Source organism: Schistocerca cancellata, chromosome 8 (genome assembly GCF_023864275.1).
Source record: "Schistocerca cancellata isolate TAMUIC-IGC-003103 chromosome 8, iqSchCanc2.1, whole genome shotgun sequence".
NCBI classification, from domain to species: domain Eukaryota; kingdom Metazoa; phylum Arthropoda; class Insecta; order Orthoptera; family Acrididae; genus Schistocerca; species Schistocerca cancellata.
The window spans coordinates 240020274-240081221 of record NC_064633.1 but is presented as its reverse complement, the minus strand read 5'-3'; the positions used below and the strand labels follow the sequence as shown (position 1 = coordinate 240081221).

At 40.4% G+C, this 60948-nt stretch overlaps 1 protein-coding gene across 1 annotated transcript; it reads right to left on the bottom strand.

Annotated features, from left to right (window-relative positions):
* Nucleotides 1-2463: 2463 nt before the first annotated feature.
* On the bottom strand, nucleotides 2464-39022 carry LOC126094865 (myrosinase 1-like). The gene is made up of 11 exons (XM_049909497.1): nucleotides 38880-39022; nucleotides 38535-38665; nucleotides 35074-35208; nucleotides 27153-27275; nucleotides 26888-27068; nucleotides 21392-21486; nucleotides 21081-21228; nucleotides 17704-17819; nucleotides 7790-7924; nucleotides 7594-7700; nucleotides 2464-2746 (listed from the first exon to the last, which is right to left on the bottom strand). Exons 1-11 carry the CDS (start codon nucleotides 39013-39015, stop codon nucleotides 2620-2622), a joined length of 1434 nt encoding a protein of 477 aa, XP_049765454.1. The 5' UTR covers nucleotides 39016-39022; the 3' UTR covers nucleotides 2464-2619.
* Between the last annotated feature and the right edge of the window lie 21926 nt (nucleotides 39023-60948).

The window sequence follows — 60948 nt, the reverse complement described above, 5'->3', positions numbered from 1 at the left end:
ACGAAATGTCAACTTCAGCAACTGTTGTTGTAAATATAATGAAATATTCGAATTGTTTATCGTTGTCATTGCTCTTGTTTCTATCAACGCCGCTAATACTATTGCGTGTTACTCGCCGACTAATTTCAACTATGCTCCATAGCCTCATGCTGCGCTCACCATTGGATACCTCCACTCCCGCCCCCTGTCGTCATTGGCAGCGAGTAGTTGTTGCATGGTAGACAATATGTGGGGAGTCGAATGCCATAAATATCATTGTCCTTTTGTGACCTCGCACTCAAGTGGTTTCTTGTGAGCTGTTGCGCATCCGGATACCATCTTCGATATGGGTGCAAATATTTTTTCATTATTTGTTGTTCTATTTTCTCGACATCATTGACGTTGGAGGTTACTGATGACCACTTCTTTGGGTAGTAGAGTACCCCTGTAAGGACGACTGCGCAATAGCGACAGAGTTTGGTTTTGATAGACAGCGATTTCTTGTTGCACATATTTCAGGTAATTTAGTAGATTTAACGCAGTTTTGTTAGCTACTCTTTCGTTGTTAGTGTTTCAAGTAAGTTCACCCACGTAGTTCAAACGTTTACCTTGTGTGCTATCGCCAAACATGGTGGCAATTGATGCTGTGTTGTGAATTTTTGTAAGGGATTTAAATTTTGGTCTTGATGGTGGTCTTATGCAGATTCTCGGCCACGAGGTTGGCTTCGTCTACACCTACATCTACACCTTCATCTACGTGATTAATCTGCTATTCACAATAAAGTGCGTGGCAGTGAGCTCAATGAACCACCTTCAAGCAGTCTTCCGTTCCACTGTCGAACGGCGCGCGGGAGAAACGAGCCCTGATTTCTCTATTGTATCGAAATGATCATTTCTCCCTAGGTAGGTTGGTGCCAACAGAATGTTTTCACAACCGGAGGAGAAAACTGGTGATTGAAATTTCACGAGAAGATCCCGTCGCAACGAAACACGCCTTTGTTTTAAAGATTGCCACTCCAATTCACGTATCATGTCTGTGGCACTGTCTCCCCTATCTCGCGATAGTACAAAACGAGGCGCCCTTCATTGAACTTTTGTGATGTCATCCGTCAGTCCCACCTGATGCGGATCCCACACCCCACAGCAATATTCCAGACGAGAGTGATGTAAGCAATCTCTTTAGTAGATCTGTTGCACCTTCTAAGTGTTCTGCCAATGATTTGCAGTCTTTGGTTTGATCTACGCACAATATTATCTATGCAATCGTTCCAATTTAGGTTAACTGTAATTGTAATTCCTAAGTATTTAGTTGAATTTATAGTCTTAAGATTTGTGTGACTTTTCGCTTAATCGAAGTTTAGTGGATTTCTTTTAGTACTCATGTAAATAACTTCACACTTTTCTTTATTCAGGGTCGACTGCAATTTTTGGCATCATACAGATATCTTATCTAAATCATTTTGAAATTCGTTTTGGTCATCTAATGACTTTACAAGACGGTAAATTACTGCATCATCTGGAAACAATCTAATAGGGCTATGTCGTTAAAACAGATAGGGAACAATAGAGGGCCTATAACACTTCCTAGGGGAATGACGGATGTAACTTCTGTTTTGCTATATGACTTTCCGTCTATTACTACGAACTGCGAACTTTCTGACAGGAAATCACGAAACCAGTCGCAGAACTGAGGCGATATTCCACAGGCACAAAGTTCTGGAAATCTAAAAATATGAATTAAATTGACATCCCCTGTTGATAGCACTCATTACTTCATAAGTGCAAAGAGCTAGTTGTGTTTCACAAGAACGATGTTTTCTGAATCCGTGCTGACTATGTGACAATAAATCGTTTTCTTCGAGGCAATTCATAATGTTCAAACACGGTATATGTTACAAAGCCATACGGAAAATGGACGTTAGTGATATGGACGTGTAATTCAGCGGATTACTCCAATTTCCCTTTGTCGGTATTGGTGTGACCTGAGAAATTTTCCAGTCTTTAGGCACGCACTTGTCTGTGAGCAAGAGTACGGGTAATTGTTGTTAGGTCCTCAGCAAGAGCAAGACACTTTGCTTTGATTCATTTACCTTTAGTTCCTGTATTTATTCCATGTTTATCTGTCTGCCGACTTCTGGGGGTCTTATCGAGTACTAGGTTGAACAGCAGGGGCGACAGCCTATCATCCAGTTTGTGTCATTTTTCCACTTAATTTACTCTTTAAAGGAGAAATGGCCGGCATTTTTGTATACATTTCGACTTTTGTGTAAACCTTGCTGCAGACTAGAATATGTGTGTTCGATATTCTTTACGTGACCAGTCTTCCGAAAGCAATGATGTTGACTCCAAGTTCCCTTACTTCGTTCTGCAAGTGAGGCTGTGAGACTATTATAATGCAGCTTTCGCATGCTCTTTCTACTCACTCCTGTAACTTCTGAAACAAATAGAAGCTAGAGATCAAAGTACAAAGTTTATTTTGGGAAATTTGTTTACATAGGATGTATGTTGACATATTTACATTCAATAGTTGCTGAAAATACATCTGTTTCGTCATTTAACTGCACTGTGTTTTTTAACTGGTTTAATAAAATACTGCGTTGACACACTAATTTATGCCTCGTGTGGTGAGTGCGGAACCTCCTACTGTTTGTACTGGTTGGGCAGCTGCTTGGTGCGGAAGACTTCTGCCATGAAGCCAACCGATTCCTTGGGTGTCCTTGTCCTGTTTGGACTGCTAGTATCCACTTCGTACAGCCCGAACGTAACCCTGCATAGAGAAATATGAAAGTGTTCATTCACAAAAATGTCACGATGTGGCGATGCATATGTCAAAGTATGGGACAATCACTTATGTGGGATGAGACAGTGACTAAATTACCCTAAAATTATCAGCTGCTATGGCTATCTATGTTGTACTGAACAAGACATTGCCTACGAATCTTGTTCCGTTCAGTGTCACACTCAGGTTTGCGTTTTGGTGTTCCACACATTCACACACTAAGTAGGACTGACTAATAATGAGTGCTCCGAATTAATATTAGTTTATTTTGGGTTTCAAATGTCTCACCTTACCAAGCAATTCTGGTAGCTTGTTGAAGACATCTGCAGTAATATATATATATTCATACTAAATCCCACATTACCACGCAAGGTACATAAGGAAATATTTCTGAAACTGATGGCTTTGATGGCTTAGTTGCGTGAATTGTAGGTTAAGCTTAAAAAATTATTTCTAACTACTGATGTTACCGCAAACACATAATGCGACAGGGATATTGCGTTACTCGAACAGCCTAGACGCCCCTTCCCATGATGTGGTAAGCTTTTAATAATGCGAGACTGTAACTCATAAAGAAATGAGCTGCTGGATGAAATTCTTTACCAGCGCAGATTAAAGCGGTTATATCCGTGTTTAGCGTCCGCGGCTCGTGGTCGTGCGGTAGCGTTCTCGCTTCCCGCGCCCGGGTTCCCGGGTTCGATTCCCGGCGGGGTCAGGGATTTTCTCTGTCTCGTGATGACTGGGTGTTGTGTGATGTCCTTAGGTTAGTTAGGTTTAAGTAGTTCTAAGTTCTAGGGGACTGATGACCTTAGATGTTAAGTCCCATAGAGCTCAGAGCCATTTGAACCATTTGAATCCGTGTTCAGCTGCACTACCATCTATTAATCCGCAGGTAACAAGATGCACTTTTCCTTCACAATCAACGCGAAATAAAACAAAGGAAAGGAAAGGGAATCAGTTCGTGAGGAAACCAACATCGTATACACGCTCACAACAAAAAGAAATCAGAGACGGCATTTATATCAAGGAATTCTGATTCCAATAAAATTCAGTTAGTGTTAAGAAGTTCCGCAATAGCATAAGTCAATGTCAACTTGATCTGCGGTGTAGTATCCTTTACACAACGTTCCAGAGTAGCAGTATTGCGTTCATTTGGATGAACTGGAATGATGTTCCACCATAATCGGTATTAATCTTTACCACCAACATAAGAACATTAAACAATATCAAATATTTTTAATGAATATGATATATCATTTGAAAAAACAACGAATTCATTATGTACGTTAAATCACGGTCGTACACTTCTTGAATACTGTGTGGAAGGAGGACGTCCTAAACAGTGACAACAAATAAAAAGGTGTGTGTATTATGGTACTGCAAGACTGGCGGTTAACATCGTGAAATATCCCATGATACGGGTGTACCCGAGTACGGTATATTTTAAACGAATAGTTAACTGTAGGACGCTGAATGCAAATGACAAATTGTGAATACTCTGATAAAAAGACGACTCTCCGGGATTTTGTTTGTTACATGTGTCATTTTGAAGTCCTTTCCCCTTGAAATATAACGTGTCTGTAATATTTTGCACGTCTGACACTCCTAATTCAGGTAGCGATGCGTCGCTATAGCACTCCGCTGGATGTTACAGCCTCTGATGGATGTAAAACCGTGTTATCACTTAGTTGCTGCACACACCGTCATACCTACTAATGAGGCAGGTGTATCTAGAAATATTGTACCGGGAGTTTAGTGGGCTGCTTCAGCAAATGAAGAAAACTAAACTCATTGACCCAGAAGCGAGGTACTGACGTAGATTGTTGAGTCTAATAAAACGACGACAGTCGCGGTAATAACCTCTTAGCTTAAGTGCAATAAACAATTAAGAGACGTTTCTATTCCTCTAACATGTCTCAAGAAACTGGGACATTTAGTTATGAGAAAACAATGTTATTTCGTATACCGCAGATCTGGGCTGGTGTATCGATAATTATGAGTGTTTTTGTGAGGTGAAAGGTAGTGTTGTAGCATATGATGAGAGTATTAACATGATTTGGTCCAACGCTTGTTTGGAAGCAGTGCTCTGGTCACACATGTTATTGTTTTCTAATTTTAAATTTTACAAGTCAAATCCCATACTTCCCCTGCGTTAAGATGCACTTTCCTGTGTCGAACGAGCTTATAAGAAAGTGAAAAAGGAAGTTCGAACCTCAAGGGAACAGAAAATTCAGTTCCTGAGCCCGGTTGTTTGTTGGTGAACAGTAAGAGTGGTAGAGACAACACCATTAGCTCGCAGAATTAGGAGATTACAGCTGATGAAAGGACGGTAGATGACATGAATGCTGTTCACGGATCAGCGAAGGCAGATCTTGTACTGCAGATGGCGTAATGAAGACATCGAGCATCCTGACTCCACTGATAGAAACTATTTTCATCAAAAGTAATCTGTCGTAGTGAAATGTAGATGCAGAATGCAGGAAAAGAGTCCAAAATCGCACGGGTTTGGAGGAAGGTATACCTAAACGGCAGCAGTATTAGAAATTAAGAAGTAATGTTATTCAGTGGATATATAATGTCCCACATTCAGTCATCTGTGTGTGGGTTGAAGATAAATCGCACATATATGAAAAGAAAAAAAGGAAGATAAGCATTTAACTTTCGTTGATGACGGAGAAAAAGCTCCGATTGTGGAAGTTTCAGAAGGAAACACCATGTCCCTCTAAAAGAAACCATACTGGTACTCGTCTTAAACAGCTTAGGGGGCTACCGGAAACCTAAATGTGGATGGTTCGACGGAGATTGGAACTGCTTCTCTCAAGAATGCGAATTATGTGTTGTAGTAACTGTGCCACTTCGTTCGGTAGCAGGCCTGTGGAAAAAGATAACCCAAACAAGGAACACTTATACGCGGCAAAAGAACAGTAGTCAATTAAGTAACTGCCGGAGGTGAGGGTCAAGAAAATAAAAAAAGAAAAGATGGCCAAGATCTGATTGCCCACTGAAGACTGGAAGACCGGAACATTGTGACCACTGCCCACTACCAGCATAAAACCGAGAAAGAAATGGGGGAATGGTTCTAGCAACGACACGTGTTGCAAATGAGGAGATTCATTGACGTAATCAACTTTGACATGGGGTGTATTGTTGGGGTCCGGCTAATGCGAACGTGCAGCTGGCCGCCTGTTCGCGTGCTACTGCCGTGATCATCCGTAGAAAGTGGCTGAATGAGAGTGAAACCACGAGGTGGCGACAAGGTGTTCACGGCCATGCCTCTAGAGCGTAGAAAAAATTCCACTCTGTAAATGATGAAAGGAGATTCCAGTGCTTGTCCAAGCAGAAGTGTTTTTAAGCACACTCTTCAGCGCACTTTGTCGAACAACGGTCTCTGCATGTGACCTCAGTATGTTTCCATGTTGAACATTTATCGTTATTTACGATCTCAGTGGGTACAGAATCATCGATACTGGACCCTACCTCAGTGTGAACGTGTTGTCTGGTCAGATGAATGTCTCTTCTTGTTACATCGTGTCGATGGTCATTTCCGAGTACACCGTCATACCGGGGAACGGCTACTCAAAACATCCACCACGCTCCGTACGCCAGCCAGTGTGTGCGGTATTATGCAATGGGGGGCTTTCGTATAGGGCGCCACGGAACCTGTGGTGGCAACCGAAGGCACCGTGACGGCTGTGGACTATCTAAACGTATTTGAGGACGATCTGTATCTTCTGATGTCTGATATCTTCCCTGACGGCGATGCATATTCCCGCAAGATAACTGTCTGTGCCGCTAGGACAGATTTAGAAGAGTGACAATGAAGTGATCTTAATGTCCTGGACAACAAATTCGTCTCACGGGAACCCAGTGGAATACATCTGGAACGCTGTCGTCAGTCAACTCCGCGCCCGAAAACCACAGACCCGTAAGTTAAGGGAATTGGGTGTTGTGTGTGTGTAAACATCTGGCTCTACGTACCTCCATTAACGTAGCGGAATCACTACTCAAAAAAATGGTTCAAATGGCTCTGAGCACTATGGGACGTAACTTCTCAGGTCATTAGTCCCCTAGAACTTAGAACTAGTTAAACCTAACTAACCTAAGGACATCACACACATCCATGCCCGAGGCAGGATTCGAACCTGCGACCGTAGCGGTCTCGCGGTTCCAGACTGCAGCGCCTAGAACCGCACGACCACTTCGGCCGGCAATCACTACTCATTTGGAAAAAAGTGCTAATAAAGTGTCTGAGCAATTATGTGTAATATGTGAATCTCAGTCTCCCAGTAATCTAGTTTGTTTCCACAAACGCTGCTAGAGAAATATGCTGCCGAGACCGATGTAAGGTTGAATAAACGCCTTTCAGATAGATCGCCCCATTGTCGAAATTATACCAGCAACTTTTTTGCAGTGGTCCTCTTCAGAGCGAATGAAGTGGTCACCGGAGGAGAATAGCTGTATAGATTGTCGAAATGTCGGTTTTTTTTAGTTGTTTTAACTCTTCCTAACACTCAAACTATTTTATTTATAGTAATAGAGCTACTCGATTCGCTTTGTACAGACGTAAAAGTGAATGTACCAGCACATGGCACTTTATCACAGTGATGTAGAGTAGGTATCACCCCTCTCCTTTTTCTCTCCTCTCTGCGTTATTAATTATTTTTTCATCTTCTGCAATCTAAGTGAAGCCTTTCAGATAATATGGTAGAATAATCATTTCGGTACTGCTCTGTACTAAGCTTACAGAATGGCGCAGTGCTTTATTGATTAGTACGTATTATAATGTTTTATTCGCATTATTTCATTTGGCACGTAAAAATACCACTATTACTCACGTGAAACCCCTGTTCCATTCCACGTTGTCCATGAGACTCCACGCCGTATAGCCGATAACTGGAACACCATCAGTGTATATCGCCTCTAAGACGGCTCCGAGGTATTCCTACAAGTAATACGGTACATTTCAGGTAATGAAATGAGTTCCAGAAGATAAAAAAAGGTTACTATACTTGTGTGGAAATTACTACTTACAGTATAGTACTGGATGCGGTCAGTGTCGTTGCGTCCTCCGAGATTCAAGTGACCGTTCTCTGTTATGATGATCGGATATCCTGGATATTGATTGGCAACCCAGTTAAGTTGTTTCCGAAGTCCCCAAGCATGAGACTGAAAAAGATACATGTTTTATAAGTTATTCTTATTTGCACCTGTTTGCACAATGTGGATGCTCAGTTGTTTTAGTTCCATAACAGTTACAATGTGGTGGCCTTGTTGTTCTCATCCTTTCGTTCTCATACTCGTTCGAATAGAAAAACATCTAAATTGGTTCAAAATTTAAAATGGAAGTAGTTTTTTGCAGGTTCTTAAAGGTAGTAACACAGTGTAATAATTCCAACACCATTCTTCCCTCGGTACCTCCCATGTCTATAGTGAACACTAATGTATGTGTGCAGGGATATTTCTCAGAAGAAAAAGTCAGCGTTAGTTCTATACTAAGATAAATTTGGGAGAAGAGCCACCACCATGGTACAATGTCCACTGATAGGAACTTTACGCCACCACCTCTCTTCCTCTTGGTAACTGCTTCTTCAACCAGTATTCGAAGCGGTTACCTCTGATGTGAGTGCTACTACGCAGGCGTGCGTTGGTAACCCCAGAACTTGAGTGGGTTTCTCTAACTATCAATTCGACACTACTATCGGTCGTTCCGAATAACTTGTTTTTTAAGTTTCACTCGTTTCCAGTGTCATTCCGTACCTTCCTGTGATGGAGCACATTCCGAATAATATTACGTAGAAGATGAGTACAAAATGTAGACGTAACTGTTGACAGTCCTTTGGTATAAGCTTTAAAATAAAGTTGGCATTAAATTACATTTTGCTGTGTACAGATAAACTCTTCGTGCGGTGTATTTCATGTGTAGTGACAAATATTTTTAGTATAATGTTTATTTTCAAGTCCGTAATTTAGTGTATAACACATTTACTTTCAGATTTTAGAGGCGTTTATGAGCCATTTAGCAAAGATTATTAATATTACACTGCAGACTCTGAAGACATTAATAACAAGTAAAGTATATTCTCTTTTTTAAAACGTACCTACACAAGTGCTTCGATGTGGTGAATAGCTTATACTAATTCCTCAGTTATTTGTTTTTTAAACATTATACTGATTTTTATAAACAGTTCTTTATAATGGCCAGCGTTACATTGTGTTACACATATATTATTTAAATGTATTTGAACAGATTATTAGCTAGGAGCTATTCACAGACATGAAATTTCAGAGACTTCTCAATTCGATCGCTTTCCGAAAAAAACGTGAGAATTCTCATTAGTTCCAGAATATACACTCCAGGAAATTGAAATAAGAACACCGTGAATTCATTGTCCCAGGAAGGGGAAACTTTATTGACACATTCCTGGGGTCAGATACATCACATGATCACACTGACAGAACCACAGGCACATAGACACAGGCAACAGAGCATGCACAATGTCGGCACTAGTACAGTGTATATCCACCTTTCGCAGCAATGCAGGCTGCTATTCTCCCATGGAGACGATCGTAGAGATGCTGGATGTAGTCCTGTGGAACGGCTTGCCATGCCATTTCCACCTGGCGCCTCAGTTGGACCAGCGTTCGTGCTGGACGTGCAGACCGCGTGAGACGACGCTTCATCCAGTCCCAAACATGCTCAATGGGGGACAGATCCGGAGATCTTGCTGGCCTGGGTAGTTGACTTACACCTTCTAGAGCACGTTGGGTGGCACGGGATACATGCGGACGTGCATTGTCCTGTTGGAACAGCAAGTTCCCTTGCCGGTCTAGGAATGGTAGAAAGATGGGTTCGATGACGGTTTGGATGTACCGTGCACTATTCAGTGTCCCCTCGACGATCACCAGTGGTGTACGGCCAGTGTAGGAGATCGCTCCCCACAACATGATGCCGGGTGTTGGCCCTGTGTGCCTCGGTCGTATGCAGTCCTGATTGTGGCGCTCACCTGCACGGCGCCAAACACGCATACGACCATCATTGGCACCAAGGCAGAAGCGACTCTCATCGCTGAAGACGACACGTCTCCATTCGTCCCTCCATTCACGCCTGTCGCGACACCACTGGAGGCGGGCTGCACGATGTTGGGGCGTGAGCGGAAGACGGCCTAACGGTGTGCGGGACCGTAGCCCAGCTTCATGGAGACGGTTGCGAATGGTCCTCGCCGATACCCCAGGAGCAACAGTGTCCCTAATTTGCTGGGATGTGGCGGTGCGGTCCCCTACGGCACTGCGTAGGATCCTACGGTCTTGGCGTGCATCCGTGCGTCGCTGCGGTCCGGTCCCAGGTCGACGGGCACGTGCACCTTCCGCCGACCACTGGCGACAACATCGATGTACTGTGGAGACCTCACGCCCCACGTGTTGAGCAATTCGGCGGTACGTCCACCCGGCCTCCCGCATGCCCACTATACGCCCTCGCTCAAAGTCCGTCCACTGCACATACGGTTCACGTCCACGCTGTCGCGGCATGCTACCAGTGTTAAAGACTGCGATGGAGCTCCGTATGCCACGGCAAACTGGCTGACACTGACGGCGGCGGTGCACAAATGCTGCGCAGCTAGCGCCATTCGACGGCCAACACCGCGGTTCCTGGTGTGTCCGCTGTGCCGTGCGTGTGATCATTGCTTGTACAGCCCTCTCGCAGTGTCCGGAGCAAGTATGGTGGGTCTGACACACCGGTGTCAATGTGTTCTTTTTTCCATTTCCAGGAGTGTAGATGGTACTTTATTTATACAGAGTCAGTACCACCGATGTTTTTTAAAGTATTTCAGCGGTTCCGATGGGGACCGAGGCCAGCGTAGCACAGGGCTGTGAACGCTGATCGAGAGTGGAAGAAAAGAACAAAACTGTCAGGAGCATCAGGACTTTCAGTCGTCAGCGTCCATGATTACAGAATCAAATATTAGATTAAATGCCCTGACAGGCGGCTAGAATTGTATACCCCTAAGTACTTGGCTGTAGGTCTGACGCGGGACCTTGCTTGGTTGATGATGGTGTAAACACACAACGCGCCACCATCCGCTAGTTGGTAGTTTCTCGGACACAGCTGTTTACATGAAAGACTCTAGAATTTCGTCATTTAATATCGAAACAAAAGAAGAAAGACGAATGAAGATTGAAGTTTTACGTCCTGTTTATGAGGTAAGTTAATTAGAGATGGGCCTTTCCTCGGATTTATTACTACTGGAGGGGAAGGAAGCGGCCAAGGCCGCGTGAAGGAAACATTCCAGTGCTTGAACGCATGACCGCACAAATCCGATGACTGGATGCCTGACCCAGGAACTGAACCAACGTCTCTTGAATGTGAGTTCAAGGCCTTAGCCATTACATCATCTCGGGTTTGCAGAACTGATTTTGGTATAGGCACTGTCATTTTATAGCTAAGTCGTTGCAAAATAAAGAGGGAGTTTAAAGAGAAGGGTGTTACCCGATATTGTCTGTAATTTTCGGAAGGTGAATGTGTATATTGCTTATGCGCTGTTACAGCAGACATCAGACGCTTCTCTGTACCGCTCGCTTTCTTTGACGCTTTTAGACAAAACTGTACACATGGAGCACTAACGCTGGTGTATTTTGTTTGGAGACTTTTATACAAATCTGCACAGAGAAAGCAAAAACGCCGATATGTTTAGTTTGAGGACGCGGATTTAATGAGCTTTGGAAACTTCTGAAATATATTGGGAAATGTTTAGATGACTGCAACGACTGAGGATGTCTTGATTTGTTAATATTATATTGTCTGTTAATTTTCTCAAAACTACCTATCTCTGGCGGATAATCACTAACAATGGAGGCAGAGAAAAATCTCCAACAACTGAGGCTCACATGTACAATTAAAATTTAAGTTAATAGTTCGGCAATGTGTCAAAATGCATCTAACGATGACTCAGAATTTTTGTGACAATGTAAAGAAACTCACTGAAGAAGGGATATGTTAATGTGGAACCCAAGATACTGCGGCGACTGCGAAAGCTCGGTCATGCCACGCCATGGAGTTGGTGGATAGTGTCATTTAAATTACTACTTCCTACTTACAACCACGTCGGTGGCATCAAACTCTACCCACGGCACTGCTGCGTCACTTGCATGTGTAAATCCACCTTTTATCAGTGACTGTGTGTTGTATCGTAGGTTTGTGTCTGCTGTTAGTTACTACTACCCCACGCCAATACAGATGCTTAATTTCGGTCGTAAAGAAGCAGGGAATTGATGAAAGAACTGCCACATAATATTCTGTGAGTAGTGAAATTGTCAGTGTCCAGTTCAAGTAGCAGCGAAACACCAAAGAAGACTGAAACATATTTTCGTAAATATAGCTCCGATTTTTCAAAACTCTGGATTGTGAATTCTGGTACTGAGATACAGCCTGCTTCTTAGTGTGCGATTCGTTTTGAAACGCTACAAAACGTACGTATCATATGATCGAAACTTGTAACGCATCTATCAACTAAACATCCTGAATCTATAAGAAAACCTCTCGATCTCTTTCAAGCCATCAAAAGAAATTCTTCTATCACTAAATCCACCGTTTAAAAGTCTTCAAAGTGGAGCGTACTAAGTACCAGAGCTTTTTATTACCTATCTCTTTTAACTGCAAATAATGGGTCACAGTGCGAGAAGAACTTAGTATACCTACAGGAAAAGTTGTAAGTATGCTTTGTTTCATGAAGAATGTACCCAAAGAAATCAATGAAATTTCTTTATCAGGTACAGCTGTGATAAGGACTGACGAAATGCATAAAAATGTGAAAGAAGCCGTTAATACTGCTTTGAAAGAAAGCGAATATTTTTCATTGCTCCTTGACGAGAGTGTACGCTTTCCTGGTCAGGCTAATTTATTACGTTTTGGTCGACATGAGTCGAATGGCAATTCTGAAGCAGAACGGGTGTTTCGGTAATCTTTTCCGACAAAATAAGCTGGTGAAGAGCTTTTCAAATCGGTTGACAAATCTGTGAAAGAAAATGAAATAGATTAGAGAGTATGTAGGTTTGACAACTGATGGGCGCGTGTTACGTCGCATTCAAACTAGCATAGTCGACAAAGTTAGCATCGAGAGGCTATTGTACATAAAGGTTTGGACGAATGTCTCGTAAAGATCTTGGCTATGCTGTAGAAATCTTCAACTTCGTTTTACCAATTTCAGTGGCTGCCGAGACGTGAAGTTTTGTCAGGATTTTATTTATTGGTGGAGATTGTGATGGAAAACATGCAAGTTCCTTCTTAGCGTTTGTGATCGATGAAAAGTAGTTTAGGCGGTTTGCATATCTGTCGGTGTCCTCGACGTTCTGGAGGGCAACGACTTTTATAAGCTTTTTGTGCAACACAAACTACAAGTAATTATAATGAAACCTTAGCGATGTGCTTAAAAAGTGGAACAAGAATCCTTGGACGTATTTCCAGTCTTATTTCTGGGAAACAACGAAATGAAAATCAATAAAACGACAGCTACAATCATAAGAGATCAGCTAAAATCTCTGACATCCAGCCTCAAGTAATTTAAAAAGACGTGTTTTCATGCATATTATGCAAATACTTTTAATTGGTCTAACTGTAAACATTAATTTCCCTTCAACAGAAATTTCATTGAAAACGGTTAATTTCCCAAATACTACATTTTGTATAACTAATACTAACGCACTTTAGTTATTTTTCTTATACCATAATTACATATTTCCTTGTCTATTCGTATGAGTGTGAAACCGCTTAACTATACTTACTAGAGCAGTATTTAAGCCTTTTAATGTTTATTTTCGGAACTACTTCCCTAAAACCGAGGGTGGAATACGATGCATCAGAAATATCTTTGAAGAATGGTACCAACAAATGATTGAAAATGTCATCATGTAAAGAAGACTCGTTAATTAAAATAAGACGTGACAAGTGTGTAAAATCCATTTCTGAAACAACACCATTCCTCTCGTTCTAGATAAGTGCTTGGCAATAGTATGCAACTATTGTCAAAATTGTGCTGAGACGATGACTGGCTTTTCACCAACGTGTTTACATGAACGATTCTTTTCAACTTTTTTTTTTTTAAAAAAATCGCTACAGAAGTCGACTAAATGTGGGAGGTGATTTGAGGCTAAAATTAACGGTAGTAATCTAGATACTGATTGTGAACAAACAATGTAAGAAATCCCATTGATTTGTTTTAACGTTGACCACTCGACTTTGAGTTTATATACTGTAGTGACAGTTAAGTGAAGACAATAAAAACCTTCCCTTTATAAAAGAAAAATATTTTTCAATGCTTTTGGGGGATGTACAGTATCATTTAATAATTATGCGTATTGACATAGTCAATATGATTCATATACGAGGAATGACCTAAATACACAATGAATAATTTTATTATTAACAAAATTAATAATTTTACATGGAATTAAATTAAATCTTTTTTAAAGTACTGTTGGATCAATGTTGAATATGGAAGCATTTCTTGAAGATTTGTTTTAGAAGGGCGTTCAGCTGCTCTGTCGTCACCCTCTCAATGTCTGAGTCGGTGTCAAAACGTTTTCTTTTAAGCACGGTTTTATTTTTGGGAAGAGCCAGAAGTCGCATGGTGCTAAATATGGTGAGTAAGGCGGATGTGACCGACAGAAAAACGTTTTCCGGCCAAAACTCGGGAATCAAAAGCGAGATGTGGCATGGCACACTGTCCTGATGAAGAGGGAAGCTATTAGGCAATGTTTCTGGTCTTTTCCTTCGTATATCGTTTCCCACACTTTGCCCTACGCGTGTACAGTTGTCCCCCGTGGAGCGAACGCTCATACAACTATGCCCTCAACATAGGAAAAAAATTAGTATGCCTTTGAGATTAGATTTTAACTGCCGTACCTTTTTAGAGTGAGAAGATACACTATTTTTCCATTGGTAACTTTAAATTTTTGTCTCAGTGTCATATTCAAGGATTCAAATTTAATATCCAGTTAAAAAATAGGACATAAAGTCCGGATCTGAATAAAGACGAACCTTCAATTCCGTGCAGACTGACACACGACTACCCTTGTGTTCATCATTCAAAAGTCTGGGAACATAATTTACACTCACTCAGTTCACATATAAATGATCGGTTAAAATGCTTTTAACGGACCTGCATGAATTGCTATGATTTTCAGTAAGCGCCAGGATATTTATTCACCAGTTGGAATGGACAATTTTTGCCACTTTTTGCACATTGTATTGTTATTGTGGTTAATGGACGTCCTGAATGATGCTCGCTCGACTCTATTCCGCTTTTTAATCGCTCATATCACTTGCAAACAATCTTCAGCGTTAGAATATTATCTTCGCACGCCAACTACAACATTTCATGAGTGTCTTTGACACTTTTTTGCAATTTAATGTTTAGGTATAATTCAAAATCCATGATGCGCAATGGACACCGTAAAAATACCACATTCTAACGTCTCTAGACCCGGAATAACGACTCAGAACGTGTTCCACTTTGACGCTGCTTGTCTCAACGGATCAGGCTTTCAGACAAATTACATCAAATGGTTGTAGCGTCAGTCAGTTCACGGTATTGTTTGACCACACTTTATCTATATCTGTCGGTTGTATATCTGTGGACTTGTATATTTAGTTACTGGGCCTCTAAGATTTTTGTATTAAGTAAGTGGTCTGCAAAGCTAAAACGCTTAGAGACTGCTGAACTATTCATTAACACCATTTCTGCTCCTTCCTTTGAATTTTTTGTTCTGTATTAACAGTTTATGTTATATGTGTGTCAGTCTCAATTTTTCATTGTGTATTCGTTAATTCTGAAATGGGTGTAGATTATTGCTTCTTCTGGGAATATCATGAAGTTACATTGGGGCTCAGCGTTATTCATCTCTGAGTATGAGTCAGTGGTCAGTAAATTATATTTGCAAGCTATACATGTTCATACCATATTTTGTGACTGTAATGAAAGTCTAACTAAGACGTTGATTACAATCACAAAAGACAGTATTGGGGTACACAATTTGTATAGCTGATACTCTGGAAAAAGAGGCTGGAAAACAAAGAAGACAACATATAAATATATATTCAATCATTAAATTCAAGGATGACTTTATTGTTAAGTTTATCAGCTTTTGAAATGCACTTACAGTACAATGCTGAAATGCACAAAACTAATTAGGCTTGTTAGTTATCTTGGAGGTAATAATAATAATAATTATTATTATTATAAACTTTTCAAAAAAAATTATAAATAACTGCAGGCTTAAATTAATAGAGGGATTCGCAAAATAGTAAAACTGTAGGAAAAAATAAATTAAAGCGGATTCTGATTCTATGTCGCATAATATGCACTATTTATTATATACTATTCGGAAAGACATTGTAGATGAAAAACAGTTATGATAATCTACTATCGAAACTGAGAATAGTTTCAACCGGTAATATAGATTTTTTTGATTAATGAGAACGAAACTACAATGTTTCATCACGATTATTAGCTTCAGAAACTAAGAAATGTTCCGTTCCAGTTTGTAACCCATGTCTTTCTATACTGAAGGGCCAAAGAAACTGGTAGACATACATAATATCGTGGAGGGCCTCAGCGAGCTCGCAGTAGTGCCGCAACACGACGTGGTATGGACTCGACTAATGCCTGGAGTAGTGCTGGAGGGATCTGACACCATGAATCCTGTACGTCTGTTCATGAATCCATAAGAGTACGAGCGGGTCGAGGTCTCTTCCGAACAGCACGTTGCAAGGCATCCCAGATTTATTCAATAATGTTTGTCTGGTGAGTTTAGTGGCCAGAGTAAGTGTTTAAACTCAGATGAGTGTTCCTGGAGCCACTCTGTAGCAACTCTGAACGTGTGGTGTCGCATTGGCCTTTCTGGAATTGCCCAAGTCATTCGGAATGCACAATGGACATGAATGGATGCAGGTGATCAGACAGGATTCTTACGTACGTGTCACCTGCCACAGTCGTATCTAGACGTATCACGGGTTCCATATCATTCCAATGGCACACGCCCCACACCATCAAAGGCTCTTCACCAGCTTGAACAGTCCCCTGCTGACACACACGTTCAATGGAATCATGAGGTTGTCTCCATACCCGTACACGTCCATCCGTTCGATACAATTTGAAACGAGACTCGTCCGACCAGGAGACATGATTAAGTCATCAACAGTCCAATGTCGGTGTTGGCTGGCCAAGGCGTGGCGTAAAGCATTGTGTCGTCCCGTCATAAAGGATACACAAGTAGCCATTCGGCTCCGATAGCGCATATCGATGACGTTTCGTTGATGAGGATCGCACGGTGACACTTGTTGATGGCCCAGCCTTGAAATCTGCAGCATTTTGCGAAAGGGTTCCACTTCTATCACGTTGAACGATTCTCTTCGGTGGTCGCGCGTCACGTTCTTGCAGGATCTTTTTCCCGTCTCGGCTATGTCTGAGATTTGACGTTTTACCGGGTTTCTGATATTCACTGTACACTCGTGAAATTGTCGTACGGGAAAATGCCCACTTTATCGCTGTCTCAGACATGCTGTGTCCTGTCGTTCGTGCACCGACTATAACATCATGCTCAAACTCACTTAAATTTTGATAGCAGCGGTAATCGATCTAACTACTGCATCAGACACTTTTTGTCTTAGATAGGAGTTGCCGACCACAGCGCTGTAATCCGCCTGTTTACATATCTCTGTATTTGAATATGCATGCCTGTTACAGTTTCTTTGGCGCTTCGGTGTATGACGACCTGCAGTGTTTCAATGCAGAAGCCTGTTCCCCGGGCTGGATGTAGCCATGAGTTATAGCAAATGTGGTATCACCATTTTCAGGTCTTAGTAATCGTCAATTTGTGAACACTCACATGTCGTCAAATGTCTTTCCACTAACAAATTGCTACACCTTGTTCAAGGAGTACATTCAGCTTACCTCAGGAGCCGATGTAATTACGGCGGTGTCCCGCTTTTTGGAAGGGTTGTGGCCTCTGAGGCCTGGCGTCACGAAAGTCACGTTGTAGTTATTCATCCCAAAGAAGTCTGCCGTACCTGTAACAAGGATTATTTCCCCTGAGTTCAAGTAATTGATAAACCCAAACAAAAGCTCTAGCGTTACGAGCAAATGTAGAAAGTTTTATTTGACACTCGCTCAAGTCAGGGATGCTGCTATTACTTAGTGACAATGCTATAAAAACTGAACACGAATAATGATTTACGTGAAAGTGTATCATGAAGCAGATACATGCGGAAGTAACCAATGCCGATTTGAATCTTTCATTCGGTCCCTGATATCGACTCGGAGAGTGCAAATAGTAGTCACAACGCGCTAAAGGCTGCTGTGGAGTACAAGTCTTGTCCAGTTCACAGTTTTATCTTGTCGCCACTAAATTACCTTACATTTAACCGCTGAAATCGTATAATAATTGTTTTGTATCATCAGCAAATATTTCATTAGCAACTATTTCTCACCAGCCATAAGTAATGAATTAAAAAATGGACATCGAATACTTACAGACATTTACATTTAGTATGTTTCTAAAAGATTATATGATCCAAGTATTGAAAACCACCAGCTTTCTGTGTTACAGGAAACGCTTTGTAAGCGCCATGCATAAAATGGTACAGAACCCTTCTATTACAAGGAACAGTTGTTATGTGTTACAAGAAGATGGAATATTGTGACGTGCAGAATGGATCTGTAGTTGTTCAGCGTTTCCAGGAATATATTGGAATCATATCACTTTAGTTTCTCGAAAGACACTGCTATTACTTGTGACTCTACGCCGCCAACTAATATCGTGCGTAAGGATTACGGATGCGTACAGACAGTCGCTTTCCCCTCGCTCTATTTGCAAGTGTAACAGGAGCAGAAATGACAAGTAGTGGTACGGGGTACCCTCCGCCATGCACCGTCCGGTGAGTCACGGAGTATCTGTATAGATGTAGACGTAGATGTAAAGGCAGAAGGTATCCATAAAGTAGCGTTCTACTATTGCATTGGTTAACCTTTGTGAAGGCCTTGCACTATGTTCGAATGCACTAATTGTGGAATTATTTTCCGTTCTTCGTTATGAAAGATGGAAAACTGTTGTGGTGATGTGAGCAAACAAATGGAGTAGGCCTTGTTTTGTGCAAATCTATTCGATTTCAAATTGTTACCATTTGTCAGAAACAAGCACTCTTAGTACCACCTCCACAGAATTTCACTGTCGCTACTCAGATACTAATGCGAGTGCCACATCAAGAACTGGATTCCTGCAGCCCCCTCAAAATTTCGGGTTACACAATGTGCTTTGAAAATTTTTTGTTGAGGGTGCTCCCTTGATGATTATGGTGCATACCTACATGGATGGTGCCTAAGGAGATATGGAACGAAGTTCAAGTGGGATATGTTAGTCGAAAAAATCTCCGGGGGGGTAGGGGCGGGGGCGGGGGGGGGGGGGGGTAGGAGGGTATGTCTCCCAGCTATTCAATGTACTCACGAGTGACTACAAAGATTTAATGTAAATCATTCTCAACAGTTATGCAATGTTCTTAGCGGATGGTACCTGAGTGCTGCGATTATATTCCATATCATCTCTAGCGAAATAAGTTCCATCTGAGGTAATTACAAAGGAGACAAAAAGAGAATCGCTCATACACAGCTGCATAGTTCTTTGACGCTACAGGACGAGAAGATCGAAGTCCCGAGTAGAAAAAACATGATGCTTTCTGTAACTTATAGGGATGAAGCTGCTGCTCTCACATTATTTGTTACAGAGTGCGTAATTCCCGGGAAACGAGTCACTTATAGTGTTGACTCTGTTGCCTAATCCTCTAAAACATTTACTGTTCCCTTAGAGACGAGAATCCTTACAGTTTCTTTCCGTCTTACACTCTTGGTTGCGTAGGCAGACGTAACACGGAATGGTTCAAATGATGTGGTGTAATATTTTTGTCACACACAGGGGGTGGTCATAAAACTATAATTTTCTTCTCGAAAATAATCAAGTTGCGACAATAGTTTCGACTTTGTTTGTAGGTGTGGTTCTGTAGTCCAGGTACACACTGTAATCACCGTGACAAAGTACAATAGCACGCCGCCGCAGAAGGCAAAACGAAATTTGACAGCCCACTAATAAAGCGGAGAGTAGTGCCATGATACGTTTTCCACATTTGAAGGAAACAGTACTGGAACAATCCATGCCGAGTTGAATGAATTTTATAGCAATTATTCAAAAGCATACGACACAGCACCTTTGTAACAGAGGCGCATGTAATACAGCGACAGTAAAGGCAAACATTAAATGCCTCTTGCATTTGTAGTTCAAGTAACATGTATTCGATTTTTCTATAAGTAATGAGATATCAGAGACCTACTGAAACATAGGCTCGTTAGCATTTGTGTATCCATTAGAATCTAAGGTGAAAGGATTTGTGTATATTAATCTTATGTTCGCAGACCATCAGTGATTGTCAGTTATTTAGAAATTACTTTATTTGCTATCATATTCACAATTTTCTTTATGACCTAAGCCTCATTTTAACAATTACTTCTTCTTCAGATAGCCTATCCTTATAATCTCCTCGTGAAGTTAATGATACATTTAAGAATTTTATATTTCGTAAACGACCGGCAGTCTCAGAAGGCAACTGACATATAGGTCCACTTTCAGTACAGGGAGTGGTTAAACAAGCAAGAGTCCCTCCCTCCATCAGCATGAAGCGAACTGCAAAAAAGTGAAATAATTTAGACAAGTATTGTAGGAGATGTGGTTAACATTACAGTAAGAATGACGGTGTTGGCAGTATATGGCCTTTACAATCAATACTCGTGTAGCGTCCAAAACTGTGGTATCACCATTGTGGTTGACATTTTGTTAGATCACAAAGGAACAAGTTTCAAAAATGTGTGTCTTGAGCCTTTCTTGACATTTCGTATGCAGTCAAGAATGCTTCCTTACATACAGCGTCACAGTATGAAACAAACTAATCTAAATGATGTTTAAATGGAAGTTTTCCCGGTAAACAGGTTTTTATTTCTTTCAAACGTATGATGTAACAAGATCATTGTTCTGCTCAATATGTCGGCAACAAAACTTGTTGATGTATGCCAAGAATTTCTAGTGGGACGCCACATCCATTGTCTATCACTTTCAAGTTGCGACAGGACTCACTAGCAAAATACCGCTAGAATTACTGGATCTAAGGTGGAAAAACATATGAGAATAACTATTTACATCACAATCACGTGGGGCAGAAGTCGAAATCGTTGTGTCCTCACTTGTTGAACCCCAACAGTCTTCTACTGCTGTACATTTGGTTACTCACCCCTAATGTACTCGATCTCTTCCTGTGTGAAGGTTGGTAGCCTTGATCGGGGCCGTCCCTCAGCCTTGCTGTTGGCATCCACTTGCTGTCGAACCACAGCTGGATAATCCCCATCCTTACTGTAAATAGGATGACCAAACATACCCATCTGCAATACAGAATTACACGTCAGTTTTCTCACAATCATCAATGTTCTACATATACACTTTTAAAGTCACGTGAATACTATCTGCAACAATCTCTAACAAACTAACACTACACTAAAAGTTACAGGGGATCCAACTGGTTGACGACAGAGCTACAGTACCCACCACAAACTGTCGTGCTCTTTCAGCTGCCTCTGCATCCTCTGTCGAGTTAGTCTCTGGTTCAGGCCAATCCATATTAAGCGTAATTCCCACGCTACCTGTGAAGTATGTCAAAGCAACCACGGGAGTATAAATTAGATTATGTTACATAGATCAGTGTCTGAAGTCATTAAATTGGTGCACATAATAATACTGATGGATCATAAACTATAATTTCAGCTTATCCAAAGTTCTCCAACATAAAACAAACTTTTATCTACATTTTTATTTTGTGTATTTCTTCACGTAGTTACAAAACATTTATTTCGTTGTATGAAATTATTATGGTGTAAGTACAAAGTGCTGTAATAAATAATATACCAATAATTTTATTTCTAGATTTGTAAACCCAGTGGACATGGCTTATTTACCTTGATTTCGTGATTTAGAAGAGCAAATCGATTCATCATTGATATTCATGCCCATCACTAAGTAGTTCTGAAGGTCGTTTTAAAAATATAACTGCTAATCCTAAGGTATGTAATGCGTTCAGTTTCATTTACATCATTTGGTACACAAAAACAAATATTATACGACTTCATTACCGAAAGTGTAAGAACGAGTTCTAATGCAACAGTTAACTAGCTGTAGACTACTACAGATATTGCTAAATTATTTATAGTGTCATTCACGTCTTTAAAAACTAAACTTGCGTCATGCGCAGAAGGCGAAAAAGTAGTAATCTCTTGTATTTGGTCATTTGTTATTGATGTGTATTAAGGAAAATAAAAGTCTTAGAACTTGAACCTGTAGCATCCACGACCTTGCAACATTGCGATAAGATTCAAACCTGCTACATATTTATACTGAAGACAGGTTTCTGCTTCACAGTTGCTAGGTAATTAACGAACCATTGTCGAAATTCTAAAATATCCGAAGTTACCTTTTTTTGGGTCATCAGAATTCCTCTCCTGTACCAAACTCCTCATCCCATAGAAGCACTTGCAACCTATGCCCTCTATTATTTGCGGGTGTGTTACAATCATTGCACTCCTCTGCCGTTTTTATCCTCTACACCTCCCTCTAGTACCATGGAAGTTATTCCCTGATGTCTTGAAAATGTCCTACTACCCTGTCCGTTCTTCGTGTGATTGATTTACATGTATTCTTTTCCTCGCTATTTTGGCAGAGAACCTCCTCATTCATTGCTTTTCAAGTCCACTTAATTTTCAATATTATCCCGTAGCACGACATCTCAAATGCTTTGATACCCTTCCGCTCCAGTTTTCATCCGTCCATGATTCCGTACCAAACAACGCTGTGCTCCAAACGATCAATCTCATAAATCTCTTCCTGAAAATAAATCCCATCATGGCCTATGAGCATGTGGTGCCTGGCTGACGGAATATTCAGGCACAACAGTAGACCAAGTGTAGCAACAAACGTTATTCTACCGACCAGGAGACATGTTTCGATTACTGGAGGACCCACATGCAATCCTAATTGACGATGTCGGTAGGTTAACATGGGAACGCATCGGTTTCTTTCAATGCAGAGACTAATTTTCAACAATGTACACTAATCGTTGTGCACTGACACATCAGTATTTGCATCAGCGTTGCACTGTGCCATAAGCTCTGCCGTAGATCGCCGTCTATCCTAATATACACAACTGTTAAGCATCTGACGTCAAAGTTTGGTAATGAAGCAAGCACTTAGAATACCTTGTCACCTACTTAGTGTTTCGACGTCCTTGAGACATTGCCAGTGACGATTGCACAAAAACAGCCGTTTCCGAGATTCTTATTCCCATGAGACAGGCCATAACAATCAGTTATTTCTCAAAGCCACTTTTCAGTGGACTTCTCCACTTGCAGGCAGTGTCGACGCTTGACTGATTCCCCGGTCATCGCTACCTCGCTTACAAATCTGGTCCAAAGAAACTGAAGATTAAAATAGGTGGTATTCACCCTTCACGTTTATGACAGCTTGAACTCTCCTCTCTGGGGACACCTTCATTGAGGTATAGGGATGACAGCTCATACTTCCTCAGGAGCTGAATTAGAGTATGTAGTGATGTTGGATATTGGTTCTGGAGCGAAGTCGATGTTCTCATAGCAAAGGTGATCCCTTGGGTTCAGGTGGGGACTTCAGACAACGCAGAACATTTCAGGAATGTTATTGTCCACAAACCACAGATGTTGCCTTATGACGGGTTGCAATGTCATGCTGACGAGGTCATCGTCTTCGAACCATGCTTTTAGTGTGCAGAGTACACAATGTTGTAAAATGTATTAATGTAGCATTTACTGCTCGCTTATACACAATGTGTGTACACCACAATAAGCTCAAAACTCATCCCCATCCTCCATCAGTATACACTGCTGACTCTGCAAATCATGGCAGGTAATGTTCTCCAGGTATTTTTCAAACACAAATCCTTCCACTCGGTTGCACTATTTATCACTCATAATCACTTGTTTATAATCATCCTCCACCGAGTGACTTCACTCTTTACACCACTTAAAAACGGGCTTTGTGCTCGCTACGGAAATGCATGTTTTACGAGAAGGTGCTGTACTATTGTACCCATTTTTCTACATCTACATCTACATACATACTCTGCAATCCACCATACGGTGCGTGGCGGAGGGCACCTCATACCACAACTAGCATCCTCTCTCCCTGTTCCACTCCCAAACAGAACGAGGGAAAAACGACTGCCTATATGCCTCTGTACGAGCCCTAATCTCTCTTATCTTATCTTTGTGGTCTTTCTGCGAAATATAAGGTGGCGGCAGTAAAATTGTACTGTAGTCAGCCTCAAATGCTGGTTCTCTAAATTTCCTCAGTAGCGATTCATCAAAAGAACGCCTCCTTTCCTCCACAGACTCCCACCCGAGTTCCTGAAGCATTTCCGTAACACTCGCGTGATGATCAAACCTACCAGTAACAAATCTAGCAGCCCACCTCCGAATTGCTTCTATGTCCTCCCTCAATCCGTCCTGATAGGGATCCCAAATGCTCGAGCAGTACTCAAGAATAGGTCATATTAGTGTTTTATAAGCGGCCTCCTTTACAGAAGAACCACATCTTCCTAAAATTCTACCAATGAACCGAAGACAACTATCCACCTTCCCCACAACTGCCATTACACACTTGTCCCACTTCATATCGCTCTGCAATGTTACGCCCAAATATTTAATTGACGTGACTGTGTCAAGCGCTACACTACTAATGGAGTATTCAAACATTACGGGATTCTTTTTCCTATTCATCTGCATTAATTTACATTTATCTATATTTAGAGTTAGCTGCCATTCTTTACACCAATCACAAATCCTGTCCAAGTCATCTTGTATCCTCCTACAGTCACTCAACGACGACACCTTCCCGTACACCACAGCATCATAATCAGCAAACAGCCGCACATTGCTATCCACCCTATCCAAAAGATCATTTATGTAGATAGAAAACACCAGCGGACCTACCACACTTCCCTGGGGCACTCCAGATAATACCCTCACCGCCGATGAACACTCACTATCGAGGACGACGTACTGGGTTCTATTACTTTAGAAGCCTTCGACACACTCACATATTTGGGAACCAATCCCATATGCTCGTACCTTAGTTAGGAGTCTGCAGTGGGGTACCGAGTCAAACGCTTTCCTGAAGTCAAGGAATATGGCATCCGTCTGATATCCTTCATCCATGGTTCGCAAGATATCCTGAAAAAAGGGCAAGTTGCGTTCCGCAGGAGCGATGCTTTCTAAAGCCGTGCTGATGCATGGACAGCAACTTCTCTGTCTCAAGGAAATTCATTGTATTCGAACTGAGAATATGTTCGAGAATCCTGCAACAAACTGATGTTAAGGATATTGGTCTGTAATTTTAAGGATCCGTCCTTCTGCCCTTCTTATATATGGGCGTCACCTGCGCTTTTTTCCAGTCGCTCAGGACTTTACATTGGGCAAGAGATTCGCGATAAATGCAAGCTAAGTAAGGAGCCAATGCAGTAGAGTACTCTCTGTAAAACCGAATTGGAATCCCATCAGGATCTGACGATTTATTTATTTTCAACCCATTCAGCTGCTTCACAACCCCAGGGATGTCTATCACTATGTCCTCCATACGGGAATCTGTATGAGACTCAAACGACGGTATGTTTGTACGATCCTCCTGCGTGAAAGATTTCTCAAATGCTAAATTTAAAATTTCAGCTTTCGTTTTGCTGTCTTCCGTTGCCAGGCCAGACTGATCAGTGAATGAGTGGATGGAAGCCTTCGACCTGCTTACCGATTTTATGTAAAACCAGAATTTCCTTGGGTTTTCAGCAAGATATTTTGCTAAGGTATGATGGTGGTAGTGGTTGTATGCTTCGCACATCGCTCTTTTTACACCAGCATGAATCTCTACTAACTTTTGCCTGTCCTCATTCTCCCGATCTTTCTTGTACCACGAGTGCAACTGTCTTTGCTTCCTGAGCATTCTCCTAATTGCGCTGTTAAACCACGGTGGGTCTTTTCCGTCCGTTACACACTTTTTCGACACATACTTGTCCAATGCGTGATTTACAATGTGTTTAAAATTTACCCATAATTCTTTCACGTCCATCGTACTGGAAGTAAATGAAGTCAATGTGGACGGCACTCTTGGTGCTTCGACCACTTCTGGGAAGGGTAAGAAGAGCGAAACGAGAGGAGTTTCTAAAACTGCTCAATTTTTTCTTATTCATGGACCTACTTTATTTTGTGATGCGAGGTTAAATTTTTCTATAATGAAAGTTTCTTCTTCCTCTAGTTTGGGTAACGGATGGCTAACTGTAGCTTTCGTTACATGTAACAATGCAGTTAGAGCAGGTTTGGAATCCTTTGAAACTAGGGAAATCTTAGATTACCGTACTATACCTGTTTCTGAGATTATTATTGCTAGTGAGGGTTCCTTTTTAACCTTTTTTGCACAGGTACTGTGCGAGTTGGACAGCGAAGCACTTTGGAACTCATGAGTGATTTATTCCGCTGATTTCATTCAATTTTTTCAACTACCATCTTGTACTCTTGACGATCCCCGCCCATATGTACAAGATCTCTTGGTTTAGCAGTCGTTGTTCCTTCGTGTTTCCACTTCACAGTCACGTAACCAGTAGCTGCCTAGGGCAGCTTGAGAAGGGTTGAAATATTCCTGACATATTTAGTACCCAGGTGATACCGAATGACAGCTCCACATTCGAGGTCACTGAGCTCTACTGATAGACCCACTCTGCTGTTACTGTTTCTCTACCGACCACACAGTATTGTTCGTTTCCTTTTACACAGGTACACCCGCCTCTCAGGGCATGTAGTGGTGAGCTATATTAGATATATGTTTGTATGTACGTACCTTGTCACATTATTTAATGCAACACCATAAAGCAGCATTTAATTGGGTAGTGGTAATGATTTGGTTTTCCATTGTATTTGTTTAATACAAGAGCTGTCAGTATCGAAAGGGACATCCATGTTGTCATGAGGCACTGACCGTTCTGTGTGGCTCTGTACTGCTCATCGTAGAGGTGCCAGACCCGGGCGTGAGCTTTGATGACGGTGTGTGTGGCCAGGTAGTCGCCGATTCCCGGAGAACGCTGACCTGGTGCACCCCACGGCACCGCGTAGCCTTCCACGAACTGATGGGGCTCGTTGAATGTGATCCACCATTTCACCTGTGGATCCATAGATCGTCAATTATTTTGCCAGGTAAAGTGAGAGTGACATGAGGCTACAAGTACACTGGAACTTTTACTTACCCTATCTCCGAAGTTCTCGAAGAGTATCCTGGCGTATTCAACGAAGTAGTCGGCCAGAAACTCGTTGGGCCAGCCTCCGATGTACTGCAGTGCTTGGGGGAGGTCCCAGTGGTACATCGTCACCTGCACATGGCATACAGTAGTGTCAAACTTTATAAATCGACGTATTTTTATCGCTTTCTCGCTCGGTTTTATGAAACCAAGCGACGAACACGTTTGGCGACACAGTCTCTGGGTGGTCGACTGAATTCGCGGGCAATGGCCTGACTGGCTAAATTCAATACTAATTAACTCGGAAACGGCTTAGCATATCGAATTTGTTTACTAATTATTTCTTGGCTCAATCTGCCTCCCATTACCCTTGCAAGCTTTTCAGACTGTTTCCGTATATACGTAGTGAGTAAGAATTGCACCAACAAAATTTCGGTGGTTTTTCAGGGATATTATGTGAGAAGTTTGGTATAGATACCCATGGCCTCCGTTGGTACGTTATGAGGGGTGAAAATTAATAGGACGTACAAACAGCAGGTACGTATTTCAGACTGGAAATTGAGCAAAAACGTTCTATGAACGTGCATCCATATATGCACTGTTCCCTTGGCAGATGGCTCTGAAGAATGAAAGTTCCTCTGTCCGCGTGCCATGTGTTACTTGTATGTTGCAGGAAAGTTCCTAAGACCATGAGGCGTGTGTCCCTTGTGTGTTGCAGGCGGTGTCATTAACGCAGCGTGCTTAAGTAGCAGAATGGTCCGGTATTCACGTCGGGTCGACATGCAGCACGGTCAAACCAAAATAAGTACCCTCGCAGACACCAAATATATCACACAACTTTCATCTGTCTGAAAGGACCCATGATCAGACAAACGCGCAGAAAGGACTTGAAATATTGTGTAATGTCGTTGGTGTCAGTGAGCATACTTGTTTTTGTACAGCTACGCTGCCTTTCGACCGTTTCCATCTGTTTGGCCGTACACAGACACAATGTCGGCTTGTTCCCTACATGAATACCGGTCCATTCTGCTGCTTAAGTACGCTGCGTTAACCATGCCGCCTGCAGCACACAAGTAACAGACGCCTCGTAGTTAGAGGAACTTTCATTCGTCACAGACATATGGCATTTCAACTGACCATTTCCAAACACATTTCATAAGATCATTTTTCCTCCATTTCCAGTCAGTAGACCGTCCCAGTATTTTGTGGGTTTCACTAGCGTTCACCCCGTGCACCAATGAAATATTTATGATTTATCGTCCCTATTAGTTTCATTTATGGGAAAATATCTTCACAGCGGTGAAACAAACTGTAATACGGCAACACAAAGCATAGAGTAATGCAATGAGGCAACAGCCTTGAAACAGATGCAAAGTATCGTAATCGGGTTGCATTGAAAGGTAAATATCTCTACACGGCGTCGTTGAGGGACTCTTCCATTGCATTCAGTGAACCCATATACGTAAGAACTGCATTTCGGCAAACTCACGAACAGTAAACCTCTAGGTACTGCTGTGTATGAGTTCTAGTAAACGACAAATGCAGCCGAAAAAAATGAGTCACATTCGAGGCATAATAAATGCTATCTTAAGGTAAAAGAGTGACTTGCGTTTTACCATTGCCAGCAAGTCAAAAACATGTATAAAGTATCGTGAGTGACTGTAATAAGTGTTTCCTATCAAGACACACAGTGCATGTCAGCGACATTTGCAGTGTTACGGAGATATATTCAATGCAGTTGCGGTACAAACCAGTCAGAAGACAAAAAAAATATACAAAGACAAATGACGGAATTACTATTAGTCTGAGTCTGTAACGACCTAGGTGTGGCCACCCGTCCCTTTAAATCAAAACACTCAGGAAATATCGCTGAACGGCTCCCGAAATTTTGTCGGTGGATTTTTGGCTCACCCTGCATTTATTAGTGTTATGGATCGTCGTCGGCGAAATATCTATAGGCAGAGGACAAGATTGAAATAAGAAAGGACTTGGAAAAAAACCGATGTATACTTTTCAGTGGAAACAGTAATCGATTAAGGGAGACAACGGGAAACTAAATCTGGACTGCCACGTGGAAAATTCCACAATCGTCTTTCAAACCCTAATACTTTATCTTAACCACTGTGGCGTCTCCCGTGGTGAGAGTCTAAGTATTATTAACTATAATGGAAGTATTATAAGCTTGATAATGAGAGAAGAGGTCAATAGCAGTTGTGTTATAGTAGCAAGTACACTTCTCTAACAGTAGCGTATAAAAGCAGTAATAATTAACGTACGCAAAAATTGATGTTGTTGTTGTGGTGCTCAGTCCTGAGACTGGTTTGATGCAGCTCTCCATGCTACTCTATCCTGTCCAAGCTGCTTCATCTTCCAGTACGTACTGCAACTTATATCCTCCTGAATCTGCTTAGTGTATTCATCTCTTGGTCTCCCTCTACGATTTTTACCCTTCACGCTGCTCTCCAATACTAAATTGGTGATCCGTTGATGCCTCAGAACATGTCCTAGCAAAAGATTCCTCCTTCTACTCAAGTTGTGCCACAAACTCCTCTTCTCCCCAGTTCTATTCAATACCTCCTCATTAGTTATGTGATCTACCCATCTAATCTTCAGCATTCTTCTGTATACGCAAAAATATGAGATTTTAAAGCCTTTTTAAATTGTACATGTAATAGGCCAACTGTGCAGGAATAAACAAGTAAGCATAAATTCACGGTTTTTATATTTACAAAATATTCTGTAGCTATTTTCATATAATTTACGAACTCATTGTACGGAAATATTCGGTGTCAGATAAAACAGCATCACGTTGAAATCAGATCGTATGGCTCATTGCAAGTGACAACAGTATGGTGTGTATTATACATTCATGTCATGTATCATCGATCACTGTTTCAGATAAGGTTATTTTGAAGCAAAAGTGATTGTGTAATGAAGGGCTTGTGTTGTGAAAGGCAGTCAGAGAAAATGGTGGGTAAAATACGTCTCCACCACGATGCCTAGTCGTCTTGCAAAAGCATCGTGGAGCAGATTGAGCTTAACATTTCGATTCAACCGATGAAAAATCTCAGCAGTGCAACATATTCCTTATTACACTGAGGAAAGGGAAATGAACCAAAGGCATCAGTACCTTGAAGAGTCAAGAACAACTGTACACCAACACTACTTCTTCTCTTCCGGTCAACTGTAGGCGACAGTAGTTTCCTACAACGGCTAAGGTGGATACAAAAGACTTACAAAAAGTTATATTTCTTCTCGCGAATAGCAGCTTTCTCTTAATGTAGAAAAATGTGAATGTACCTCCTAAATCGTGTCGGACTGGTACTCGGCGTAGTGCAGCAGATCGAAGTGGAAGGGACTCCTCATGGCATTGGAAGTTCCATTGAGAAGTACTGGCGCATGCTGCCTCTGTAGCCGTCTATAATTGCTGAAGTATTGCCGACACAGGACTTTTTGCGCGAATTGACCTCTCGTTTATGTCCCATAAATGTTGGATGGGTTTCAATGACAGGCGCTGTGAGTTGCCAAACCATTCGCCTGACGTGTTCAGAATGTTCGTCAAACCTATCGCGAATGACTGTCGCCCGGTGACATGGCGCACTGTCGTTCATAAAAATTCCAGGCTTGTTTGGGTACATGAAGTCCATGAATGCTGAAAATGGTCTCCAAGCAGCGGAAAATTCAGGGGACCCAGTCTGTTGCACGCAAACACGGTCCATATCATCATTGAAGCACCACCAGCTTGAATAGTGACTTGTTGACAAGTTGGGTCCGCGACTTCTGGAACTGCGTCGCATTCTGACCCTACCATCAGGTCTTACCAAGCGAAATCGGGACTAATCTGACCAGGCCACCATCTTCAAGTTGCGTAGGATGCAGCCGATATCGTCACCAGCCTGGAGACGTGCCGCAGGTGACGTCGTGTTGGTAGGAAAGGCACTCACGTCGGTCGTCTGCTGCCATAGTCCACATTGGTTTCTGCTGTTATCACATGCAGTCTTGCTTGTCTCTCTGGACTGACAGCTCTACGCAAACGCTGCTGCTCTCGGTCGTTAAGTGAATACCATCGGCCACTGCGTTGTCCGTGGTGAGAGGTAATGCCTGTAAGTTGGTATTCTGGGATCGGGGAATACTGAATTCCCTAAAGTTTTGCGAAACTGAGTGATCCATGTGTCCAGCACCAACTACCGTCCGGCATTCAAAGTCTGTTACTTCCCATCGTGTGGCCATAATCACGTCTGACAGCCTTCCACATGAATCACCTAAGTGCAAATGACAGCTCTGCCAATGCGCTGCCTTGTGTACGTGGAACCGCCGCCGTCTGTATATGTGTGTATCGCTGTCCCATATCTTTGTCACCTCAGGGTGGTGCTATGCTGCCTGGCAGAATCACAGTTTACAGGTATAATAGCAAATAAGAAGACTGTTAGTGGTACGAGGTAGTTCCGCTATGCACTACAGGGTAGCTTATAGAATATGTGGACAGATGTAGATGTAAATTAGAAAAGACATCCCAGTTCGACTACACCGAATATTAATTACTTCTCTACTTCGGCTATGGAAGATCAGCTTATTTTCGTATATAGAGCTCACGGGAAATCCAACAGGGAAAGGTGAAAGATCTAAATAGCACATCCAGTCCAATAAACAGTTTTAGTGTTAAGAAGATTGTGGTGTGCGTACTGTAAGACCTACAGTACACACACCATCTGATTATTTGACTTGTCGCTCTAACGAAGTAGGCGAGTGTCAGCAATATGTCTCATGGTCTTATCGTGGCGTGTTTATCTTCTGTCGTTAGGTCAGACGATAGAAATGCCACTTGCACGCTTAGAGTAGCAGATTGACGGTGACCAACTTTAAACAGAACTTGATTAATTTTCACACACATTTATTAAAATAAAAGCAAGCATAACAATCACTTAACTTGGTTCTGGATGCAATTTACAATTGACAGTCTGAAGTTCCTTTGGTCTTGGTACGTTAATCTTATTCTCACATATATCCCTGGTACTTGACAAAAGTGTCTATACATTTATCTTTATGGCTATGTACAGGAATATGATAATCTTATCAGGCGCAGACTGAAACTTGACTATAGACTGGTACAGACCAATGTAGAACTCGTACAGACTGCTACAGACTTACGCAGACTGACTAATCATAGGTCTGTACACTCGTTGTAATACCTCGCGCGTTCATATATCACTGCGCAAGTGTGATCTGCGAGGAGGAAAAGTTCTACGTTAGCAGCAATCTCATTGGCTGCGTTACATATTAATACGCGGATCGGCGGAAGCAGAATTTGGTCCGTCTTTATGGCAGCGCCATCTTGTAGTGCGGAGACGGACGAGCGCTGCGCCTGCACTGTGGTGCTTAGAGGGCGCGCTCTAGTGGGAAAGTTGTGTACACCCTGACTACGCGGAACTATGTAGACAACAAAGATAACAACGGGGTATCGTCAATTTTTTTTCCGGTAACGAAATTTTAGGTTGCTTTGTTAGAGCTGTAGTTGTGAAATATCTTATGTAACCACGCCCACCTCCGAAGGTATAAGAAGAGTACCAGTCTATCTTGGTATTATTGCAGGAAGATCCACAACCTTTTTCGTTCATTTATGGGGAGGTAACCAGGCAGTCTGAAATTTATACATGAAGTAATTTTATTCTTGTAGATAAGAGCTAGACTCGCTACATTTAACAAAGTTATGGAAACCACATCCCGACGTAATTACTTCGTAGAGATTTTTGTTCAGAGCTAGTTAGAAAGCGGTCATACAGATATTATTATCCAGTGTACCGTTATCCCTTGAGTCAACATCACAAGAAACGATTAACAACTGAGATTTCCGACGCTCATTTAACTTCAGTTGACATGTACCACGCACAACAGATTACTTGCACGAGTACTGCTCCATGCTACGTATTCACCAGCAAAATTCTTAAATTGTGTAAGTGTGGGCCAGATATAGGTAGTACCAGCAGTCCCACCGAGGTATATAGCAAAGTATGTGCGACATTACTGCCAGAGGTAGTCTTTATTAGAAACAAAACTGGGAGACGTTTCGTACTTACATATATATATTTCCCTTGGTTCCCGTAAACAAGCTCATACGAAATCTGCAAGAATTTCTTTGGTAAGATCACGGACGCTGTTCGTCTTTAAACTTGTTCCCAATGACCAACTACCGAGCAATGCTACTTTTTCCTTTCACTACGTACTTACCGTAATTTAAAAGCTGTACATTTAAGTCAGGGTACATTTTCGTTATCAAATTAGGCTTCAGACTGTTAGTGTAAGACTAACTGCTATTACGTTATGAAGCCAAAGTCGAAGCAATGCAGTGCAAAATGATCATTCCTGCCTATTATGAATACCTTGCACATATCTGACGACGATGCGAAGACGTGTTCCCGACGTCAACGTTAAGTACGTCCGCCATTCATTACACTTATAGCGTATTTGCTGGTTCACATTTGCATAGAGGTATACATTTCCTAGTAATTGTGGATATAGATTAATAGAAATCAGATAGGAATCAACAAATACCTCCGAAAAACCAGTTGTAATTTTTTTACAGAAACCGCGAAGAAACTCCACTTCTGTCTCAGATGTGCAGAATTCCGCGGTATGTCTGGGCATAATTACGTGATGGTGATTACTCCACAAAAACATAATTTCCCAGTTAATTAACTCGGTAATGGCACAAAGTAGTGCATTTTTCCTTAACGGTTATTTCTCAGCACAAACTACCCTCCAACACCGTTACAGTTCTTTCAAACTGCTTCTGACCATCCTGTATACCACTGGGATTTTCTATATGTTTACATATTATAAATTAAAGCCCCCCCCCCCCACGCGACTTCTGTTTATATGTTCACGCTAATCACAGGCACTACCGAAGGAATTTTAATGCAGCTTCCACTAATACCCAGAGTGACTCACGAGGACGTTTTTGCATATAATTTATCACTGCTACGTCAGACAAGTTACCCAGTCGTAGGTATTTGATGAAGCCCACGCGAAGCGGAGGAGATCACCAATCATGTATAATATTTTTGTTCCTTATTCATTGGTATGAATATTTACCAGCACATTCATCAAGCTACACTTTAAAAAAAAACATAATAAATATGGCAAGTTTACTCAAATTTCTGAAGAGCATATACTGACAAATAATTCATGACCATTGTCTTGAAACTAATCCAGCCAACAGCAATATTTATCTGGATTCGTTGGGCACAGTGGTACAACTCATTAGCATTCCACTGTATTGTACGAAGGTATGCATCTTAAAAGAAATTATGTTAGTGATACTCTCTCACTAACACAATGGGCCACCTAGGAACCGCTTCTTCGATGGTTGATAATGACAGTTGCTTTCTGTTTATCAGCATGGCCTGTTGACTTAGAGAGAAAACAACATACGGCTGCATGCCTGAATCTCTTGTTATGTCCCTTCTCCTCTCCTTGGACAGTACACCCGCCATACTGTGAAAGACATACATTTCTGATTCGTTTCTCGGAGTATGTTTGTAAGCAGTTACCGTTAATTTTGACCATGAGCTAGTGCATGATTGTGAGGTGCGCTTTTCTATACGTATGATCCCAATGCCTCAAGTGTCTCAATCAAAATTATAGTTCATCAGTCATTTTATGCAAAACAGGTGACTGAATATGGTCTATGACCATTTACGTTGTGAGCTAGACATCCAGACAGGTAAAGCAGTTTCAGTCACACTACGCTTGGGGGCAATTAGCATGTTGTTCCGTCTTAACTTTGTCGTAGTTGTAGAGAAGATAAGCTGTTTCTTTCTTTCGCATTGGGGTCAGTTGTAATTACAATATATGCCTCTTATTAGTGTTTCTAAATGGAAGAGAGGTTTACTGCACGAGAAAGAGTATGCGAATACTATCATTCTCCACTTACCAGAGGCTGAATTCCGTTGGCGAGCAGTTCGTTGATAAGGTTGTTGTAGTAGTCGATACCAGCCTGGTTGATGACGTCGAGGTCCCCGTTAGGCAACACCCGTGGCCAGGATATGGAAAATCGATACACGTCCGCCTGTTCGACAACGAAGTATTAATGGTCGCAACTAAATGTCTGGGGACTGACAGCTGATATTTCATTATTACATCACGTATTGACGCTGAACCCACTGAATAAAACATATCTGAAATTGTAAACATCCGGTTAACACATTATAATAGAAGAACAAACAATGTGCCTGATAATGGTTACTTATGAATAATATTTTAGTGCTTTGGGGATTAAACCAAAAATATTGAGAGAATTTAAGATTAAACCTCATTACCTTTTTGTAACCTAAGAGAATATTTAATGAAATGACCCTGAAAGTTATTTATCATTCTGAAAATCTATAAAAATCATGAACAGATATTTAGAAATAGGCAGTGATAGAAACGAATACTGCGATAGGGAAGCTTGTGTAATACACAACAATGCTACCTTGTAATTATTAAATGGGTGATTGGATTCGACAGTGGAGACCGAAAATGAAGGACTAAACATACACCATACGTAGTACTATATTACTGTAAACACTAATTTCTCTGTACTAATTGACGACGGATTTTTACAAAGAACCGGCAGTTACAGAACCGGAACTGATTTAATGAAATTTAGTCGCTGGAAATAAACTTCCAAAAACGTAAATGCATTGAATTTATTAAAGTACAATTACATACTTTCCCGTATGAACAGCTAATTGGAATTCGTTTCGAATGGATGCATAATTTGATTCAGGTTCTGCCGCTAGAGCTCTTGCTGCGCACAAAATTCACAATGAAAGTTCGTAGCCGCTCTCGACAATAAGGAAACGCGTAGACTGCGCGGCGCCATTCGATTTCCTCAGTAACGCAATTATACCGAAGTACTCCAGAAGCACAAATCGACACGTACACTCATGAGCCAGAACACTATGACCATCGACCTACTAGCGATAAAAGGCCGTCCAGGCGATAGCAGATTCACCTGACGGAGAATGACTGCTATTCAGACCCACACTCGATGCACTTACTATCAGTGAGCGTGAGGCCAGTACGCAGAATGGAGGAAGGCGCGCGAACTGAGTTTCATCGAGTTTCAGATTGTGATGTCCCGGAGGCTTGGCACGAGCATTTCGGAAACTGCACGACTTGTCGAGTGTTCAAGGAATGCTGTGGTAAGGGTCTTCAACACATTGCGAAACCAACATGAAACAACGTCCAGACGTCGTGGGGTTGGGCAGCCATCTCTCAGTACAGATGTCGGACTTCGTAGGCTGGTCAGTCCGGATCAGCGTGACTGCTACGGCTGCAGGTTCGAATCCTGCCTCGGGTACGGATGTTTGTGATGTCCTTAGGTTAGTTAGGTTTAAGCAGTTCTAAGTTCTAGGGGACTGATGACCAAAGATGTTAAGTCCCATGGTGCTCAGAGCCATTTGAACCATTTTTTCGTAGGCGGGCCAAACTAGTAAAGCGGGACAGGTGGCGAATTGTGGTGGAACAAACATCAGACTTTAGTGCGTGGCAGAGTGTAAGTGTGCTTCAACAGATGCCTGAACAGACAGTACACTGAACACTAACGATGGGCCTCACCAGCTGACGAATCATGCATGTGACAACGTTAACACCTCGACATCGGCTACTACGACTCAAACGGGCACGTGATCATCGGCACTAAACGTTGGCTCAGTGGCAGAATGTTGCATGGTCTGATGAATCCCGATACCTTCTTCATCATGCCGATGGGAGGGCGCGAATCCGTAGCCTTGCAGGTCAACAATTTCTTTAAACCTGTAATGCAGAACTCAGAAAAGCTGGCGGCGGCTCCATTATTCTCTTTGGAACATTCACGTGGGCATCTATGGCTCCGATGGAGCTCGTGCAAGGCACTATGATGGTCAGGAAGTCTCGTACACTGGTGGCAAACCACATTCTCCCCTTCATGGAGGTCATGTTTCTCAACGGCAGTGGCATTTTTCAACAAGATAATGCGACATGTCACAAGGCCAGTAGTGTGATGCAGGGATTCGAGGAACACAGTGGCTAGTTCCAGTTGATGTGCTGGCCCTCCAGCTTGCCAGGTGCCATCTCCCTCCAGCGCCCTACCAAGGTCTCACTGCTTACACGCCACGGCGCGTTCCAGAGGTGGATCTACCAGCTATTCGATAGGTCGCCATAATGTTCTGGATGATCGGTGTGCGTGTTCCATTGTATATCACGACACTACGTCCATAGCTATGAGAGTTTCGGAAGAAAGGGAATATGGCACACTGGTTAAAGCGCTAACTCGTATATGTAACGAGTGGGGTTCGGATTCACTTTTCATCATTATTTTCCATAGTTTGCCTAAGACGATTAAATGCAGGTTTAAAAGTTTTTGTTTGAAAAGGAACCAGCCGAATTCCTTTACGTTTAGAGATTTATTTCCATGAATATTGGCGTCGTCCCTTGACGACAACCCTCCTTACATTCGTTTTTGTTTGCACGAAATTCTTTTATTTTTGTCCTACTTTGTCTGCTACATATTCATAATTTTGATTTGCATTTCTTTGTATTGGCCGTGTTAGCAGTTAAATTTTCTGGATGTGAGGTCCGCCAGTTATGCAAAACACCGATTTTTCTCAGTACCCAAACATGTTCCGGCACCAACGTGCCATCATCACTGAGTTTTCGTTTTGATTTATTCGGCAATGTGAACATTTTTGGTAAATCATTATAAAAATACGTGCATCTTTAGTTCAAAGAACAGATCGTTTCTTTTTGTAGTAATTAACACACAAATGATCTAGAAAATTCATACACGCCAAATGTAAAGGTATTTACAAAAAGAAACGTTATGTTGCTTGGACTAAAGACGCACATAATTTTATAATCATTTAACAAAAATGTTCACATTGCAGAATAAATAAAAACGAAAACCCACTGATGATGGCACAATGGTGCCGAAACATGTTTGGGTAATGAGAAAAAACGGTGTTTTGCATTACTGGCGGACCTCACATCCAACAATTTTGTCTGCTACAGTTAAAAAGCGGTAACTATTTCTCGAATGAACATAGTATTTTATTTGTTTAAACTAACTGCTTGCTGACTTCCCAACAGGACGCTACATGAATCTGAAACGAATGTCGTTCCTGATTATAGATTTTCCTATGCATTGTTTTAATAATTTTGTAGGTATTTCAGATTCACCATTAAGTTCGCCCATAGACGTTTACTCAAAGCAAATAATGTCTTAAAACGACCAGGTGCACCTTTTTTTAAATCGTAGCTTCTAAGAAATATTGTGTATGGAACTCATAGTGAACACATAAGTCACAAGTTTTTTTTTAAATCGGTGCAAAAGAAGAAGTTAGCATGCTTGCCGCCGTAAATTGTACTTACGTTGAGCGCCTTCAGCATCTGAACATCTTCCTTGTACTTATGGTAAGAATCGCAGGCAACGTCCCCGTTCTGCTCTAGAATGAATAACGGATGGTTGTGGAAGAAGTTGTCCTGGATGCTTTCTCCCTTGCCTGTAAATGCGAGCAAGAACATCACAGTATATAATACACCTATCAACTATTGTCATGGAAGTACGTTATTTCCTTGGTTTTGCATAAGCAACAATAAGCAGTATATTGAACGCACAGTTATAAACGCTAAATCTAATGGCCCGTGCTCGAATACATAGTTTTTTCCCTCGTTGTCACTTTGCCTGCGGAATACACTTAATGCTTATGAACCCACCATCTTCATTCCAGGCTCCTTCGATCTGATATGCGGATGTTGCAGCTCCAAACATGAAGTCATCTGGGAATCGATTAGAGGCTGTCTGTGCGGAAACAACGGCTACCACAGCCGTAAAGGCGATCAGCAACCTCATCGTTGGAAATCTCCAGCGGGTTTGAATGAACAGCTGCAACGTGTACGTATAAATAGTGTAACTGGGCTATAATTTCGTAAGCTGTTTGTATATCCGGAAACAGATATCAGTTAATTTCCTTTTATCGTCCGTTAATGAGCATACTTCTATATGGTTTTACTGAAGTATCTTTTTGATCCGCGGATCACACAGCGATATCAGAAGAGGCTTTCTTATCAGTTCCGCTTATTGTACTCTCGTGGGAATGTTGCAGTTTACCGATCATTAGCAACGCTGATCCTGGGAAAAAGGATGTTTGTCAACCATTACTTGGAAATAAATGACTGATCGCTGAGCTAAATAATAATTCAAAATTAAAAAGGCAACAACTGGCTAAAAGTTTTGGAACAATTGTGTGAGTCATCAAAATTCAATGAACAGACAGTTTCCTAAAAAATAAAGAGTCATTATATTTCATACATTGGGTGCCTGTGCAGTAATATTTTAATTGCAACAGCTTATCCTAAAGAAATTTTAACTCACACATGTTATATAAATGGATATATGAAGGGTAGTCAAATGAAAACCAAACACAAGCCACAAGAGCACCATGGAACGCACTCAAAAACAATCACGTACATGTTAAGATATTGATTCCACTAGGAGACGAAACGATCAATCCCTGTTTAGTAGTCAAATGAAAACCAAACACAAGCCACAAGAGCACCATGGAACGCACTCAAAAACAATCACGTACATGTTAAGATATTGATTCCACTAGGAGACGAAACGATCAATCCCTGTTTAGTAGAAAGAGTTTGGCAACGGATGTACGAGTATTCGCCTCACCCAGTATCGCTTTTACCCTTCCGCATGAAAACGACATCCAAGCATGTCTCTTCAGGTCGCCAAAGACCTGAAAATAACACGGTGAAAAATCGGGGCTGTATGGGGGATACTGCAGTGTTTCCCAACCAAACCGCTGAGGGTTGGCCGTCGTCCGATTGACAATATGGGATGGGCGTAATGATGCAACAGGATGTATTCCTGGGAGTTTCGATTTCATGTAGCTCCTGCAGAGTGTCTTCACAGTATTGCACATTTCTTGTGGATTCACGCTCGTCTAGATGGCCCTTACATTCCACAACGTCCGTTTTCACACCACCAGCTGAATGAAGGCCGCCCTTCAGCAGTTTGATTGGGAAACACTGCAGCATCCTTTGAACAGCCTGGATCTTTCACCATGCGATGTTCACATCTTTGGAGACCTGAAGATAGATACACGTGACCGTCGGTTTCAGCTGGAAATATGCAAGAGTGGGTGCGAATGTGGAAATGTCAGCAGTCAAACATTTTACACGAATACGGAATTGATCGGCTCTTCTCCCAGTGGGATAAAATTCCTAACGCATGTGGTGATTACTTTTGAATGGAATCATTCCACCGTCACGTAGTGGCGGGTATTCGATTTTCATTTGACTGCCCATCGTACGTACTTTTAAGTGTGTATGTGTTTATGTTTGTATGTTCCACATCTCTTCCTAAACAACTTGACCGATTTCAACGACACTTGGTACACATATATCTTACTGTCAGGCACCAACATCTGCAGAGTAATAAATAGATACTTATCATGTTTCAGGAGATGTGACTTCATAAAGAATGAGATGCGTCAAAAAGTGTTGCGTCATGCATCACGTTTAAATTTATTATTCATTTACCACTAGTTCTATTCGGAAAACGTTTGGCAGACAGTATCTACATATTCCGTTAAATGCACCAACAAAATTATATCGGGGTACCACAGGTGGTTCACGAGATGACGTTATAAACCCCCTGAGATGCGAAAAAAGCTAGCGCTTTGTGAATGGCCTTTATATTTATCACTTCCTTGCTACTAACTCTGTTCCGAACATATTTTGCAGACAGTACCCACATATTCCATGCCGACACAAATATATCATTATACGACACATAGCTGAAGAGATATGACGTCATAAATACCGAAATGAGTGAAAAAATGCAACATCAAGGATGAAATTGTAATACATTTACTCTTTATTGCTAAGGCATAGTGTGTTGATACCTAAAGTCTACTGCTGGAATGTACTTGCTTTTCTAATTAGCTGTCCATACAAGCAAACCAGTTTGGTCTTTACCTGTGGTAAAGACTTTACCGTGGGCAACTGCGGCTCTGTTTAAAAAGAAGAGCTCGATGTAGTCACAGGGTCACGCCACACGCCACACACGTCTGCCTTCATCCCCCTAACTAATTCGATGCAAATAGTAACCTGGTAGCTGTGTCCCTGCAGTCACGTTGTTTATGTAGGCCAATCGGAGAGAATTGCGAGTTAATATAATGTACAGAAATACAAAATGGAAGTTAACTTAATAACATAATAACAAGGGTTCTTTTCTAACGTCTGTAATCGATGCAGACGAGAGGGAATTACATTGAATAATGTTTATTCATGACAGGACATATCAAATAAAGGGAAAGTGCTCCTACGATATTTAGCTAAATGTAGACAGGAAACATGCTTATAAAATGCAGGAAAATTATTTTTAAGGCATTACGAGAATGGTAGCACAGTCCTCTAACTGAATGGTCATCAAAGATACGTGAAAACTAAATCAGATTCTTAATCACATTAGACGAAATATTCACCAGCTCGAAACAGTCCAGAGTTCGGTATTCACGAAATACAAAGAAGAGGAACTCATACTCTGTCTGTCCTCAGTTGTGTAAGCGGAAAAATTCAGAGTCCTACACTGGAGGAAATTCAAACACTCGAAAAACAAGTAACATCAGAAGTTAAAGTATGGTAGTGGCCATTCACTGTCAAGCGTCAATCACATACATGATCAAATTCCACTCATTACTACAGGCATGTCTGTCCCATTAAAGCAAACAGCGTAAAAGTGTTGAATGAATCCCTTGAATTCTTCACTCGAAAACGTCCCAGCCTCCACTTGACTCCGTTAGTGTTCCAATACCGCTTGCTTTTCCATTGGCTAGAGTCCATTCCCACCAAACATACATTGTTCTTAAGTTCTGCAGGCATGATCTGACTCAACGTGACCACTTACCAGGCTAAACTAATGTATTACCAGAATATTTAAAGAATGAAATGTTATAAACAGTCACACTCAGACTATTCACAATAAATATAAATATAAGTTCGTTCGTAAATAGATAAGCCAGTTTTCTGGTGTAATAGTGCTCACAATTAATGGCAGCAGACTATCGTTAAACATTGTTTAAGCAATTATGTAGACCTGTTTCCAGATAAGTCTTTTCGCACTCTTTTAGAAAAGTGTTTTCAGATAACACATGTGACTGACAGTGCCCTCAGGTACCACGATTTTGTATTATCATTTGTAACTAATATTTAATAAAGTTACAGGAAATTATAGTAAACGATTCATTAAGGAAATACACTGAAACGTCCCCTTAGAAAAATTATATATGACTGTGCTTGAACTGACACATAATTTTTGTAGCGAAACGCAATCTGACTTTCAAAAATCCTTACAAAAGAATGGCCCTGACTAACAATAACCTATACCTTTCATGCATGACTTACCTCACAATAATCTTCGTTACTCAAACTACTGCAATAGAGCGTGCGCCAATACTGCCAGCTGAATAAATGATTCTAACTACTGATAGGCATAGTTAGCAAATGAAAGACTTTGATAAAGAACAAACAATGGATTTACCTTAATAGTGTTCAAAAGTCATAATATATATATATCAGTTCATGATATCCAGTATTACAAATTTACTGTCTCTGATGGACACTCGTCCAGAACATTTGCTCTGAAAACTCCGCCATCTCTCTCCCCACATCCACCACTGCTGGCTGCTCACCTCCAACTGCGCAACGCTATGCACTGTTAATCAGCCAACTGCCCAACACTACAGTAGTAAATTCCAACAATGCATACCAGACACAGACTGCACACAGCACAGTCAGTGATTTTCATACAGACCACTATGTGACGTTACCAACATAAAAACCTAAACAGCCTACTTAAATAGCCCCCGTGCACCCCACAAAAAATTTTACAAATTCTTTTGGGCACTGGCGAATACAGAATAGAAAAATTTTTTCATACTTATAATAACAAAGATATCAAATGCACACACTTCTTGATACAATGTAGGTCAAAAGCTAAAATTTTCTCACAGTCCATAAAGACAGTCATGATCACTCATCACAGTAAAATTGCAGTGTTTTTTTTTTTTTTTTTCAAAGTCTGAGCAGTAAAAGAAAATGCACACGGAAGTAGCGGATTTCCATGCAGTCTTGAAGAAGTAGTGTTGTTCTTCCAACGGAATAACAATGCTTACTCTTGACATGCAGACAGGTAATGGGCCACAACAGAGCAAACCCACAGCAGAGTCGGTCGAAGGTTTGAAGAATATTGAGAGCAGACCACTGTAGTCCTGGTAGAAATTATGGTATCGGTAGGCCACCAGAGGTGCAGACTCACTGCAGTCCTTGTAGAAATAATGGTATTGGTGGGCCATCAAAGATGCAGACCCACTGTAGTCTTTGTAGAGACGGCCAGCAGCCATCTGTTCCGACTGTGCAGGTGCACAATCACCATCGCAGAGTCTTGCGGACAATATAGCAAGTCCATAAACCACCACTTGTGCACTCACAAACTTTTTGGAATGGTCCTTAGAACCAGCAATGCTGTTAACCAGTCCCTTGCTGAATTATTAACACACGTGCTAACACTAACAGTCCCGACTTGTCACATATTGTGCATATACTATGACCAACAGAAATGTGTGCACTGAAATGAATGCTTACAAGTTACTTAATTTGATGAACTGGTGTCAATTACAATTTTAAATTTACGACATGAGAATACAATTACAAAGTAAAAAATACATCTTCAAAGAACATAACAATACAGATAACATTTGTGGTAATATGGGCTTTACAAAAGAATCGAAATAACATATACGTCAGTGTTACAGGAATTATGACATAAGTAAATACATAAAAGGTCAGAATAACTTTCGAAACATCAACTTCACATGTGAGCATTAGAACAAAACAGAATAAATAATGTCTAAAGATCTTTGCAAAGTAAATAACATATTATAAATGCAAATTATATTTGAGGACAACAGTATTCCTCAACATAGTGAATGTAGCTGAGTATTAGAAAAATTCTACGACATAAATCTTATCAGATAAACACATAAAGACAGGAAGAACACAAATACACAAGGTACACAGACACATAGTGGAATACCACAAAAGGACAGGTCAGGGATTGTTTTCAGTGTGACATTTGGTACTGCAGTCCAACCCAAAACTTCATTTCATAGATGTTTCCTCTTATTTCACTTTTTTTATACCTTGTCAATGCATTTCTTCCACTTCATCACACCTCATTCTCTTATATAGCCTACCCCCCTCTTAAGCTAACTTAAATCTACTCAGCTCAGTTATACATACTAAGGTATGAGGCAATGCAGCAGCACAAAACAATTGACACAAACAGCAATGACAAAAAATGGAAATTGGCAAACCAAGCAGCAGTATATCTAAATTAGCAAAGCAAATGCAACATTACAGCTAATATGAGCCAATTAGCAGCAACAAGAAAAATAAATCAGTAGTAAAACTGATTTAACAGAGTAATACAAAGTGAATTTCAGTACCACTATGTCTGGCAAACAGCAGCAGCAAATGCAATAACTTATATCTAATCATGACAAACCCAGAAGCAGAAAAAATGGTACAATAAAGACAACTTTGCTGATAAGGGAAATGTCTATTCACATCTTAATGTCTATGTCATTAAAGTGGTGCACCACAAAAACTTATTGTAAAAAAAATATTACCATGTACTTGAAAAGAAAATTATGTATGCAGTTACTGTTATTAGTCCCTTATTATTGTTCTTACCTTTCCAAGAGCTCCTTTTTTGAAGAATGTGGATCACAAAATTATTATTTTAAAAGATCTGTTGACAGAAAGTGATCACATTAGCAAATGCATTTAATTTCATTTTATAAAACCAATGCTGCAACATAGCTGGAAACCAGATATCAAATAAAATAAGCAACTACATAAAGCAAAGCATAAAAATATCATTCAACAGTCATGTGCCATATCATAAGTTAGTAGAAATTTTCTCAATTCTCGTAGAAAGACATTTGTCATAATCAGGTATGCAGATGTAAGAATATTTCCCATCAATTCATAAGCATTTCAGTAAGTAGCACCGAGTACGTGCTCCACAGTATAATCATATGTTTCCAAGTAATAGCGTGTCATATTTGCGATGCTTTCTACAAAGGAATGTCAATAGCGAGGTTAATGGCCTCTTTTTCTCTCCACCTAATGGCTTTTTTTCCAGGCAGGTGGAATGGCTTTGCACGCACAATGCATTATGTCAAGGTCACTTAGGTTTCTTACAGAAATATTTACGGCAGCAGTTTGCGGTTCAGTGACAGTCTCACACAAAAAATGTCACAGGTCGAAAATTTCCGTTACAAATGTGTAGAAACAAAATCCTATACATATAACTGTGTCCAAAAAATTTTGATACATTCATGCATTTACACACATTTCATAACTCTTAAAGTATGATTATCACAAATCAGAGTCCTTAACCTCTACTCATTAGTCCTTACCTTATTACACATATACATATTCATCGACACTTGTTCAATATTTCATTATAAATATGTATCATAATCAAATTCCTCATATAGCATCAGCTTATTGATCATAAACATACCTCAACAGCATCATACATATTGTCATCGTAGTAATAACATCATAAAATCTCAAAAACGTCATAGCTTTTTGCAATAATTTCAAAACCTAAAAAAATTGTCTGCTCATTTCAATAGTGTCATCTACCCCCATCGTACTTTAAAATCGAGATCCCATACAAAACACATCATTCAAAGCTCTCATAGTATCACAATGGCTCTGAAAAAAAATGAACAGTTCACAAAGAACAGACAAAATACAATTTCATACGTGTGAAGTTATCCAACTGCGTAATTACGTAAACATCTGTCACTGACGTAGTAAAAGAAATGTTTGTTTCTCTCAGTTAACTGATCAGACAGCTGTGTAATTTATGTGTTACAGAAACATGTTACCGATGTGTAAAGTTGTATAAGCAAATACCATAATAGCTAGGGCTCCTTGTGCTTGCCAGACACATAGTACACAAAGTAAGCGTATACCCCCCTGAGGATTAATGTAATTATACCCTCAGGTGTTACAGATTACAGCAATGGGATGAAATGTATCACAGAAAACCTTAGTATCATTGTAATTCAAAAATCTTTAAAAATAAATATTTTAAGTACAAAATTAATCACTCAGATAGATGTCCTTCAGCGCTAAACTGTGCTTCTTGTTGTAACATAATCTCTGTTATTACTTAAGGGTAGTCCGCCCCGGTAGCTGAGTGGTCAGCATGACAGACTGTCAATCCTAAGGGCCCGGGTTCGATTCCCGGCTGGGTCGGAGATTTTCTCCGCTCAGGGACTGGGTGTTGTGTTGTCCTAATCATCATCATTTCATCCCCATCGACGCGCAGGTCGCTGAAGTGGCTTCAAATCGAAAGACCTGCACCAGGCGAACGGTCTACCCGACGGGAGGCCCTAGCCACACGACATTTCCATTTCCACTCTAGGGTAATAATGTGCCAAGTGTAGTAATTATCGTCGTCCGTAAGCAAAGTTCTGCAGAAGTCAATGTACTTAAGTCGTAATAAACAAAAGCGAAATGCTATGTGTATAGAGATCATAGTTATTACGCTTATTTCTGTGGTGAAGTAAGTACTGTACTGTAACATATTGTTGTGCTACGGAAAAGGCTGTCTCATTGTAGCTATACCACAAAGTTACTACTAAAACATGTTTTACTTTCCAGAAGAATTCAGAAAATCTGTGCAGATGTAAAACAGATACAGCACAAAAGCAACAATGTAAATTGTGTCACATATTAGTAGCGTCGTGATATAATCGTATACCTGTCAAAGAAACCAAATACTGAGTTATCTTTAATCTCACACAAAGTACTTCAAATAAAGAATGTCTTTTTAAGTAAACCAAAATGTTGCATTAAAATCTCATTAGCAGTATATGTTCTAAGTTTGTGAGCCTTATAGTCGTTACGTAATCGTGCAACTAACAAGCAAGAATGTTCAAATAACAACACTGTGTTGTCTGTTCACTATAACAATGTATCTGTAATTTCTGTTTAAATAAGTTCTCTTGGTTCTTGACTGGATTTTTAACTTCAAATATTGTTAACAGTTTCTAAGTCTGGCAAAGCATACTAGTAACGTGAAGTGAAAAGTTTTATGGCAAAGTTAAAAAGTAGATTATATTTCAATAAACAGTTTTACATGTGGAATGTGGTGCAATCTTTTACACTTTTTAGTGTGCAGAGTTTCAACTTCAAAGCAATTATCATGTGGGGTCATGTTACACGCATGGGAGGATCAAGGTTACCCAAGAGACTCATGGATTCAGCAGTAGAGGGTAGGAGGAGTCGGGGCAGACCGAGGAGAAGGTACCTGGATTCGGTTAAGAATGATTTTGAAGTAATAGGTTTAACATCAGAAGAGGCACAAATGTTAGCACTGAATAGGGGATCATGGAGGAACTGTATAAGGGGGGCTATGCTCCAGACTGAACGCTGAAAGGCATAATCAGTCTTAAATGATGACGATGATGATGATGATGATGAGCAATTATGTTGTATACGTCGGTAAAGAATACAGGAATTTTTCCCAAGGTTAGCGTCTATGTTATTTTTCTGTGAGCCAGCACGTGGCTGCCTGCGGTGCGAATCATTGTCTGTCTCTTCGTTGGCGCCCGTCATTATTGGGATTAGGAAACCTAATTTCTACAAATTCACCTTTTCGACAGGGCCCTGCCCTGTTTGAATCCCGCCAGTTCTGATGAAATTCAGGTCTGTCGTTTTGTTGCTAGTTCACATAGTTTCTTTTTTTTTTGTCGGTCATGTGTTGGATAATTTCTCCTGGAATCGTAACTGCACGGTGGACCATTGTGTCTGAAGTTATTCTGTCTACCTTGACAATAATTATTTTGATTCCCATATTGTCTGTTTCTCTGCTTGTTTCTGTGATAGTCATAACTGCGGAGAAGTGATCTTTCCCTGTAATTATTACTACTCTGCCAACGGTTGTCATACGGGTGGTGTCTGCTTTGGTCACGATTTACATTGTAAGAATAGCCTTGACGTGTCCAGTTATTATTTCTTTCATCGAGGAATTGTGATGGATGTGATCTGTAATTGTTGTGTTCCTGTTTTCGCTTCCCGCGATTGACAGTGTCAATTTCCAATTCTTGTAACAGTTCCTGAATAGCTTTAGTATCGTCTTTGCAACGTCCTACCAAAATAATATGTCTCAAATGTTGAGGCAATTTGATTAAGCAAATGTGGATGAGTTCTGAGGGGCTAAATGGGTTTGACAGATACTGATTCTTATGCAACATGTCTTCAAAATATTTGACAAGACTGGAAAATTTAGATTGTTCCAAATGTTTCGTCATTATGATGCTATGTTTTACGCGATCTTGAGTAGCTTGAGATCAATATGCTGAGAGGAAGGTATGATAAAATTCTCCTTCACTGTGACAATCGTGAATGACTGATCGCATTCTTACAGCTGGTTTATTCTCTAAGTAGCCTCACATAAATTCTAATCTGTGCTCTGATGACCAGTTGGGAGGAAAACAATGGGAGAATTGATAAGCTATGCATGTGGGTGAATTCGTTGCCAGAATTCTTAAATGTTTTGAATGTATGTGTACTAATGAACAATTTATAGTCAAAGTCATCATGACGGCGAGTTGCATATCGGGCATTGCTATGTCGTGTCGGTGGTTCTGTCTCAAAATTCGGTGCACCTTGCCAGTTTCTTTGATAATTTCCGAAATGCCCTGTGTTATTATTTTGTGGCTTTTCCGAATTTTTGTGTCCCTCTTCCTGTATTGGAGCGTGAGTGTCCCCAGAAATATGTAATTCTAGTATTACTTGTGCCAGCTGATCTTGTTTCCTGGATTTCTCTTTCGCGTTGCGTATTAATTTGATTCTGATTTTGTTTGAATTTTCTAATTTGTTCATAATCTTCTGTGTCAGTACAGGCTACTGGTCTTGTGCCATTCAGATCATCATCTACCTTTGTAGATAAGTTAGTGAACTGATCCGCAAGTTCGGCTACTTTCTCCGATAGTGAACTGATTTCCTCAGTGTGTTTTTCTGAAGTGTTGAAATCGTATCTACTGTGTCCTTTAAGTTTTCCTGAGTTTTTGTAAGTTGCGTAACCGAATCGGTAGATGCAACTTAGTCAGTTTTAGCTTGCAAGGTGTCGTGATTTTTATGGACAATAGTTTACTGTTCCTTTATGACTGCTTCGTGATTCTGTAATGCATTTTCATGACGCGAAAAAATAGGTTGGAAATGCTCACAAATTTGTGTTTTTACGTCATTAGAGACTTTCTGACATTTCGATTCGATGTTATGTAACTCAGTAGTTAAATCTTCATGTGTTTGTTGAAGTGTTTATTTAATTTGTTTCTGATTTTGTTCAAGCATTGTGTCTAACTTTTGTAGCCTTTGTCCCATTTGTTGCATTAGCTGTAATAACAATGCACTGGTGTCTGAAACATGTTCCTCATTGCTATTCGGCAGTGCATTTGAACTGGCAATATTCGCATTTTGAAAAGCAGGAAATGTGTCTTGACTTATTTGAGAAAAACGTGAGGCCGCAAAACCTGAATCTACGGTATTTGCAAGATTGTATTCTGTCATTTCGGAATCCTGTGGCGAGCTGTTGCCGACGGATTGATCGATAATGCTTCCCTGTTCAGTTATTGTTTCACTGTCTACACCATTATTTGCCGCCCGCTGCATTTCCCTATGCACAATTACCAAATTACTACTTTGAATGGCTGTTAATTCATTACACGTTGTGTAACAACACTAACGTTATCCTACTGTATATGTAATAAATTTTTTTCTTCTGAATTTCAATAAATTAGTATAATCGATGTTCAGATTCCATTTCTTTTTTGTTTCATGCCATTATGTTGAAGAAGCTATAAACAATTTTCGATGTAAATTTTAATATTTACGTCAAATTTCAAGTAATGTTGTAATCAAAGGGAAGTGGAACTAATGTTGGAAATATTGTAAGATGTGAAAAATGTAATTGTATGCCTGGTCTATACGTAGGTAATGTATTAGAATATGTGGAATGTAAAACCTTTGGTGAATACCCTGTCTGTAGGGGAGCAGGAAAAGGTGGAGGTAGGCGAGCGCGGGAAAATACACACGGGCACGGTACGGCACAACGGGCTCAGCAGTAGTAGTCGGAGTTGGGCATCGATCTGAGAAACACGTGCTGGATCGAGGAGGCTCTCCTGGAAAAAGTGGTTTCGCTGAGCCTCGGATGCGCTGTTTCCGACGTCTATACAGCATGACAATATTCCATAGGCACTAAATGGAAAAGCATTGCGACGCCATGAAGAAGTAAAGTGCCGATATTTCATGAGCCATTGCTGTAATTGCACGTGTGCTTTGTGCCTCGCTATCTCGCCGCCTGCCGACCGCCTCATCAATACGAACAGGTTGAAACTTTCAGTACTGTATTCGTGTGGAACAGTGTCACTTTTGCTACATACTGTTCAATAATAACTTAAATTTTACCTGAACTGTCCTATCAATTAATTATCCTCACAACTAACCTAGACAGGGTTCTTCCCACATGTTGTGCAATCCGAGTGTCCCAAGATGAAGATTTAAAGTTTATGTTAATAATAATTACCTGCAGACCTATCTATGTTAGAATGATGTTTAAAGAACTTTGTTGTTAATGAAATACTGGACGAATAATATAGGTCTGACCAAGTTGGAAGATAATATTGAAATTGGTTTAGTAATGAACTTTATTTAAATTGAGACCAAAATAACGGAAGTTAAATGAGCAGGAAATAAGACAAAAAGAGTGGTAAATCATATATAGGAAATCTAGAATGCCTAAGGCTCTCAATGATCAAACTTTCACTATAGTGACCATAATAGTTTCAGGGTCCCCCCCCCCCCTTCTTCTTTTTTTCTTTTCTATTCATTTGAATCCTGAAGTGTGCTGAACTGCTTTTACTAGCAAAGTTAAAGTCAATATAAAACCTAAATTTATCAGTGTTTTACCCTTCTTAAAATTGACATTGTATGTGTGTTTCAAAAGTGCTGTTTCTAGGGTAACCTATGCCCAATTTCAGTCAGATCAATAGACAAAACGCAGTTTGTAGTAATCATTATAGTGTAATGCTGTGTATTTATAGCTTGTCCCAATTAGTACAGAAAGTGAAAATATTAGTTCAGTAGATTTTTTCTGGTTCTAAAATTTACCATATAATGCAATATTACTACGAGTTGTTATGCTTGCACGTACATCATCTTGTACAAGGAAAAAACTCACTTAATGCCTAATTAGGCTGGCGACCATATTATTATTAATTGGTAGCATCTACTGTGTATGTTTCTTGCACGTCCTAACGTGTAGTTGCACTCTAGACTTGCTTGACGTATCATTGTTATTACTGAGTGGGTGTAAGTCTGATTTTGCCTCCATTCAGGTACACGCGGTCAGCATATTTAATCAAATCCTTTCTTACAAGGTGAGGCCCGTCAACTTACCATAGTACAGGCTTTATAGAGTTAACGTGCGCCAGAGCGTAGACGTTACAAGTGGCTTCCCGGTGACAGGACATCCAGTTGTTGTCGGTCACAAATTAATGTGAATACCGAACAGTGGATGTTCAGTGGCACGTATTGCAATAGTATTCAGTAAAATAAATAGCAGTGAACGTCAAGTACGGTGGTGTGGTGTAATTTGCATTCAGTATGGACAGGAAAGTAGACAGGGTAGATGTGCCGAGCGTAATGGAAGAGGCGCATGGCAATAGCAGGAGTTTACGCTGCCAGATAACAGATGGCGTTAGCGAAAGGCAATTGGCGTATATACAATATCACGAACATGTTAATGAACAGATTGAAATGTCGAGATTGCCTCGAACACAGCAAGGGATAAAACAAGAAGTAGGGGATGACTTTGTAGATGATAGTGGGTACGTGAACGAATCCACTGACATGTTTGATTCACCACAGATAAAGAAAGAACCGAAAGAAACTTTTGAAGTAGGATCGGAACACACCGATTCCGTAGAGCAAAACAGTGTGAAAATTTTAAGCATGAACGATTTATTTGAACAATTAACCAAACAAATTGCAGGACAGAATGATCAGCTTAAAACACACGTTGCCGAGCAGCTCAAAACACAGAATAATCAGCTCAAAATACACGTTGAAGAGCAGCTTAAAACACAAAGTAATCAGATCAAAACACAAAATGATCAGCTTAAAGTACAGGTCGAACAACAAGGAATTAAAATTAGTAAACAAATAGAACAGGTAGAACAACATGTGGGTAGTTTAAGCTCTGTAGTAAATACTATGAAATTTGAAATTGACACAATTAACAAAAATATGGATACTATGCAGGGGGAAATTGACAACATTAACAGTAGGTTTGATGTTGAAATTCTCAGCATCCAACAGAAAGTAGAGCCTCTGGTTGAAACCAAAGTAGACGAAAAGGTTTTCGGTCTTAAAACTGAGATCGTAAACGAATGTCAAAACGGAATATCACAATTGAAAAAGGCAGTTTCAGACACTGAAAGAGAATTAGGCGAAAAAGTTACCGGATGTGTACAAAACTGTGAACAAAATACTTCGAAAATTCAAGGCAAAATTTTCGATCTTGAGAATAAAATCAAAGATAGGCCTGGTGTCGTGTGTAATGGCACACCACTTACGAAGCTATTGGAAGGTGAGCAACGCTTCCATCCCGCCAAGAAACATAACGGATGGCATCCGTTAGATTTTATCAAAAATTGCGAGAGAATATTTCCTGAACACTTGTCTGATCAGGAAAAGATAAACGTAGTAAGTAGCGCCTTAGCAGGTGACGCTAAGCGCTGGGGAATTAATTTGAATACCGAACAAATGACGTTCGAAGAATTTAAGCAAAAGTTTATGGAAGAATATTGGTCCGAACAAAAACAGGATCATGTGTGGCGCGAGTTTATCATGGCCAAACTTGATGATAACAGAGGCAGGAATTCTTTGAAAGATTTCTGCGAATATAGGTACCAAAAGTTAACACATTTAAGAGGGAGAAGATCCGATTCTGAAATAATATGGGAGCTATATAAAAAGCTTCCAGAAGATTCAAAGAGATATGTGGGAAGCAATCATCGTAGCTTCCTAGCATTTCTCGAAAGGGTCGAAGACGAAGACCACTGGCGCGAAAGTCGTGCCAATTACCAGAATGTTGGCAATAGAAATAATCGTAATAGGGACGAGAGAAATGACGGCGAAGGGTTTCGCGTCAACATGATACAGAGAGGAACAGGCAGAGGCAGAGGAAGGGGAAGTTATCTAGGTCGCGGTAGAGGGTATACCGCGCAAGATAATAATGACGCGGGAAACTGATTTCCGCGAACGTTGCGGGCCAAACGGAAGCGGACAGTACATACCGGCCCCGATTTAAGAAAAAGTACCGAACTGACAATAATGTTATGAGACAGGTTAGAGACAGGCGTGGAACGACGCAATGTGTTGTTGCGAAACAAGTGTCAGGTGCAAGCGAGGATGAGTCATCTTCGCCGAGCAGAGCGATTCATGTTAACAGGCGAGTGGAGCATCAGAGGGCAATGGCCCAGCCTAGCAGAGCAGCTGTTCAGAGAGGAGCCGCTAGCAATGCGGCAGCATTAGATACGAACACTGCCATAAGAACTGATGAATACATTATGGGTGGTAATTCCGTGGCGAAGGAAATAGTAGATGAAACTGTGGAGACACAGAGAGGCGCGGTTAGCAGTGTTAGCAAAAAAGTAAATGGCGAGAATGATCTAGCAGAAGTAACTGACTGGTGTGTGCAGATCGACGATCTGTACAAGGGCCTAAAGCAATGTGAGTGGGAGGATTTTAAGAAGGAGTATGAGGCAAGGAAATTGATTAGTGAAAATGGAGATAATAGGGACGTCGATAAGGTGACGTGGCCCAAAGTTGAAGATGAGAGAGTAAACAGCGCCGCGCTGAGTATGCGTGCTGCCGATAGGACGATGATTAAAGATAGGAAGGAATTGGAGGATGAAATACTAAGCATTGATGAGGAAGTAACTTCTGTTAACGATCCGCCAACAGTTCGAGCTGCTACCGAAAAGCACCGTGAGGAAGGAGCAGGTAATTACCTGAAAGTAATTGAAGTCCACGAGGATTGCACGAAATATGAATTAACAGTAGATGCGAGTAAAGCTGATAATGAGGACGTTTTGCTGAAAGAGGATACTGAGTTAAAATCAAAACCTGACGAAAATGCAGAGGGAGAACTTAGTGCCTGTCTCAGAAAAGCTTTTATGTTAGAACCTGAAAGCGATCGACAATGGTCGGATTCGGACGACAGTTCAGAGGACGAGGATTTCGGTACTAGTGGAAATAATGGAAATATAGTTACTTGCGATATTGTACATAATGATGACGAAATTTCAAAACAAAATCCAGATGTTGAGACTGAACAAAGAAAGAAAGAGCCACCTGACGACTCAGGGTCTATTTTACAAAGAGTTCAAGTAATTAATGACTTTGAACTCCCGGAACCAAAGAAACCGCCAGATATAGGTGGGGTGAATGTTAAAAGCATATCTTGGGACGATGTTATCGTCGACCCAGATTTGCTTAGGGAAGACCACAACAATGAAACACATTCGACGGTGAAACAAACTGTAATACCAGTTGAAATTTATAATGTGAAATTGCAGGTACTTCTTGATACGGGATCTCAGATAAGCGCAATCTCCTAGTCGTTTTTCGAACACATTTGTGATAAGCCTGGAATAGTAATTATGTCAGTGACGGGTGTAAAAATTGTTGGTACTACTGGCAAGACTAGCAAGCCGGTAAAGAACCAGATTTTGGTTGAATTTAGTATAAAAGGACAAAACCTTGAACACGATTTTTTGGTTGTGCCAGACTTGAGTACTGAAATGATTCTGGGAATAGATTGGTTGGATAAAGAAAAGGTTATTATTGATTGTAGCCAGGAAGTGGTCAAAATTGATAGTGCATCTAGGAATTTAGAAGTAAAATTTGAGGAAAATGGGAAGGTGCTCGATTCAGAAATTGATTCTTTATTGTTGGAGATTGACCAAGGGAATGATGGTTTGACAAACAAGTATGAGGTGTACCATGTCCAGAGGTTAATAAAATGAGAGTGACAAGCAGGGGCATGATTTTAAAGAAATGGCGGAAAATATGAAGGGAATATCTCCCGAACAGAAAACAGAATTGCTTGATGTTTTAGAAAGTAACAGCACCGTATTTTCGGACAAGTCTGGCCTAGTTGAGAACTTTGAATACCAGATTGAGACAATAGAGCATAAACCTTTCTTTGTAAGACCGTTTTCGATACCCATATCAAAGAGGCAGGCTATGCAAGTGGAAATAGATAAAATGATAGAATGGGGCGTGATCGAACGGAGTAGCAGCGAATATAATAGTCCCCTTATCATCGTGAACAAAAGGGATGGGGGAGTAAGAGTAGTTATTGACGCCAGGACTTTGAACAAAATTGTAAAAAAGGAAATAGACAGACCTGAAAATCTGGACGAAATGCTTCAAAAATTTTATAATGTGAAGTATTTAACCAGTCTGGACATGACCGCCGGATACTGGCAAATTCCTTTGAGCAAAGAATCCCGTAAATATACCGCTTTTCTATTTGCCGGGAAATGCTATCAGTATAAAGTAGTACCATTTGGGCTTAGCACTTCGGTGCCAGTATTTATTAGGGCACTGGATTTTGTATTAGGGAGACAATTGAGTTCCCGGCTAACCATTTATGTAGATGATTTACTGATTGCTACAGAAGAATGGCAAGAGCATTGTGAATTATTGCAGAAAGTTTTTGTTGCTCTACAAACAGGTGGCATGACACTTAAGTGGAAGAAATCTGAATTTGTGAAGTCGGAAATAAAGTTTCTGGGGCACATAATTACTACTACCGGTAGTGGCCAGGACCTGGAAAAGTTAAGTGCTATAGCAGAGTGTCCAGCTCCTACAAATAGAAAACAGTTGAAAGCCTTTTTGGGTTTATGTGGGTTCTATAGAAAATTCGTCAAGCGGCAAGTTTTTAATAGTCCTCATTTGAATAATCTACTTAAGAAAAATAGTGCCTTTGTGTGGACAGAAGGGTGCACGAGAGATTTCGAAAATTTAAAAAGTGAACTTTTGAATGACAATATTTTGCATCACCCCATACTGTCAAAACCTTTCCATATGAGTAGTGACAGCAGTGCTTATGGAATTGGTATAGAAGTTTTCCAGGAAATCTGTGATGGCAAAGAAGTCGAACACAGGACGATCCGCATTTGCAAGTAGAACTCTAACAAAATACGAGAGAAACTACACTATATTAGAAAAGGAAGCTTTAGCCATTATATGGGGGTTAAAGAAATTCAGAAATTATCTGTGGGGCCATAAGCTCATCATACATACTGACCACAAAGCTTTAACTTTTCTTAAGGATTGTCGTTTACTTACTGGCAGGCTAACTCGTTGGGCTTTGTACTTGCAACAATTTGATTACGAGATTTGCTATGTTAAGGGTACTGAGAATTATGTGGCAGATGCGTTATCTCGATTGCCTAATGGTATGAGTGAAGTTCCCAATGAAAATGGTGAAGAGGGTACTTTTCAGATACGGTATATGAAAGAGATTTCAGGAAAAAGGAAAATGGAACAAATATGTAAAAATATGAGATACCATCAAAATGAGGATCCGACATGGAAATCTGTGAAAGTAAATTTTGACAGTGTGCAGTACCCTCAAATTAAGAAGTATTACAAAATCTTTAAAGGCATTGTATATAGGAGGAAAGAATTAGCCACTGAGGAATGGAGAGTATGTTGGCCACACCAGTTCGATACCGAGGTCATAGACTATTTTCATTTAGCATTGGGGCATAGTGGTCCAAAGAAATGTTTGGATAAATTGAATACTGTAGTAGTGATTGCTGGTAGTGTCAGTAAGAGGGTAAAGGAACGAATTAAGTCGTGTGATGTCTGTCAAAGGGCCAAAGTACCGAACAGAACTAATAGAGGTCCAATGCAAAGTACATTACCTGAAGACACCCTAGAATTATTATCGGTAGATTTATATGGTCCCCTCCCAAAAACTTCGGGAAATTGTGCATATATTTTAGTAATTTTGGAAGTATTCTCAAAGTTTGTGAAATTATACCCCTTGAAAAGAGCAACGGCAAAAGCTGTATTTAGTAGGATGGTCGAATACTTCAGAACCATCGGGAAACCCAAAGCAGTACTATCTGACAATGGACCCCAGTTCATATCCAAAATTTGGAAAGAAGGAATGAAGCAAAATGGGGTGGAGGTTAAATTTATCTCAGCTTATCATCCAGCTAGCAACCCGGTTGAAAGGTACATGTGAGAAATCGGAAGATTGTGTAGAACGTACTGCAGTCATAACCATAGGGCCTGGGGCAAGTTTATATCGGACATTGAGACTGTCATGAACACAGTACATCATGAAACTACTGGGTTCCCACCGGAAGAAATTTTGTTACGCAGCAGAAGTAAAAGTTTAATTGAGGAAAAACTAGAGTTTCCGCCTTGTACAAGCTTGGGGTTGAGTCAAAAGAAAGAATTAGTCAGAAATAGGGCAAAGCAAAAAGCTGAATCGAGATCTAAAAGACATGATAAAAATCTGAAAGTTTCAAAATTTAAAATTGGAGATTATGTTCTTTTAAAAACCCACGAAAAATCTAGTGAACTGAACCACGAAATTTCCAAATTTAAATATATTTATAATGGACCATATATAATACAGACCATTCCACACGATAATGCTTACTACCTGATCTACCCAAAATTCAAAAGACCTTTAGGTGTAAGAAATGTTGTGGACCTAAAACTGTATGTTCCTAGAAGTGAGTGAATTAAGTACAATCAGAAAACAATTTACAGTAATTATGCTGTATATTATGCTGAAACTAATTTATGACAAATGTAACAAACCTTTGTAACATAGGTAGACCAATATCAGTGTACTAATGTAATTATGTGAGTTTCAGATTACCAATTGTACTATAAATGTAAAGAGGTATGGAGAAAAGGGCTGAAAAGAAAGGATAAATGCTGTCAGCCAGATAAAAGATGGGACTGTCAAAAATGAAAATGGGCAGAGTATGAGTCATAATATAAAGGACTGCCAAACACCAAGGAGGGCAGATAAATAGTCAAAGGAGAATTGTAAGTGTGGTACAGGAGATGTGATAATATGATGTGAAAGGGACTGCCCGAATATGAATAATAAGCAGCAAATATGTGTAGTAATTTTCTAAACATTATTGTGTGTATTAGTAAATAAGGAAATGGACTGCCCTTCAATGCAAGCAGCAACAAATTGTTTTATAGTGTATATAGATATTTGTATTTGGTTTTGAAATAAGTGTTTGTGTTCCAAATTTGGTTTTTATTTGTCTGAGAAATTGAACAATGATGAGTAGTTTGCTACTTAAATAATGTTGTGATAGGGGGTTGGACTGTGCCAAAGGCACTTAAGCAAACGATAGGTAAATGTTCTTGATATATTAAAAAAATTATAGACTTATGTAAACTGAGTGAAAGGAAGTTTGTGGTACAAATTTTTTTTGATGGGACAATCACACAAACATTCAGAACCACTGTATAAATATAAAGTTCAGTGTTCCCATCAAATTTGCACTTAATGAAATTTAATGGAAACAGGGGCGTGTGTAACAGCACTAACGTTATCCTACTGTATATGTAATAAATTTTTTTCTTCTGAATTTCAATAAATTAGTATAATCGATGTTCAGGTTTCATTTCTTTTTTGTTTCATGCCATTATGTTGAAGAAGCTATAAAGAATTTTCGATGTAAATTTTAATATTTATGTCAAATTTCAAGTAATGTTGTAATCAAAGGGAAGTGGAACTAATGTTGGAAATATTGTAAGATGTGAAAGATGTAATTGTATGCCTGGTCCATACGTAGGTAATGTATTAGAATATGTGGAATGTAAAACCTTTGGTGAATACCCTGTCTGTAGGGGAGCAGGAAAAGGTGGAGGTAGGCGAGCGCGGGAAAATACACACGAGCACGGTACGGCACAACGGGCTCAGCAGTAGTAGTCGGAGTTGGGCATCGATCTGAGAAACACGTGCTGGATCGAGGAGGCTCTCCTGGAAAAAGTGGTTTCGTTGAGCCTCGGATGCGCTGTTTCCGACGTCTATACAGCATGACAATATTCCATAGGTACTAAATGGAAAAGCATTGCGACGCCATGAAGAAGTAAAGTGCCGATATTTCATGAGCCATTGCTGTAATTGCACGTGTGCTTTGTGCCTCGCCATCTCGCCGCCTGCCGACCGCCTCATCAATACGAACAGGTTGAAACTTTCAGTACTGTATTCGTGTGGACCAGTGTCACTTTTGCTACATACTGTTCAATAATAACTTAAATTTTACCTGAACTGTCCTATCAATTAATTATCCTCACAACTAACCTAGACAGGGTCCTTCCTACATGTTGTGCAATCCGAGTGTCCCAAGATGAAGATTTAAAGTTTATGTTAATAATAATTACCTGCAGACCTATCTATGTTAGAATGATGTTTAAGGAACTTTGTTGTTAATGAAATACTGGACGAATAATATAGGTCTGACCAAGTTGGAAGATAATATAGAAATTGGTTTAGTAATGAAGTTCATTTAAATTGAGACCAAAATAACGGTAGTTAAATGAGCATGAAATAAGACAAAAAGAGTGGTAAATCATATATTGGAAATCTAGAATGCTTAAGGCTCTCAATGATCAAACTTTCACTATAGTGACCATAATAGTTTCAGGGTCCCCCCCCTTCTTCTTTCTTTCTTTTCTATTCATTTGAATCCTGAAGTGTGCTGAACTGCTTTTACTAGCAAAGTTAAAGTCAATATAAAACCTAAATTTATCAGTGTTTTACCCTTCTTAAAATTGACATTGTATGTGTGTTTAAAAAGTGCTGTTTCTAGGGTAACCTATGTCCGATTTCAGTCGGATCAATAGACAAAACGCAGTTTGTAGTAATCATTATAGTGTAATGCTGTTTATTTATAGCTTGTCCAAATTAGTACAGAAAGTGAAAATATTAGTTCAGTAGATTTTTTCTGGTTCTAAAATTTACCATATAATGCAATATTACTACGAGTTGTTATGCTTGCACGTACATCATCTTGTACAAGGAAAAAACTCACTTAATGCCTAATTAGGCTGGCGACCGTATTATTATTAATTGGTAGCATCTACTGTGTATGTTTCTTGCCCGTCCTAACGTGTAATTGCACTCTAGACTTGCTTGACGTATCATTGTTATTACTGAGTGGGTGTAAGTCTGATTTTGCCTCCATTCAGGTACACGCGGTCAACATATTTAATCAAATCCTTTCTTACAAGGTGAGGCCCGTCAACTTACCATAGTACAGGCTTTATAGAGTTAACGTGCGCCAGAGCGTAGACGTTACAGTTGGTGCTGATAAGCTACGCTCGTCGTCACTATCATTTCTCAATTTACCTTGGAGCCTAGTGTTACGTTTTGCACATGCCATAATTATCAGTTATTTCACACGATAACAATAAACGCACAATTTGGAGAGCAAAAATAAGAAAACACATTAACATAGTACTGAAAATGATATCTCGTTAGTTGCAAGCGCAGCTGCGAAATACTTGGTGCAAATCTACATGCATGCCACAACTGTTTTACTGTACAACAATGAAA

What these genes read in the sequence shown, in the direction of transcription:
- LOC126094865 (XM_049909497.1), bottom strand. Translation starts at nt 39,015, where the DNA reads ATGAGGTTGCTGATCGCCTTTACGGCTGTGGTAGCCGTTGTTTCCGCA. An exon ending in AGATGCTGAAGGCGCTCAAC is followed by an intron (nt 35,209 to 38,534) that starts GTAAGTACAATT and finishes GTTGTCGAACAG; the next exon opens with GCGGACGTGTATCGATTTTC. An exon ending in GAATGGAACAGGGGTTTCAC is followed by an intron (nt 2,747 to 7,593) that starts GTGAGTAATAGT and finishes TTCTCTATGCAG; the next exon opens with GGTTACGTTCGGGCTGTACG.